Source organism: Oncorhynchus nerka, linkage group LG8, assembly GCF_034236695.1.
Source record: "Oncorhynchus nerka isolate Pitt River linkage group LG8, Oner_Uvic_2.0, whole genome shotgun sequence".
In the NCBI taxonomy this organism is placed as follows: Eukaryota; Metazoa; Chordata; class Actinopteri; order Salmoniformes; family Salmonidae; genus Oncorhynchus; species Oncorhynchus nerka.
The window spans coordinates 53,643,329-53,715,417 of NC_088403.1; the positions used below are offsets into that span (position 1 = coordinate 53,643,329).

The 72,089-nt window shown below is 43.7% G+C and overlaps 2 protein-coding genes and 1 pseudogene across 3 annotated transcripts; all 3 read right to left on the bottom strand.

Annotated features, from left to right (window-relative positions):
* Positions 1–14,272: 14,272 nt before the first annotated feature.
* On the bottom strand, positions 14,273–33,413 carry LOC135572714 (uncharacterized; annotated as a pseudogene).
* Positions 33,414–36,660: 3,247 nt separating this feature from the next.
* LOC115122197 (uncharacterized) lies at positions 36,661–40,588 on the bottom strand. The gene is made up of 6 exons (XM_029651390.2): positions 38,617–40,588; positions 38,291–38,451; positions 37,981–38,213; positions 37,327–37,456; positions 37,128–37,228; positions 36,661–36,866 (listed from the first exon to the last, which is right to left on the bottom strand). The coding sequence occupies exons 1-6, from the start codon at positions 40,571–40,573 to the stop codon at positions 36,695–36,697; spliced, it is 2,754 nt and encodes a 917-aa protein (XP_029507250.2). The 5' UTR covers positions 40,574–40,588; the 3' UTR covers positions 36,661–36,694.
* Positions 40,589–48,953: 8,365 nt separating this feature from the next.
* LOC115122196 (uncharacterized) lies at positions 48,954–59,605 on the bottom strand. Of its 2 annotated transcripts, XM_029651388.2 has the most exons (7): positions 59,223–59,605; positions 55,666–57,678; positions 55,208–55,371; positions 54,905–55,125; positions 54,436–54,565; positions 50,169–50,266; positions 48,954–49,844 (listed from the first exon to the last, which is right to left on the bottom strand). In XM_029651388.2, the coding sequence occupies exons 2-7, from the start codon at positions 56,984–56,986 to the stop codon at positions 49,706–49,708; spliced, it is 2,073 nt and encodes a 690-aa protein (XP_029507248.2). In that variant the 5' UTR covers positions 56,987–57,678; positions 59,223–59,605; the 3' UTR covers positions 48,954–49,705. The 2 variants fall into 2 exon arrangements, with proteins under 2 accessions (XP_029507248.2, XP_064877980.1); XM_065021908.1 differs by lacking the exons at positions 48,954–49,844; positions 50,169–50,266 and adding an exon at positions 53,236–53,659.
* Positions 59,606–72,089: the final 12,484 nt, after the last annotated feature.

Consider the following 72,089-nt stretch of genomic DNA (forward strand, 5'->3'; position numbering starts at 1 on the left):
CCGATCCGAGAGGGTAAAAGTGCACCGCGGTTCGGCTATGACGTGTCCTTTTCCTCAAATAACATGAAAAGGTTACTGCACATTTCCCTTTCACGCTACAGAAGAACGTAATCAAGTGTAGCATTCAAAGGTCACATTAATGATGAAATTAAGTCTAAAATATCATAAGTCAAATGGTTAACACTTTCCTTTCACAAATGGGCAACATCTTTATTTCCTTTTTATCATGCTACAATGCATGTCTGGCCCCAATAACCCAAGTCTTGAATTTCCTTCTTTGACAAAACCAATGTTGAAAACAGAGTGATGCTGACACTCAGAGTTGTTCCTTTAGAATGTATGCCCCCCAAAAAATGACTGCAAACCATACAAATTTGTTCAAAAACACATTTATTGAAGAACAGTGCAAATGCAGTTTGGTAACAGAATGATGGGTTGAGGTGTTTGTTCCCATTTTGTTACCAAACTTTGCATCTGCACTGTTCTTCAAGCAAATGTGTTTTTGTAAAAACACGTTCAGTGTAAATTGTTAAAAGTAGTCCTTGTTCAGAGTTAAATGGTTTGTTAACTTGCAATCATTGGTTTTTGCTTGAAATACATTTTAAAAGGGGAAATCTGAGTCACGCTCTTAAAATGGAATTGCCCCCAATGTAGCCTATGTCATGTCTCTTGAGCAATGCACTATTTCCTATAGCTACTGAATTGTAAAGGGAAATATGATGCTCCAATAAAGTTTAGCTAGTGTAAAGCCTCAGAATAGATTTCTGAACTAACTTGTTCCTGGCTGACCTTCTTCGTTCTCGATTTGGAAGAAAAGTGTATTTTAGAAAATGTCCGTCTCCAGTTGCAGGTGGTTCTCCAAAAACCAGAGAATATTCGGAAAGATATCAAATCCACGTTTTGTATCGAGTGAGAAGTGCCTCTTGCACGTGTGTAGATCATTGTTTTGGTCGCACTGTGTGACCTGCTGTCATCTACTTCTACACGTGTTTGCGGCCGCGTCAAATAGAAACGATTAGTTCCTGCAAAGATGTTGGAAAATGCAAGATGTCTTGCGGCTAAGATGGCAAGGAAACTCCTCACTCGACTAAAATTTTTTGGGGGGATTTGATAACTTTCTGAATATTCTCTGGTTTTTGGTGAACCACCTGCAACTGGACAATTATAAGATACACTTATTCCGAATCGAGAACAAAGAACGTATCACGAAGAACAGGTTAGTTGAAATATTCCTCTGAGGCTTTACACTAACATAGCTCAACTGTAACGGATAATGGAGCATCACATATCCCGTTACTGCAGCTAACTAGTTATATTTCCTATGAACATCAGCAGACCATCGTGTTGTCTTGGGTACACCACCTCAGAACTCATGTCCTTATGGGCCTGGAATGTTGGCATGACACTCGGTACCCAATTCCATGGAAGGATTTCAAGAATGTCTGTTCTGCCAACAAAGTTGGCCATGTAGTTTTGACGTCCACTGACTGAATCATTGGGTGACATGCAAATGAGACATCTCTTAGGGAATTGGTTCTTTTCCTTTTCAGTTGCAGAACGTTAATGACAACGCTGTGATTTAGCTAGCTATCGGGCCAATTAGTTCGCTAACTAGCTCGTAGTATCTACAGAACAGAGTCAGCTTCAGATAGTTTCAATGAACTAGTAATGATCTAGCTAGCTAGCATGCTAACATTAGTTGCAGCTAAAAATCTCCTGCGCTGTAGTGCCGACAAAACACAAATACAAAGGATCCTCTCTCCATATTATCCCATATACATAACCATTAGAAGACGTTATCGTTTAACTCGATGAATCATCATCTCCCAAATCCAACCAATATCGTTTAGACATCTTCTTTTTTTTTTTTTTACACGTACATAACTATCCAAAATAAGGAACAAAAGTAGGTTGATTATGATTTATGCCATGCAATGTCTGCACAGTGCTGCTAAGCACCACAAATATGGCGACCGGAAGCACTTACCTCAATCATTGTTATCTCTGCGAAAATGACAGAAAAACAGCAATTTAACGTGAGTTTTGTCGAGCCAGATATATTCAATATTTGTGCCACCTGAAACTGTAAAGGACAGCTGCTGCCGTGGAGTCGGTGGTTGCCTGTCTTGGGGATGTTCTGGCTGACCAAATGCAGCCTCCCCCCTAATAAAAAAAGAGGGTCCATGTGTAATACCAAATTGGCCTATGGTGATAACATAGAAAAGATAAACAGAGTTGTAGAATCCATCCCAAAGCCAAAAATGTGAGAACTCACATTTGTTTATAAATAACAGGGCTGTCTTTTTTTTTGTTATGCCAAAATGTGGATGTCAGTGATTATTTCAAACCGTGTCAATCTTTCAAGAACATATGAAAAACCCCATCCACATGAGACATTTTCAGTGCTTAGATCTCTTCCAAGAGATTTCTTGAATGTTTCAACCTATAAGATTATGTAGTGATGAATCAGCTGACACTGGAAACAATCATTTTCATTGACAGAGGTAATTACACAGCCTGGGCATTGCTAACAAGCATCATAATGGCAAATGGCTCATTGCTTGTAACCAGGGATTGATGGTGATGGGGAAGGAGAGGTCAACGTTACAACAAAGCCTCGCTAATGCTCTATATCCAAGGCGAATTTAAAATACCAGGCTGTTTTCTCCCTTTCTTTCACAGGCAATTAAATAAGAGTCCAATTGTGTGTGAAATAGGCCTGCCAAGCAGAGCTGCTGACAGACATAGAGAAGACCAATACCACACTGACACAGGAGAGGAATAGCCCTTTTATCTAACTGTGAAAAGGGACAATAGCCTGCTACCTGAATGGAAAATCCTCTCGATAATATCAAGATGTCAGGATTGCAGGGCTGCACTCTAAACATCAAGTAACTGTATAACAATTGACAATAAAACTGGTATTGTTCAAAATAGTTATTTCAACAGATTTACAAGATCTAGAGTGTATTTTAATTTATTTTGCACCTCAGCTGTTCAAGTCACCAAAATGAACATTGCCATCTTAGAGTAGAATCAATAGAACGTAAGTGGACGAGGTATTGAATGCATGTTTATCTGGTTCTAAATATAGATGATTATTGTTGTTGTTATTATCATTGTGTCTGTACAAAAATGACAGAAGATAGCATCAAGCCAGTTACAGAAATCTATTTACAAACTATTCCTTAATCTAATGCTGGTCTCAGGAGACAACTGGTCTCGTGTTTGCCTGCTGTGTCATCGGAGTGAGCAGTCCTACTCTTTGGGATAAGACAGTCGAGCCGGAATGGGAAAAGCCCATTAACTGCAATCGATCCCTAACAGAGAGTCAACTACAGACATTGAGAAGTGTTGGATCATGATACGGCATGAACGTTTGAATGATGTAGTAGGGAATCACTTAACTCATTCTTACCTTACACAATTGATGTGATTTCGTGACAAAAGTTGCTGCTTTTAAGGAAATTGGTGTCTTTTGATATTTTGAAATAGATTCTACAAACACTGAGATCTGTGAAAATGTAAAAGCTGCAAATAAATGATTGAAATAAACATTTATTTAATGTAAACATATAGTATTTTTTTATGTATAGTCCTGATATGCTTGTTTAGTATCTGAATGCATTCATACACTTTTAAGAAACAACAAAATATCAGCATAATATACAATTAAATAACAAGAACATTATCACAATATCACAGTACCACGGAAGGAGACCGACATCTTTGGGAAACAACTCACAGATCGCAGTTTAAACTGCATGCCTTGTGAGCTACTCACTTTACAATAAATGGATGTATTGTACCTAGGGTTAGTTAAAGCACTTCTTTAGCCAATCATAAGTTATAAACATTTAAGGCCAATCACTGTGGAAAATAAGTCACCGTTTGCCCATACACGAAATACACCATTATTTGATAGTGGCAGCGATATTTAGAGCCATGGTTTAATCACAAAGTTAGACACATGTGGAATGTTAAAGGTCAGTGCTGATGACCATCTTAGATGAGGAAAGCACAGAAATATCCAAACTGTAAATTAGCATTTTTCACCCCTTATCCTTTCAGATCTAGATAGAACAGGTTTTTATATGCTGGTGTCCCGACTCCCCTCATTATAATTATAGACACACACGTTGTTGATGCTATAAGTGAGCTAAAGCTGGTTGACTCATATACATTTACTGTTTCTCTCGGCAACTGTGTGGTCTGGAATGATGTGGTCGCTCAATGTGTCGCCCCCTAACCTGCTTTTAAAGGCTTAATGCTCATGCAGGTGTGTCATTTCAATCAACAGAAATAGCTCAACCATTACCCACGGTTGAAAAATAATATTTTCCCTGTAACATTTAGCTTAAGCTTTAGTTATCCAAGTCTTTTTTCCCCTATGGGATAACAAAGCGAGTGACTAACCAGGTTGTTGGATGGCTCATTTTGCCTGAGTGAGACAGCGGTGCATTGATCAAGAGGGAGTGTGTGGGAGTTCGAGATGACAAAGCTGGCAGTTTCTAAAGATGGTTGTCACACACTGGAGTAATGGGGGCCCTACAGGTAGTGATGCCCTGAGGTGATGCACTGGAGCAGCCAACTCCAACTTGAAACGCTCTTGACGACAATTTGCATGATGGGGCTTCTCCCAGCAAGGAGAGGCACACAAACAAGCACAATTCACCATTTCAATAGTTACGCCCAAGATTGAGTAGGAGTGTTGGAGGATGCTCCATCTAACAACACGTCAATTGACTATCATGCAAACACTCCAAACATTTGAGTAAATGCTTTTAACTGAAGACGACCTCATTACTATCCAGACCTGGGTCGAATGCATATTGTGTGCTTGATTTAGCTTGTCAGGCACAATGGAACCAATAGAATAGTCCCAAAACTGCATAATCCAGGAGAGCATAATCAACATGCCAGGTGGGCAAAATCAAGAGCACTTTAAGTATTTGAAAGAAAAGAAAATATGTATTTGACCCAAGTCTGTTACCATCCAGGAGAGGACAACTTTACCCAAGGTACAAGCCGGTCCAGAACAGTGATGTCTATCCCCTTACTGCATATATCAGTGGCTCCTGTCTCTTCTTATCTCTCCGGCCCACCCTGTTATCTTAATAGAGATCACACTGTACACCTCGACAGTGTGCTGACCCCCGGCGTGGCCTCTGCTTATCGGCCCACCACAACTCTCCATCCCTCCCTCCACAACATCATCTGACGCCGGCCTCACAAGGGGGCCTCGGGAGCCATTTTGGTGCAGCGGTAGATTGTTTCCTCAAAGGAAAAGCGGAAACTGTGAGATACACTCTTAGAAAAAAAGATGCTGTCTTGAACCTAAAAGGGTTCTTCAGCTGTCTCCATAGGAGAACCCTTTGAAGAACCATTTTGAGTTCCATGTAGAACCCTTTACACAGAGGGAGCCTAAAGAGTTCTACCTGTAACCAAAAAGGGTCCTCCTATGGAGACAGCCAAATAACCTTTTTGGAATCCTTTTTTCTAAGAGTGTAGGTCACAACGGATAAAGAACCATCAACAAAGTGGAATGGTGACGCGGATGTAGGTGTCTGAACTCGACTCGACGCGAGTAGCTACTCAACTTGGGTGATTTTACACAAAGTATTTGCATGACTGCCCACGGATTCTCCACCTCAATTCCCTGTGCATAAACAAATCAAATGGAATATAAATAAGGCCATAAAAAGCAACAACTCGAGTGGTTCCGCATGTTGTTTCCCCCGGGACTTTGCCCTTGTGGGGAAGCACAACACGTAATTGGACGTAGTAAATAACAGTGAAGAGATGTAACTCTACCATATATCTAGGACCTTTGTGGAGAGGAGAGGTTTGATGTTTGCTGTTGGGTTCGGGTTCGGGTGATTGATACTAACGCTAATGCTAGCGGGCGGCAGCTTTATTTGCCTCTTTAATCAAAGATAGCATCATCAAAAACATTGCACTGACATATGGGGATCTGAACGTATAGACACAATGCAATAATCACAGCATTGTTCAATAAGCAGACGCTCGCACAAGGGTGGGAACGAGTTGAATGGCTCATCCATGCGTGGGTGTCAAACAAACAGGAAACACGATATCCGACAAGACATTTCACACTGTTTTTTTTACCCACCCCATCAGACATAATGACAGACCTGTCATCCACTGAACAGAAAGTTACACTTTCAAATCACAACACCAGGCAATGACCCCGTGGGCTCGCTCGGTGCACTCTGATTGGCTCCCTCGCCCAGGGATTGCTGATAGAAGTCAGGTAACGTAAAGAAGAGAGAACTGAATGAGACGTGGGACACAGACACACTGCCATTGGCCATCGGTGGCCAGGACACCTGGCTGGTAAAGTAATTAACCCCGGCGAGTGGTTGGCATGGAAACCGCTGACTCCAAGTGTCCCCCCCACCCTCTGCTCTCCCCCTAGTTCCCTGGCGATGATGGAGTGTCAAATCCCACCACATCCAGCTGCCTCCTGCCTCCTCCAATCACACCTATTAGAGCTGGCAGTCTCCGTGGTGACCCGGCTGGGCCACTGTGTCTGTTTTTCCAGGGTAGTGTGTGTGACGGTGTGTGTGTGTCTGTCCAGGGTAGGAGATGAGGGGGGGGCTAGGATGAAGTGTTTGGAGCAAAGCATCGCACTGCCGCTCCCTATGTGAGAATGTGATTAGATTGTAGTGCTGCCAAAATCCCCACACTTGATCTCAAAACAAATTTACTGACAGGTACATATAATAAGGCACAACTGTACACACACACACACACACACACAATTTTTAACAAATAGTATTTTAAACAAAACTACGTAACTATTCTAAACAAATTCATACTTTGGCTACATTGAAGCAAGGTAAGACATGGTCATAATATGAAGTAAAATGTCCAGCTTTCAAACATTTAAGGAACAGGAAAAATATAGCCATGCTAATGACTGGCCTAACCATACTCTGGTAGATGGAAAGGCTTTCCCAAAAACCTTCTCAATTAAATGTTAACTAGCTACAAAGTAGACTATGCCTACCTGGCAGAATGATATCATGATTATTTGCATCAATCCAGTGGCCATCTGTTAAGCAAACTCCATCTCGCGTGCTCCAGAAACACCCTTAACCAATCAACATTATTGGGTGTCTGTACTACAGAAACACCCCTAACCAAACAACAGTACTAGGTATCTGTACTACAGAAACACCCCTCACCAATCAACAGTACTAGGTATCTGTACTACAGAAACACCCCTCACCAATCAACAGTACTAGGTATCTGTACTACAGAAACACCCCTCACCAATCAACAGTACTAGGTGTCTGTACTACAGAAACACCCCTCACCAATCAACAGTACTAGGTATCTGTACTACAGAAACACCCCTCACCAATCAACAGTACTAGGTATCTGTACTACAGAAACACCCCTCACCAATCAACAGTACTAGGTGTCTGTACTACAGAAACACCCCTCACCAATCAACAGTACTAGGTATCTGTACTACAGAAACACCCCTCACCAATCAACAGTACTAGGTGTCTGTACTACAGAAACACTCCTAACCAAACAACAGTACTAGGTATCTGTACTACAGAAACACCCCTCACCAATCAACAGTACTAGGTGTCTGTACTACAGAAACACCCCTAACCAAACAACAGTACTAGGTATCTGTACTACAGAAACACCAATCAACAGTACTAGGTGTCTGTACTACAGAAACACTCCTAACCAATCAACAGTACTAGGTGTCTGTACTACAGAAACACCCCTCACCAATCAACAGTACTAGGTGTCTGTACTACAGAAACACTCCTAACCAAACAACAGTACTAGGTGTCTGTACTACAGAAACACCCCTCACCAATCAACAGTACTAGGTGTCTGTACTACAGAAACACTCCTAACCAAACAACAGTACTAGGTGTCTGTACTACAGAAACACCCCTCACCAATCAACAGTACTAGGTGTCTGTACTACAGAAACACCCCTCACCAATCAACAGTACTAGGTGTCTGTACTACAGAAACACCCCTCACCAATCAACAGTACTAGGTGTCTGTACTACAGAAACACTCCTAACCAATCAACAGTACTAGGTGTCTGTACTACAGAAACACCCCTAACCAATCAACAGTACTAGGTGTCTGTACTACAGAAACACCCCTAACCAATCAACAGTACTAGGTGTCTGTACTACAGAAACACCCCTCACCAATCAACAGTACTAGGTATCTGTACTACAGAAACACCCCTCACCAATCAACAGTACTAGGTGTCTGTACTACAGAAACACCCCTCACCAATCAACAGTACTAGGTGTCTGTACTACAGAAACACCCCTCACCAATCAACAGTACTAGGTATCTGTACTACAGAAACACCCCTCACCAATCAACAGTACTAGGTGTCTGTACTACAGAAACACCCCTAACCAAACAACAGTACTAGGTATCTGTACTACAGAAACACCCCTCACCAATCAACAGTACTAGGTGTCTGTACTACAGAAACACCCCTAACCAATCAACAGTATTGGGTGTCTGTACTACAGAAACACCCCTCACCAATCAACAGTACTAGGTGTCTGTACTACAGAAACACCCCTAACCAATCAACAGTACTAGGTGCCTGTACTACAGAAACACCCCTAACCAATCAACAGTACTAGGTGTCTGTACTACAGAAACACTCCTAACCAATCAACAGTACTAGGTGTCTGTACTACAGAAACACCCCTAACCAATCAACAGTACTAGGTGTCTGTACTACAGAAACACCCCTAACCAATCAACAGTACTAGGTGCCTGTACTACAGAAACACCCCTAACCAATCAACAGTACTAGGTGTCTGTACTACAGAAACACTCCTAACCAATCAACAGTACTAGGTATCTGTACTACAGAAACACCCCTAACCAATCAACAGTATTGGGTGTCTGTACTACAGAAACACCCCTAACCAAACAACAGTACTAGGTATCTGTACTACAGAAACACCCCTAACCAATCAACAGTACTAGGTGTCTGTACAACAGAAACACCCCTAACCAATCAACATTACTAGGTGTCTGTACTACAGAAACACTCCTAACCAATCAACAGTACTAGGTGTCTGTACTACAGAAACACCCCTAACCAATCAACAGTACTTGGTGTCTGTACTACAGAAACACCCCGAACCAATCGACATTACTAGGTGTCTGTACTACAGAAACACCCCTAACCAATCAAATCAAATCAAATCTAATTTTATTTGTCACATACACATGGTTAGCAGATGTTAGTGCGAGTGTAGCGAAATGCTTGTGCTTCTAGTTCCGACAATGCAGTAATAACCAACAAGTAGTCTAGCTAACAATTCCAAAACTACTACCTTATAGACACAAGTGTAAGGGGATAAAGAATATGTACATAAAGATATATGAATGAGTGATGGTACAGAGCGGCATAGGCAAGATACAGTAGATGGTATTGAGTGCAGTATATACATATGAGATGAGTATGTAAACAAAGTGGCATAGTTAAAGTGACTAGTGATACATGTATTACATAAGGATGCAGTAGATGATATAGAGTACAGTATATATGTATACATATGAGATGAATAATGTAGGGTATGTAAACATTATATTAGGTAGCATTGCTTAAAATGGCTAGTGATATATTTTACATCATTTCCCATCAATTCCCATTATTAAAGTGGCTGGAGTTGAGTCAGTGTGTTGGCAGCAGCCACTCAATGTTAGTGGTGGCTGTTTAACAGTCTGATGGCCTTGAGATAGAAGCTGTTTTTCAGTCTCTCGGTCCCAGCATTGATGCACCTGTACTGACCTCTCCTTCTGGATGATAGCGGGGTGAACAGGCAGTGGCTCGGGTGGTTGTTGTCCTTGATGATCTTTATGGTGTCCTGGAGGGCAGGTAGTTTGCCCCCGGTGATGCGTTGTGCAGACCTCACTACCCTCTGGAGAGCCTTACGGTTGTGGGCGGAGCAGTTGCCGTACCAGGCGGTGATACATCCCGACAGGATGCTCTTGATTGTGCATCTGTAGAAGTTTGTGAGTGCTTTTGGTGACAAGCCAAATTTCTTCAGCCTCCTGAGGTTGAAGAGGCGCTGCTGCGCCTTCTTCACGATGCTGTCTGTGTGGGTGGACCAATTCAGTTTGTCTGTGATGTGTACGCCGAGGAACTTAAAACTTACTACCCTCTCCACTACTGTTCCATCGATGTGGATAGGGAGGTGTTCCCTCTGCTGTTTCCTGAAGTCCACAATCATCTCCTTAGTTTTGTTGACGTTGAGTGTGAGGTTATTTTCCTGACACCACACTCCGAAGGCCCTCACCTCCTCCCTGTAGGCCGTCTCGTCGTTGTTGGTAATCAAGCCTACCACTGTTGTGTCGTCCGCAAACTTGATGATTGAGTTGGAGGCGTGCGTGGCCACGCAGTCGTGGGTGAACAGGGAGTACAGGAGAGGGCTCAGAACGCACCCTTGTGGGGCCCCAGTGTTGAGGATCAGCGGGGTGGAGATGTTGTTGCCTACCCTCACCACCGCACCACTACACTACACCACCGCACCACTACACTACACCACCGCACCACTGCACCGCACCACTGCACCACTACACCACTACACCACCACTACACCACCGCACCACCTCATTTTTCCCAGAACTCAAAGTTGTCTCCTGATGTGGTTTAAGAGTTGTTATGGACTTAGAACATCCAATGTTATTTTTCTATTAAAAAAGCAGAACCTGAAAAATATTGGGAAAATTAGAATCCTGTGAATTTCTGACTCAGTTGACAGCCTAATTTATCTGTTTCAATAGTAAGCCTACTATTAGACTAGTTGCACAGTACAGCTTGGGTTGGTCTGACTGTGAAAGACCAATATGGGATTTAGAATTTTAGGTCATTCAGAGTGTGTCACTGTTTCTCATAGACTTTTTCCCACAGGGAGCCTTTTCCTTAGCCGGGGCGGGCAGCTTGGAAAAATATTGGCAATATTAGAGTATACCCACTTCTACAGGCACCACTACACCACTGCACCACTAAAGCACACCGCACCACTACACCGCATTGCACCGCACCACTACACCACTACACTACTGAACCACTACACTACACCACTGAACCACTACACCGCACCACTACACCGCACCTCTCCACTACACCACTACACCACTGCACCACTACACCACTACTACACCACTGCACCGCGCCGCACCACTACACTACACCACTGCACCACTACACTACACCGCGCCGCACCACTACACTACTGCACCACTACACCGCACCACTACACCGCACCACTACACCGCACCACTACATCGCACCGCGCCACACCACTGCACCAATACACCACTACACTGCGCCACACCACTGCACCAATACACCACTACACTGCGCCGCACCACTACACTACACCACTGCACCGCACCACTACACCACTGCACCACTGCACCACTACACCACCGCACCACTACACTACACCACCGCACCACTACACTACACCACCGCACCACTGCACCGCACCACTGCACCACTACACCACTACACCACCACTACACCACCGCACCACCGCACCACCGCACCACTACACCATCACACCACCGCACCACTGCACCACTACACCGCACCACTACACCACTGCACCGCACCACTACACCACTACACCACTACACCACTGCACCACTGCACCACTACACCGCACCACTACATCACTGCACCACTACACCGCACCACTACACCACTGCACCTGCACCACTACACCACTGCACCACTACACCACTGCACCACTGCACCACTACACCACCGCACCACTACACTACACCACCGCACCACTACACTACACCACCGCACCACTGCACCGCACCACTGCACCACTACACCACTACACCACCACTACACCACCGCACCACCGCACCACCGCACCACTACACCATCACACCACTACACCACTGCACCACACCACTACACCACTGCACCACTGCACCACTACACCACTACACCACTGCACCACTGCACCACTACACCGCACCACTACATCACTGCACCACTACACCGCACCACTACACCACTGCACACACACACATTTTTTTTTGCTGGCTGGCTGGCTGGCTGGCGATTGGGTCGTGGATGTCTCTGTCAGAGATGTGGGGCTGAGATTAGTTTTGGCAGTGGTGACCATGGCCTCATTTTACAACATGCCCATTCACAGGGGGCAATATCAAACTAGCCTGGTAGCTCTCTGCTCTGAGACCACCACTTGGCAACCACCTGACAACTAAAGGGAGTCTCCTAGGTAATTCTGTCACAGAGAGTGGAGGAAGAGGAACATGTCATTGGCCAGCAGGTTTTTGCTCTAACATACCTGATTTAACTGCAGAACATTGATTAGCTAAATCAGGTGTGTAAAAGCAGGGCTGGAGCAAAAGCCTGCATACCGGTTAGCTTATTTACATTAGCGTATCTGTCAGAAGGGGGAATGGGGGGGGGCAAAGAAAGTGAAATGTCACCAATCCATGTCACAACTCAAGCAACCCCATGAGAGCTGCTGACATTGCTCACTTCTTCAATGCCCAGCCGGCTGGGCACAGACACCAATTCAACATCTATTCCACGTTGGGTCAATGTCATTTCATTTAATTACGTGGAAACAACGTTTATTCAACAAGTGTGTGCCCAGATGGAGGTCTCTCTGAGCGGCAGTCAGTTTGGTTGACTACCAAAGGGCAAGGCTCACATTGTAGGCTCCCATCTCACTTCTAGAACAAGACAACAATCAACTCTACGCCACTGCCCTGAATTGAACAAAAATGCTAGTTTAAACTTTTTTTCTGTCCATTTGTTCATTTCAAACATAGAAAAAGTCCAAATAGACGAGACACCTGAGGATGTCATTAATACACCCCCTTATCGTGGTGAACTGGCACGCTGTTCGGGCGTTTTGCTAAAGCCCAAGGCGCCACGTCGCTTCACAATTTCATTAGCGACAAATCCCATCTGCTTTATAAAGTCATCAGACTCCTCGAAACACCTCGCCAATATTCCAAATCAGCTGGCTGGCAGCGGGCCTACACTCTGTGTGTACGTGTGTGTGTGTGTGTGTGTGTGTGTGTGTGTGTGTGTGTGTGTGTGTGTGTACACGCCAATGCTTCTATTTTGTGTCAAAGATTTAAAAATAGCAAGCAGCCTTCTGCAGAATAAGCACTTCATGGATTCTGGCTTTGATGGTATGCTTGCATGGAGAGGCCAGCTGCCACCTGAATGTGGAGAGAACTGAATCAGAATACCGTAGCAGGGTCTGGACTTTTGTTTTAAGACAAGCGAGTGTGTGTGTGTGTGTGTGTGTGTGTGTGTGTGTGTGTGTGTGTGTGTGTGTGTGTGTGTGTGTGTGTGTGTTGTGTGGTTATACAGCCAGTATACAACGCTTGTATAAGAATAGACAACTATGATAATCAGTTAATTGTGAAAACAAGGACTTTGACATTCCTCGTGCAGCACTGATGCCCATTTTAATCACAAGTCTATGCTCCTACGCAACAAGTTGGACACGTGACATTGAAAGATAGTCATGCAGGTTCATTCAAAATACAGCATATCACGTGTTGGTGTGTAAGGTACATGCAGTCACAGGTCATTTTCTATTTGTCGATTAGACAAAATGATATGTAAATGGCACCAAAGATGATCTGTGACTGGAACCATCATCTATATACATAAGCATATATCAATACAGAACAAATGCATTCTTCTGTGTTTCCAAACTCTGGAACAATATCTTTCGCAGATTTCAGTACAAATCTAATATATTCATCACATTGGGGCTCCTCTATGTGGGGAACGGTAAAAACAACCAGCTCTCATTTTACTAGCAACCCGTAGGAATAAGCAGGACGCAAACAAATGGGATTATCGTATGATGGGAGATGGTTTGGGGGGGGCTTTGTTATCTTTATTATTTTCTGTAGGGCATTAGGCTTGCAACTGGATTGATTTCAAGATTGTCTGCTCTTTTCAGAGCAACAGCACTGTTTAGATGCTCTGACTGTGAATGGGAGGCTGAGGGAGAGTTCTCTCTATCCGTTCTATAGACTCACGCAGATAACGGTTGGGAACACAAACGGGGGTGTGGTCTACGTTGCGGAAACGTCCCTAGTGAGTAGTAAAGCAACTACCAAGATAAACATCACTTTTCAATGATTGAATTGACTCTCAATGAATCTTCTGAATTGCAATGAATGTAGGGTCAACCCTTGTACCTGACTATGCCAAGCTATCGCCATGGCCTGATTGACAGTGCAGGTCCCACCCCTCTGCCGCCCCAGTCTTGGGTCTTGAAAATGGAAGCTGGCTTAGAGGCATCTTCTGTCTCAGGTCGAATGACCTGCCTCAAGGGTGTGGTCTATGGTAGCTGTGGGAGGTTAACCAAGTGTGACTCCTCCTCTAAGGGTGGGGTGTTAAGTGCCAGGGCCGCCCCCTCTTCCTCCTCCACTGTGGAGCCCAGTACATCCTCCTCCACCACTTCCACCTCATGCCCCTCATCCTCCACAACCCCCCCCCCCCCAGACGCAGTTAGGCCCCACCTCTTTGTTGAACCCGGGGCGCCCTCCCTGCTGCTGCCATCTGCGCCAAAGGTTGCCGCCAGCTGTGGCCCGTTCCCACGACGACGCTCCTGAACTTCCCGTTCTGTCATCTGGTCACATTGGGAGAAGAGGTCATGGTGAGAGTGCACTTATAATTAAGTTGTAACTCCCTCTAAACCTCTGGAGTGGTCAACCGTCCTTCTGAAGAGCTACTTGGTGTGCAGGTTTTTACTCAAATACATTTGTATTCATACTCCTGCTCTGCTCTAACACAGCTGATTCAGCTAATCAAGGTTCTGATGAGCAGCCGAGGAATAGTCTAATCATAAGAATAATTGAATCAGGTGTGTTCGAGCAGGGCTGTAACAAAAGTTCCCCAAAGCCCATTGGTGAACTAGGTTGAGCTGTTCCTACTGCAGTGCCTATACCTGAACAGTCTCAGGCAGCTAGTGGTTACTTTTGTACAGGGTAAATGTCCAACTGATATTTGTATGTCGCAGGCAGCAATGCTTGATAGTGGTCAAAGACTCTGGCTCTTTCTCAATTTATCTTTCTGCAATCTCCTCACCTCCTTTCAATCGTATTGGAGGAGAAAGTCCAAGGTCCCTCCCCTCAGACCTTCTCATCCAATGCCTTTTGAGAAGGAGGTGAGGGTAAAGGATGGGAGGAATCGGGGAAAAATGACTTGAGAAAGAGCCTATGAGTCATGACCCAACCAAACTCCTGTTGATCGTTAAGCCACATGCTACATCCAAAACAGTCTTGGTGCATGTAGTGCTGTGTTAACAGATAACGTATCAGTGTAAGCTTTGAAAATCACTCAAGAAAAGTGAGTGAGTCAATTTGAACGCTACAGACATTCAAAACACAACTCCACATCATATCATTCTCTCTGAGCGTCTGTAACAGTTCCTTGCTTAAATCCTCACTTTCAATTGAGAGAATGAAGATCACATTACAGCTTTGCGTAACTAACTATTTCTCTTTGGAGTTGGGGGGCGGTGTCAATCGACAAAGTTATTTTGATTACTTATGTGACTGAAGCACTTCCATGGCAACAGGCAAAAAATTGTGTGGCGGTGATGAGCGCCCAGACAGGGGACAGGGAAGCGTGACGCCCCACTATCCCAGCGATGGCAACAGCTTAGTTCTGCCACCTCTCCAAAATATGCTCCCATTCCGCGGATTACTGACCCATATTTGTGAATGTTCATCTAAAAAGGTTAGAGACAGCACACAGAGTACACCTGCCCCACCCAAAATAGGAAAATAAAATTCACACTGGCATCCATATTTATGGGGCCCCTCCTTCCAAAAACACGCCCCAACTTTTTGAATGTCAGCAGGCGAGAATCGTGCACGCATTTCCAAAATGCCATGGCATTTGAGGAGCATTGGGTTCTTATTTGTCAGCACCAATGAGAGGCCAGGGCTAAGGGAGAGGCGGGAAAGGGGTCAAATATAGAGGGGTGTGAGGGGGGAGGAGCTAATTACAGCATTTTAGCTGCTGGCCAAGGGAGCTGTTTAACAAACAGTGAAACCCAGTTACATGATTACATACTTCCCTTTGGGTGGCTGTGTTGTGGCGTGAACGTGGGGCTGAGGCGGGCACGATGTGGCAGTGGGCGAAAGGAGCTCGGGTCGCTGGCTCTCGCTCAGCATAATGGTGTCTCTTTCTTCTTAACCAACAACTCCATTGGGAAGAAGAGTTACCTTCCACTAAGTTTTCCCCACAAAGTCACAAAATACAAATACCCAACAGACACAGAAGCTAAAAACAGAATGACACAAGGGGGGTTTTCAGGTGTAAGCAGGTAAGGACGGAGTGTTCTCCTACACACAGATAAAGTCATATTTATCCAAATGCGTGCGCACACACACGCAGAACTGTGCTCACAGGAAGCGGCTGCAGTTCCCTGTCATCCGTCTTCATTAGTGATGGCTGCCCGCCTCCTGGGCTGACGCCATATGCTACTCATAGGGGACCGTGCACCGTATACCAGATATCACACACGCACACACATTTATGCGCAGACAAACACACACAATCACTGGACGCAAGACAAAAAACACTTCTAGGTGCACTGAAGTGTGAAACACAAACAAAAACAGAAGAATGGAAAAAAGGATGATGACACGTTTCAATATCATGTTTCAATATCAAGTTTCAGTGACACGTTTCAATATCATGTTTCAATATCAAGTTTCAGTGACACGTTTCAATATCATGTTTCAATATCAAGTTTCAGTGACACGTTTCAATATCATGTTTCAATATCAAGTTTCAGTGACACGTTTCAATATCATGTTTCAATATCAAGTTTCAATATTATGTTTCATGAAGGGCAACCAAACAGTTATGTTATGAATGCAGGGCACTGCTCATCTTTTCTGTCGTATATCAGGGGTTGGAGTCAATTCCACTTCAAATCAATCTGCTGTATGGCAATGGTTGCAGACATTCCCTCAAATTTCTTGTACAGTTTACCCTTTTTCTTTTCTCTAAAGATGTTTATAGACGAAGACTCACCGCAATCCCTTTTCTGTACACTCATTTCTTATGTTAGCATATTGAAACACCCATTGGGATCCTTGCAATGGCAAGGCATATCCTACATTTGACATTTATAAAGAAAAGGAATTTAGCAGACGTGCTTATCATTAGCGACAGAGTAGAGAGTACATACATTTTCATACTTTTTCATACTGGTCCCCTGTGGGAATTGAACCCACAACCCTGGTGTTGCAAGCACCATGCTCTACCAACTGAACCACGTGCTAAAAACACCTTTACTTCAAACTTTTCTTGTGACAATATCCATTATACTGGCTGAGAGATTTGCTCTCTCTGAGTTGAGAGGGCCTTTGGTGACTTGTAAGTTGTTCAGGATGCTTTTTAAATCAGTAATAAGGTGGTTATTATGTATGCAGAGCAGAGCCCGGGCTGAGCACAGCAGGTCTTCAGCACACGCCGTGCTCAGGAGGAGGTGTGGAGGATTGGCTTTATACCCTCCTGACAGCTGCCCATCCATCCGTCCATTCCTCCTCACACACACACACACACACACACACACACACACACACACACACACAGGAGGCAGGCAGATACCCACACACTCTCGCATCTCATACACACACAGGCACAGGCACACACACACACACACACACACACTCGCATACAATCGTATACACAAACACACCAGGCATGCAGGGACACACTGAGACAGATATCCCACCAGTACGCACTAGGCATCCAGATATGAATGTACACGCTCACAAAGTCGAGTGTCTACACTGACACCGCATCCTGCTTCTGCCCAAACATATCCTACAGCTCAAACAGGGATCTGTAAACACCCAGAGGCACCTTCTCCTGATACTGTATACAAACACATTCTAAAACAAAGACAGCAGAGAGGTAAGTACCAACTCCACAAATAGCCATGTATCCACCTTTGAACTGACAACCAAATGATAAAACCCCCATACTGTACGCCTATATCCCTCTTATTTTGACAAGGTGGCAGGTCTGTCACAACAACTGAGACACCGTCTTCACGAGACGCCGGGCCGCACCATCCCTGACGTTGATCCGCAGAGAGGTCGGCAGCAGCGACAGGGCAGAGAGAGGGAGCTCGGTTCAAATAGACCCTGGTAATGATATGTCTATCTATCAGGGCATTGGACCCTGTATCTTCTTCTCCAGTGTGGTAGGCTATGAGTCTCGCCCCGTTTTGCCGTCGAGTCTGGCTGATGCGCCCTGACAGGCTTTCGGTGTGTATTCCAGCGCTCCTTCAACAGGGGATCGCTCCCAGGGGGGTTTTGGGTAGTCGAGTCAATCACGAGTCTATTTGAGTGAGTCGCAGTGTTTTTTCCCTCCCTTTTTACTTGTCGTTCGGGAACAACGCACTGCACCTCTAATGTTTTGACTCAGGGCGTGCCCCCAATCGGCACCTCTTTCGTTTTTTATTTTCGCCCCGTCGTCTGTCCATCTTGACACGGCCACTCTCTCTTTTCCTCTCTCTCACTCGCTCTCTTTATCTCTCTCGCCATCTCTCCCTCCCTCTGCCCCACGCCGACTGTGGTGGTGGACAGAGTCATGTGGCACTTTGGGCCTCGTCTCCAAATTCCCTAATAACAGCACATTCCCCTAAATGTGTTTGTAATGTGGCCAATCATTTTCAGTAATGGATGCTTGTCAGTTTTATGGCGGGGAGAATGACAGTCTCATGACAGGCGAGCCTCATCGAGCCGCTGCTCACCACCTAAATCTTGCCCATGGCACTTTAAATACAGACCAACACCCCCCTCTGGTGCATGCTGGACGTACTGTCTCATAATCTCAGGTCTGGCTGCCTTATCTCTTAATGGCACTATGTATTCCTGACTTGAGAACAGTTGTGTTAAACTAGTTCAGGTAGTAATCATGTTATTAAGAATTAAGCCGTTGGTATTTGAAATATTTAATGAGCCGCGGGAACGACCCCTTCGACAGCCCTGACTTGATGCTGTTATGGGGCGCGTCCTTACGGGGGAAATATCTCCCCAAATTACCTTTGCAATTCATCACAGGTAGTTTTGGAACGCATCCCAAAGTGACCCTAATGCATGAGACGCTGACAAATGCAGAGTTCCACAGACCATCCATCCTTCCCATATAAGTGAATGGATCTAGAAATATCCTGTGTAAATCCTAACACACATGAAACACCTGTTGCTAGAGGCTAATCTGACATTCAACGATCATCGACACTGCTCTGGCCGGGCGGCAGGTAGCATAGCAGTTAGGAGCATTGGATCAGTAACTGAAATGCCACTGGTTCAAATCTCAGAGTCGACTCGTTGAAACATCTGCCGATGTGCCCTTGAGCAAAGCACTTAACCCTAACTGTTCTAGGGTCGCCATCAATAATGGCTGATCCCTGGCTCTGACCCAACTCTCAGGGGGAGTGGGATATGCAAAAAATGTACAATTCCAATGAGCACGTGTGACATAGATAATTAGGTGGGTGCTCCCATTTGTCCTATCTCAGCATATGGATCTGACTCGTCCCAGTATTGGAGACTGTATTTGTACTTACATTGAAATATACACACAGATGGATTCCCCCTCTAATTTTGATAAAAGGGAGCAGTAAGTAGACTCTCCCGACAAACTGTTAACACAAATGTTATGTATTGAGTAGGTGGACAGTGGGCATGATGTTGTTGCTCTGGGTTCAGAAGTTAAGCAAGTGACTACATACAGCCGGTGAGAAGATCCCAACAGTTGACGTGAATACACAAGGTGTGAGCTGGCATCAGGACGGTGGGTATGAGCTGGCATCAGGACGGTGGGTATGAGCTGGCATCAGGACGGTGGGTGTGAGCTGGCATCAGGACGGTGGGTATGAGCTGGCATCAGGACGGTGGGTATGAGCTGGCATCAGGACGGTGGGTGTGAGCTGGCATCAGGACGGTGGGTATGAGCTGGCATCAGGACGGTGGTAGTGAGCTGGCATCAGGACGGTGGGTATGAGCTGGCATCAGGACGGTGGGTGTGAACTGGCATCAGGACGGTGGGTGTGAGCTGGCATCAGGACGGTGGGTATGAACTGGCATCAGGACGGTGGGTGTGAGCTAGCATCAGGACGGTGGGTATGAACTGGCATCAGGACGGTGGTAGTGAGCTGGCATCAGGACGGTGGTAGTGAGCTGGCATCAGGACGGTAGGTATGAACTGGCATCAGGACGGTGGGTGTGAGCTGGCATCAGGACGGTGGGTGTGAGCTGGCATCAGGACGGTGGGTGTGAACTGGCATCAGGACGGTGGGTGTGAGCTGGCATCAGGACGGTGGGTATGAACTGGCATCAGGACGGTGGTAGTGAGCTGGCATCAGGACGGTGGGTGTGAGCTGGCATCAGGACGGTGGGTTTGAGCTGGCATCAGGACGGTGGGTATGAACTGGCATCAGGACGGTGGTGGTGAGCTGGCATCAGGACGGTGGGTTTGAGCTGGCATCAGGACGGTGGGTATGAACTGGCATCAGGACGGTGGTAGTGAGCTGGCATCAGGACGGTGGGTGTGAGTTGGCATCAGGACGGTGGGTATGAACTGGCATCAGGACGGTGGTAGTGAGCTGGCATCAGGACGGTGGGTATGAGCTGGCATCAGGACGGTGGTAGTGAGCTGGCATCAGGACGGTGGGTATGAACTGGCATCAGGACGGTGGTAGTGAGCTGGCATCAGGACGGTGGGTATGAACTGGCATCAGGACGGTGGTAGTGAGCTGGCATCAGGACAGTGGGTGTGAGCTGGCATCAGGACGGTGGGTATGAACTGGCATCAGGACGGTGGGTATGAACTGGCATCAGGACGGTGGTAGTGAGCTGGCATCAGGACGGTGGGTATGAGCTGGCATCAGGACGGTGGGTATGAGATGGCATTAATTAAATTAAATAAAAATGTATTTGTCACATGCGCCGAATATAACAGGTGTAGACTTTGCAGAACAATGCAGAATTAAAAAGTAAGAAAAGATCCAACCAAATCAAATTTGATTTGTCACATGCTCTGAATACAACAGGTGTAGACTTTCCCGTGAAATGCTTGCTTAAAAGCCCTTAAGTAGCAATGCAGTTCAAGAAAGAGAGTTAAGAGAATATTTACTAAATCAAATTAAAATAGTAAAATAAAAAGTAACATAATTAAAATAACAATAACAAGGCAGGCATGTCAATGTAAATAATCTTGGTGGTCATTTGATTCATTGTTCAGCAGTTAATGATTTGGGGGTAGACGCTGTTAAGGAGCCTTTTGGTTCTAGACTTGGCGCTCCGGTACCACTTGCCGTGCGGTAGCAGAGAGAACAGTCTATGTTAATGAGGCCTGTCGATCCGCCTTTTCCTGTAGATGAGCAAATCAGAAAGAAAAGGACATAGTAACACAATAAAATAACAATAAGACTATATACAAGGAGTACCGGTACCAAGTCAATATGCAGAGGTATGAGGTAACTGAGGTAATTTAGGTAATATGTACATGTAGGTAGGGGTAAAAGTGACCAGGCAATCAGGATAGGTAATAAACAGTAGCAGCAGCGTATGTGAAAGTGTGAGTGTGTGTGTGGCGTCAATATGCATGTGTGTGTGTGTTGTGTGTTTGTGTGAGCGTATGTAGAGTGTGTGTGTGTGTTTGGATAGAGTCCAGTGAGTGTGCATAGAACCAGTGCAAGAACGTCAGTGCAAAAAAACTCAAATGGGGTCAATGCAAATAGTCAGGGTGGCCATTTGATTAACTGTTCAGAAGTCTTATGGCTTGGGGGTAGAAAGAAGCTGTTCAGGAGCCTTTTGGTACCAGAATTGGCGCTCCGGTACCGCTTTCCGTGCGGTAACAGAGAGAACAGTCTACGACTTGGGTGGCTGAACAATTTTTAGGGCCTTCCTGTGACACCGCCTGGTATAGAGGTCCTGTATGGCAGGGAGCTTGGCCCCAGTGATGTACTGGGCCATACGCACCCCCTGTAGCGCCTTGCGGTCGGATGCCAAGCAGTTTCTATACCAAGCGATGATGCAGTCAGTCAAGATGCTCTCAATGGTGCAGCTGTTTAACTTTTTGAGCATCCAAGGGTCCATGCCATATCTTTTCAGCCTCCTTAGGGGGAAGAGGCATTGTCGTGCCCTCTTCATGACTGTGTTGGTGTGTTTGGACCATAATAGGTCCTTAGTGATGTGGACAACGAGGAACTTCAAGCGCTCGACGTGTTTTACTACAGCCCCGTTGATGTGAATGGGGGCGTTCTCGGCCCTCCATGTCCTGGAGTCCACGATCAGCTCCTTTGTCTTACTCACATTGAGGGAGAGGTTATTGTCCTGGCACCACCTTTCCAGGTCTCTGACCTCCTCCCTGTAGGCTGTCTCATCATCGTTGGTTATCAAGCCTACCACCTTCGTGTCGTCAGCAAACTGAGTGATGTGTTGGAGTCGTGCGCAGCCACACAGCCGTGAGTGAACAGGGATTACAGGAGGGGACTAAGGGCACACCCCTGTGGGGCCCCCGTGTTGAGGGTCAGCGAGGCGGATGTGTAGTTATACTCTCCCCACCTGGGGTGGCCAGTCAGGAAGTCCAGGATCCAGTTGCAGAGGGATTTGTTTAATCCCATGGTCCTTAGTTTATAGTGATGATTGGAGGGCACTATGGTGTTGAATGCTGAGCTGTAGTCAATGAACAGCATTCTCACGTAGGTGTTCCTTTTGTCCAAGTGGGAAAGGGCAGTGTGGAGTGCAATAGAGATTGCGTCGTCTGTGGATCTGTTGGGGCGTTATGCAAATTGGAGTTTAAAAAGGGCTTTATAAATGAATTTGATTGACTAAGTGGGTCCAGAGTGTCTGGGATGATGGTGTTGACGTGAGCCACGCCCAGCCTTTCAAAGCATTTCATGGTTACAGATGTGAGTGCTACGGGGCAATAGTCATTTAGGCAGATTACCTTTGCATTCTTGGGCACAGGGATTATGGTGGTCTGCTTGAAACATGTAGGTATTACAGACTGGGTCAGGGAGAGGATGAAAATGTCAGTGAGTCCAGCTGGTCAGCGCCAGGACAGTGGATATGAGGTGGCATCAGGACAGTGGATATGAGGTGGCATCAGGATGGTGGGTATGAGGTGGCATCAGGGTGGTGGGTATGAGCTGGCAGTTTTGAGAGAATGCTCAGGTTTGTACTAGCATGACACAATGGTGGGTATGGGTTAAGGGCGCAATACACAACACATACTCCCTATTCCCAGAGACCAGCGGTAGGTCAAGCATCCGCAGCCAGGGAGGGGATACACCAAGTTAATAAAACTGCATTTCATTGGTCAGTTCATTGGTTAAGTGTAAGTAACGCTGGATAACATTTAATCATACAGTCCTATTGTCGCTGGCATTACAGTTTTTTCCAATTGCTAACACACTAAAATGACATGCACAGCACAATTATTTAACCTGACACACAGAGAGCAAAACCTCTTCTCAAGTCTCCAAAAGTCTAAACACATTTTCTGCTTTACACACATTTTGCAATTCAAAATGGCACTTTTTAAATGCACTTAAATGCACTGCACACGGTTCTCTGCATAAGACACAACAATCTAACAAAGTCACATGTTTGCCATTTCAAAACACTGCCATTCAAGATGACATTTCATGAGCTAATTGGCCAATACATGTGCCACCTGGCCAAACACCTCAATGGTTATTTGTTACTACTTCAATCAGGAAGTAAGCACTATGAAAAGACCACAGGTCACAAGACCACAGACCACCTTTTGCTTTACAACAAGAATGGAAGCCGTTGCAGAGAGAGGAAGGGGGAGGGTGAGAGGGGGAGGAAGAGTGAGAGGTAGGGGTAGAGCTGGTAGACCCCATGTCATAGTGTATCAGTTGGGTGACACCTGTTTACTTCATGAATGGCTGATGTCATACACTAACTGCACAAATTTCCTGTAGAATTGACTCTACTGTGGGGGAAATATCTTTAGGCTACATTGTCCAAGCCCTATATTTTTGTTTTTTGTTTTTCTAAAGGACTGAGAGACGCAACCATGGTGGAGGAAGGGGCCAAATGTTCACCGGGGTACAGGAAGCTGCCATTGTAAACTTGGTTTTGGAAAATCAGATTACGAGAAATTCAAAGTCACATCATCCAAGACAACACCATATTCAACAACATTCAACGAGTCAGTCTGTCCACATTGGCTCGCATTCTCAAGCGAAACCAAATCAGAATGAAACAACTTTATAAGGTGCCTTTTGAGAGAAACTCTCAAAGAAACAAAGAGGTCAAACGAGCATATGTGGATGTAAGTACAATATTGACTGCAGTACACTACACGCAACATTGTTTCCCAGTGTACTGGATAACACCATATTGACTGCAGTACACTACACGCAACATTGTTTCCCAGTGTACTGGATAACACCATATTGACTGCAGTACACTACACACAACATTGTTTCCCAGTGTACTGGATAACACCATATTGACTGCAGTACACTACACGCAACATTGTTTCCCAGTGTACTGGATAACACCATATTGACTGCAGTACACTACACACAACATTGTTTCCCAGTGTACTGGATAACACCATATTGACTGCAGTACACTACACACAACATTGTTTCCCAGTGTACTGGATAACACCATATTGACTGCAGTACACTACACACAACATTGTTTCCCAGCGTACTGGATAACACCATATTGACTGCAGTACACTACACACAACATTGTTTCCCAGTGTACTGGATAACACCATATTGACTGCAGTACACTACACACAACATTGTTTCCCAGTGTACTGGATAACACCATATTGACTGCAGTACACTACACACAACATCGTTTCCCAGTGTACTGGATAACACCATATTGACTGCTTTTGTTCTTTGCTTTCAGGGAGTACTGGAAATAGATGATCATGCAATCCCACATGAGTTCATCTTTATAGATGAGGCTGGGTTCAACCTAGCAGAGACCAGAAGAAGGGGGAGAAACGTCATTGGCCACAGAGCCATTATAGATGTTCCTGGCCAACGTGGTGGGAACATCACAATGTGCGCTGCCATCTCCAATATGCATGGTGTCCTCCACCGTCATGCCAACCTTGGACCATACAACAGCCCATATTCTCACATTTCTGGACAGACTCTACAACATTCTCATACCACCAGAGCGTATGAATGATGCAGACCATCAAAGAACCAGGTACGTTGTAGTATGGGACAGCGTGAGCTTTCAACGTGCAGCTCCAGTCCAAAACTGGTTTGCTGACCACCCACCATTTCTCGTGCAATACCTCCCACCATACTCACCATTTCTGAACCCCATAGAAGAGTTATTTTCGGCACGGCGGTGGAAGGTGTACGACCGGCAGCCCTTTGTGCGCAGGCCTCTTGTGCAGGCTTTGGAAGAGGCATGTGATGAGATTGATGTGGGTGTGATTCAGGGATGGATAAGGCACTCAAGGCACTTCTTCCCTCGATGTCTGGCAAGGGAAGATATTGCCTGTGATGTGGACGAGGCGTTGTGGCCAGACCCAGCTCTGCGGCAAGATGCTGCCTCTTTTTTTCTATATATTTTTTCTGCAATTTTCTTTTTCAGTTTACTGTTTTTTTGTGAGCATATTTTTGTTCAGTCTAATGTAAATATATCTGCTGTGAATATGTTTCACTGACTTGTTTGGTGAAAAATAAAATGTTTCAACAGCATGTGTGTGTGTCTGCAAATATTTCTGTGCATCTGAAGAATTTTCTACAATTTGAACTATTTTAGTATTATGGCAAAAGCATACTGAAGATGAGAGTGCTTTTCATTATTTATTTATTTTACCTTTATTTAACTAGGCAAGTCAGTTAAGAACAAATTCTTATTTTCAATGACGGCCTAGGAACAGTGGGTTAACTGCCTGTTCAGGGGCAGAACGACAGATTTGTACCTTGTCAGCTCGGGGATTTGAACTTGCAACCTTCCGGTTACTAGTCCAACGCTCTAGGCTACCCTGTCTACCCTGCCGCCCCAACAGTGTTGTAGTTGGTTAGACAAAAATCTGGTAATATGAATGAAGTTTGTGCCATTTCGTGCAAACGTTTGATTTTGATAATGCTATATGTAGTTTTGGTTGCAGTGCTTCATTTTGCAGGATATATGAGGTATTTTGCAGTTTGGGTGTGTGGTTTTGTGAATTGTGTTAAGTATTTTGATAAAACCAGCCAGAATTGTGTTTTAGCATTTGGGAAAAACTGTAACTAGGCATTTTTATATAAATGTTGGTAGACACAGTGTGTTTGCTCATGGTGTGGTGCTGTGTTCTCTGTAGAGTTAGCTAGCTGCTAGATCTAGTACTATCAAACCAGGCAGAAGCCCAATGTCATGATTTAAACTCATTATTGTAACCAACTAGGAGGAGGGGAGGACATTGTGTGGCGTGGTATATGAACTTGTGTTTGGACTGTGGTGGAGTGTGTGTCTAGGCCGCTGTGTACTATAGACGTGTGTGTGTGCCTGTCGTTGCGTCTCTGGTGCTGTGGCCAGAGACTTGAGGTCAGAAATGGACTGGGGCGTGGCCAGGAGACTGCAGGCCTGATCCTCAGACAACCACTCCTGCACTGCAGACAGAGAGAAACAAAGAGAGAGAGAGAGAGACAGAGACAGAGACAAAAAGAGAGAGACATAGCGACAGAAAGACAAAGAGAGAGAGAGAGACATAGCGACAGAAAGACAAAGAGAGAGAGAGAGACAGAGACAAAAAGAGAGAGACAGAGAGACAAAGAGAGAGAGAGACGGAGAGACAAAGAGAGAGACAGAGACAAAAAGAGAGAGACATAGCGACAGAGAGACAAAGAGACAGAGGCAAAGAGAGAGAGAGACAGAGAAAAAGAGGGAGAGACAGAGAGGCAAAGAGAGAGAGAGAGACAGAGCGACAGAGATAAGCTAAAGAAGGGGGATAGGAACATAGAGAGAGAGACAAGGGGTAAAGAAACCAAGGTAGAGGGAGGGAGGAAAGGAGTGAATGGGAGAAAGTCTCCAGGGCAAAGATACAAGAGGAAGGAGGTCAAATAGAGGAGAGGGGGAATAAGAGGGAGATAAAGAGACAGAAGTATAAAAGAGTGAGGAGGAAGAGGTATAGAACGAGGGAGACCTAACAGATCGCAAGAAAGCAACAAATATTATAGGAGAAACAGTATATAGACAGGAGTGACACACAGGTCTGAAAAAGAAAGCAAGAAAGCAAAAGAGAGAGAGTGAGTGAGTGAGTGAAAGAGTGACAGAGAGATAGAAACAGCTGTCTGTACAATATACTACCTCACTGCTCCCTCTAGCTTTAACTGCTGCCCTATTCTGCTGGCTCCCCCGACACCTGTCAATCAAGACCTCTGATTTGTCTCACTGCCAGAACTCAGAATACAAATTAGGACGAGGATCAGGTGTTATTTTTTTTCGAAAGTTAGGCACCGGAGTCTTAACATAACTCTAATGAAGAATGTCTGCTTAATAAAGACAGAATAGGGATTACAGGAGCTTTCATGTATGAAACTGGAATCCTGGTCTGGTTGAAAAAATAGGATTTGCCTTCACAAGAGCTGAAAATAAATTGAGGGTGCCCTTTGAATGGTACGACATCTACACAACATCAGCATGCTATTGTAGACTGTAATGCAACCTGCACTACCACACTACAATACCTCCTATACAGGTCCTCGAATAGGTGTCAGGGAAGGTGACATCATCGCAACTCAGTAGCTGTGTTTATACTCACTGTTATATGCATCACCTAGCTGCAATGAAAGACAGACAGAGGAGATCACTTAGATAACTCCTCATTTCTGTTCTGGGATCCGTTGCTCTGACCAGCCTCCTTATCTTATTCACCGCAGAGCAAGCTGCCAGTCTGAATTGGGACCTGCCATGTGGTCGCTGGATGTATCTGTATGTGAGGGTGGTGTACCTTGTCTGGCAGAGAGGACTCCTGTTAGAGCACTGCTGTTGGACTTCACAGACACTTTGGATTTCTTCCTCGTCTCCGACACAGTCTGCAAAACAACCCCCCCCCCTTATCAGCTGTCACCTCTATCAACTCTAACTCTCTTTGGGACTGTCAAGAGACACTGGCTAGAATTCAATGTAATTGCAATGCAATGTTGACACAGCGCCATTGTTTACTGCCTACACACACACACACACACACACACACACACACACACACACACACACACACACACACACACACACACACACACACACACACACACACACACACACACACACACACACACACACATACATACACACACACACAAACAAACAACCAAACAAACAAACAAAGTATTGAACCATGAGGGGAGTCTACCTGATGGTAAAAACTTGTTACTGCAATGCGGGTTGGATCGAATTGAGTCCACTGTCACAGACAGACAGGATGACAGACAGGATGACAGACAGGATGACACCTCTACCTTGTATTTCATGATATTGGACTTGGACAAACAGTTTCATACACTGCGAGGTTGGCACTACTTCAGTGTCATTCTATTCCAGCTAGGGTGTTCTGTGTGTGTTTGAAGTTGAAGAATTGTTTCTTGTTGCTGTTAGCTGAAAAGATGAAGGCTATTTTAGCCCTTTGTCAGGTATTTACATGAGAGGTTCAACCAAGTCCAAGAGGAGGTCACACACAACACCCTATGGCTAGCTGGAATAGCATGATATTGAAGCAGTGCCAACCTTGCAGTGTATGAAACTGTTTGTCCAAGTCCAAGAGGAGGTCACACACAACACCCTATGGCTAGCTGGAATAGCATGATATTGAAGCAGTGCCAACCTTGCAGTGTATGAAACTGTTTGTCCAAGTCCAAGAGGAGGTCACACACAACACCCTATGGCTAGCTGGAATAGCATGATATTGAAGCAGTGCCAACCTTGCAGTGTATGAAACTGTTTGTCCAAGTCCAAGAGGAGGTCACACACAACACCCTATGGCTAGCTGGAATAGCATGATATTGAAGCAGTGCCAACCTTGCAGTGTATGAAACTGTTTGTCCAAGTCCAAGAGGAGGTCACACACAACACCCTATGGCTAGCTGGAATAGCATGATATTGAAGCAGTGCCAACCTTGCAGTGTATGAAAATGTCTCATTTTATAGTGTACAGTAGTTACATTGTTTGTCTGCTTGGGCTCATTTCATTCTGTTTAATACTGTGTTGTGACGTTGTATTAGTTAATGTGACGACTGTTCATCGAATGATTAAAAGTCCACTGAATCAAGCCATTATTAACTTATTGACCTGGGGCACCATGGGGAAACTAGTTTTTATTGAGTTTCTATTTCCCAAATTAACTCAAAGAATATCAGAATATCGATTTTACAACAGCCGCTAATTAACCAGTTACCTCTACAATCTCGTTCTGAACGTCGTATAGTCCGTGAATCTGCAAGGACCCGGGTCTCACCAATGAGTTCGTACCACACCAAAATGATGATAAAAGATACACATAGACAAAACACATTATAGGCTATTGATTAGAACTTAGTATAACGGGCCAACACACTATGGCGCGTGTTACCCAAAATGGGGATTTCAAAGAGAGAGAAAAAGAGAAAGTACACGAGAGAAATATACATTTGGGTGAATTTGTCAGCTATGCTTAATCTAACCCTAACCTTGCCCCAAACTGCCACTCTTATGGATCAGAATATAATGATATAATTACGTGGGGTAGACCTTCGAGGATTCTCTTTCTGGTCGTCCTCACGATGTCAGTGTCCTTTTGGCTTAGGAGTCTGTTCCCTCACCCTTTGCTCTGGAAGGGGTCTTCTGATGACAGACAGCTCTGCAGCTCAGAGCTCACAGCATAGGAATGAAACCCTTTAGATACCACGATTCGCTGAGATTGGATGCTATGGGGTCTGGCTTGAATTCACCCGCTTAGACACAGCTACTCATCTGTAGTTTGGGTAGAAAAAGATTTCTTTGTCTTCAAACTTGTGTTGCGTTCTGAGTTCGTTTACTTTTTAGACCTTGGCTGCAGCTTGGGTCACGTCGTCTAATCTGTAAATTCTTTACTCACAGGTTTTATACCCTTGGGCGTAACCGCCTTTAGGGCAATTCTCTGGGCGTACCAAATTAAGAGCAAGGTCTAGGTTTTTCTCAAATCCAATTTTAGACAACTAACTTAACATTTCATCTTTACCAAAACATTCCCTTTGATTTGGACATTTTCCACACAACGTACAATGTATAAACATCAAACATATACTAGGAAAACTCTTCACGTTACAATGTTTTCGTAATAACGTCCTCCATTAACCTTTAATAACAAAACAAAAATGACATACATTTTCATATTCCATCTATCGTCATGACCACCATTGTGGCTGACGAAAACCATTGTTCCAAAGTCCCTTTATTTAATGTTTAATGTTCTGAGGCTGGTTCTCCATTGTAACAGGACAAAGGAATTTGTATGTGGCCAGAGATTTACCAGTGGCGTGAAGGGTCATAAAACCTCCACATTTTCAGACCCCTAGATCTCTCCTCCTCTGTTGGGGTTGAGAGATAATCTGTAGGGTTGTGGTCTCCTGTAACCTGACCTGATCATGACAGTCATGACAACTGTGTGATATGTGGCATGCTGTTGTTTTTACCTAGCTTAGTTGAATGCACTGACTGTAAGTCACTCTGAACAGGAGTGTCTGCTAAATGAATCAACTGTAATGTCAAATGTAATAATAGCAGAGAAGAGTCCACCACCTTTGACCCCCTCACCTGTTCTCCATACAGAGGGCGTCCACGGCAATGATGCGCGTCTCGTGGCCACCCAGGATGCGGTTCAGCTCCAGGTTGAACCGTTCGCCCTCTGTTGTGCTCCGCCTTAACGTCCTGCAGCTCGTCAGTCAGCGCCGTAACACTGTACTCCAGCTCCTCCATCTGAACACACAGACAGAAAGAGAGAGAGAAGAGAGAGAGAGAGAGAGAGATAGAGAGAGAGAGAGAGAGAGAGAGAGAGAGAGAGAGACAGGAAGACAAGAGGTGAGAGAGACAGACGAGGTTACAGTACATGCAGCGGAGGCCTCTCCTTATCAGCCTTCTCAAAGTGCTGATGAAGTAGAGGCACTGGGTCGTGTTCATCAGGGCACGATTTAGTATAAAGTTTTGAAAACGGAATATGAAAAAGAGCAATCTCATTGGACAAGGTCCCATCCCCCCTGTAACCTTGCCTTCTCCAGTTGATGGACCAGGTTCTCTCTCTCATAGGCTGGGAAGTGGTGTGCCCCCCCACCTCCGCATCCCCCAGCCTCTGTCTGGTGATGGTCATCCTCAGCAGCTGTGGACCAGGGAGAGACGGGTGAAACGGAGGAAGGAACAAGGGACAGATTCACTTACAAGTTTGAGTTCGCCTGAGAGAGAGATGCATGTTTGTGTGAGAGTGTGTATTGTGTGTGTGTATATGTACAGTGCCTTGCGAAAGTATTCGGCCCCCTTGAACTTTGCGACCTTTTGCCACATTTCAGGCTTCAAACATAAAGATATAAAACTGTATTTCTTTGTGAAGAATCAACAACAACTGGGACACAATCATGAAGTGGAACGACATTTATTGGATATTTAAAACTCTTTTAACAAATCAAAAACTGAAAAATTGGACGTGCAAAATTATTCAGCCCCCTTAAGTTAATACTTTGTAGCGCCACCTTTTGCTGCGATTACAGCTGTACGTCGCTTGGGGTATGTCTCTATCAGTTTTGCACATCGAGAGACTGAATTTTTTTTGCTGCTCTGCTAGAGCTGCCCCGGGAAACTTTAAGGGCTGTTATTGTGAAGTGGAAACATCTAGGAGCAAAAACGGCCACACAATTCCTAACTACCTCTGGACGCAACGTCAGCACAAGAACTGTTTCAACATGACAATGCCCCCATGCCCAAAGTGAAGTCCATACAGAAATGGTTTGTCGAGATTGGTATAGAAGAAATTGACTGGCCTGCACAGAGCCCTGACCTCAACCCTATCGAACACCTTTGGGATGAATTGGAACGCCGACTATGTGCCAGGCCTAATCGCCCAACATCAGTGCCCGACCTCACTAATGGTCTTGTGGCTAAATGGAAGCAAGTCCCCACAGCAATGTTCCAACATCTAGTGGAAAGCCTTCCCAGAAGAGTGGAGGCTGTTGTAGCAGCAAAGGGAGGACCAACTCCATATTAATACCCATGATTTTGGAATGAGATGTTCGACAAGCCGGTGTCCACATACTTTTGGTCATGTTGTGTAGTTCACCTGGGGAGAGGAGGAAGAGATAGAGGGAGAGAAATAGGGAGAGATGGAGAACAAAAAGGGATGGAAGTGAAAGAGTGGGAGAGTCACAGATGAAAAAAAAGCCTGGCTTTAAGGCTGAACTGGCAAAACTTCAGATGAGCCTTGTCCATCATCATTGTGATAAAGTGACAAGAGTTTTAAGAATATGAATTTAATGGCCAACAGCAGCACAATTTACCCGGTTGCGTTTTCTGGTGGTAATGACGGATCTCCATCCCAAAACAGAACACACAGAACTAATAGAAATAACAAAAATGCAAAGATTTTCTGCAAGGTGATTTAGGCTTGCGATTGAAATCATGCTAACAGGGGTCCCATTGTTTTGCACTCAATAATACTAATGCTAAGCTCTAGCAAATCAAATAAAAAACATTCATGGGTCACTGACTTTCCAGGTCCTTAGACCCTTTTCATATATCCATAAAACAAAGACAAGTTCGTCATTTGGACGAACTATCACTTTAAGGCAAAACGTGGCAGAAAAGGAGTACTAAATTCAAATATAAATCCTTTAGGCAGACTCATAATGAACTCTCTGTATTTCTTCTTGAGTCCCTGGTGGTGTTCTAGCAGCTGGTTGGCCATCAGCTTGTACTGGTCTCTCTCCTCTTGACCGGTGTCCAGCTCTTTGGACAGGATCAGGAGGGCCTCCTTACTCTCCAGCTTATGCTTCAACACCAGGAACAATGGAACAACATATAGGATGGTACAGAAAGGGACATAACACCGGTTACACTTACACACCAGGAACTACAGTGCCTATATAAAACCTTGAACTTTTTTTTCACATTTTGCTGCCTTAAAAAAAAAAATTCTAAAGAGGGATCAAATTCAAATAAATCCTACAGATCTAGATCAAATAATCCACATTTTCAAAGTGAAAGAAAGATATTTTCCAAATTGAGAAAAAACAACCAACAAAATAATTGGATATGTCTCCCCCAGAGTTAATACTTGATGGCAGCCATTACAGCTGTAAATCATTCTCATTAAGATTCTACCTACTTTTCACAACATACTGTCTATTGTTTTGGAACGGACCAGGCGGTAAATCGCTTTGTTTTAAAATACGTTGTGTGGGGTATATGCACACAAACAACCCTAGAATCCATAGACTTGGCTTCATAATCGTAACAAAAGATGTATATTGAGACTTTAGTTTGTCCTTCCATTTGGCAACCGTAGTTCTATTCGCTAATCATCACTGATGGCTCACGCAACCGATTGTCACAGGGTTTTTTCAGCGCGCTCACCTCGCTGACCAGGCCTTGCCAATCACTTTCACTCCTTTTCAAACTATTCACATTTTCTTGGCGTCTTCCCGACACGCAGTTGTCACGGTTTTTCCTGCGTTAATCGGTTAAGGCTACAATTGTGTTCTTTCAGCAAGGTGAATTGAGATTCTCCTCCGCTGGCTGCTATGTTTAGGTCTAACGTCAGCTGTTGTTGGTGGGCAGGGATGTCAGAGGGTGGGACATGTTCACAATAAAATTATATTTGATCCTAGGTGTATTGAGAGAGGTGCTCGGGGACTTGTCATGTATGATTCGAGTAGCTTCAGAACAGAACAGTTTCTCAAAGAGAATATGAGGAGGTCCTTTTAAAGGTATTTTACTTACTTTTGCCTTTGGGGTTGCTCTTGAGGCAAAAGGGGTCCCCTATATGGTCAAAAATATTGCCTAGAAATGACCTAATTTGACAGAAAAGGGCACATGAGTTGTATAGATGCTGTATAATATGTTATATGAACCATACAGGCAACTCTCAAGCCTAAATTAAGTTGAGGGCTTCTTGTGGGCAGTTTACATTGTGTTCACTCTAGGACTTATAGCTCTTCTTTCCCTCCAGGTTTCCATTATGTTCAGGCAGCCCCCTCAAGCCTTACATGGAGCCTAAATAGTTAATTGTGTTGAACTCTGCAGGGAGACCAAGCATTGACCACTGGAATATCAAGTAAAAGCTTAGAGTTCAGACAGACAGGCTGTCAATTCAATTTCTTTATAGGGATGAATTAATAGTATAACAAGCTTTTAATAAAACAACCATGGCTGTTACATTACAGTAACATTTTCTGCCATGATCAGGACAACAACAAGGGCAGAACGTTCTGTCAACCAAACTGTTGCAGCGTGTCATTTGCCCCAAAATAACCATACAATTTCAATAGGCGGGATTACGTTGGGAATTATGCAACAATTTAACAGTCATTTTTTAAGAAAGTATTTCATGACTCCAGCATCAAACATTATCTTACATGAACAATCATACATGACTATATACCCTAGTAGGCAACAGTTAACAGTGTTCCTCCATAAAATCTCCCACTCAGAATGCATGACAATCACTGGGCCTACTTACAACTGCAGGCTAAAATAGAATAATGAGTAGCAAACCCTTTTTATACACTGCTGGCCTATGTACCATATAATATATTTTTTGTGACAATCTAATAGAAAGTATTCCTGAAAATATTATACTGAAATCAACCATTTTCCTTCAAAACATAGTGTCAAATTTGCACTAATCTATTTACTCTAAATAATGGTTGATATATATAAACATAAATATATTGAATTTCAACAGCATCTTCCAAATGAAAAAAAATCTGTGTTTACACAGCCCAATTCTGATATTTTTGGTCTTTTGACCAATCAGAACAGCTCTATTGCCAATAATTGCCAATAATTGGGCAAAAAAAAAACAGAATTGGACTGTAAACACATACTGTGGGGCAAAAAAGTATTTAGTCAGCCACCAATTGTGCAAGTTCTCCCACTTAAAAAGATGAGAGAGGCCTGTCATTTTCATCATAGGTACACTTCAACTATGACAGACAAAATGAGAAAGAAAATCCAGAAAATCACATTGTAGGAATTTTTATGAATTTATTTGCAAATTATGGTGGAAAATAAGTATTTGGTCACCTACAAACAAGTAAGATTTCTGGCACCTGTTTGAACTTGTTATCAGTATAAAAGACACCCGTCCACAACCTCAAACAGTCACACTCCAAACTCCACTATGGCCAAGACCAAAGAGCTATCAAAGGACACTAGAAACAAAATTGTAGACCTGCACCAGGCTGGGAAGACTGAATCTGCAATAGGTAAGCAGTTTGGTTTGAAGAAATCAACTGTGGGAGTAATTATTAGGAAATGGAAGACATACAAGACCACTGATAATCTCCCTCGATCTGGGGCTCCACGCAAGATCTCACCCCGTGGGGTCAAAATGATCACAAGAACGATGAGCAAAAATCCCAGAACCACATGGGGGGACCTAGTGAATGACCTGCAGAGATCTGGGACCAAAGTAACAAAGCCTACCATCAGTAACACACTACGCCGCCAGGGACTCAAATCCTGCAGTGCCAGACGTGTCCCCCTGCTTAAGCCAGTACATTTCCAGGCCCATCTGAAGTTTGCTAGAGAGCATTTGGATGATCCAGAAGAAGATTGGGAGAATGTCATATGGTCAGATGAAACCAAAATAAAACTTTTTGGTAAAAACTCAACTCGTTGTGTTTGGAGGAGAAAGAATGCTGAGTTGCATCCAAAGAACACCATACCTACTGTGAAGCATGGGGGTGGAAACATGCTTTGGGGCTGTTTTTCTGCAAAGGGACCAGGACGACTGATCCGTGTAAAGGAAAGAATGAATGGGGCCATGTATCGTGAGATTTTGAGTGAAAACTTCCTTCCATCAGCAAGGGCATTGAAGATGAAACGTGGCTGGGTCTTTCAGCATGACAATGATCCCAAACACACCGCCCGGGCAATGAAGGAGTGGCTTCGTAAGAAGCATTTCAAGGTCCTGGAGTGGCCTAGCCAGTCTCCAGATCTCAACCCCATAGAAAATCTTTGGAGGGAGTTGAAAGTCCGTGTTGCCCAGCAACAGCCCCAAAACATCACTGCTCTAGAGGAGATCTGCATGGAGGAATGGGCCAAAATACCAGTGTGTGAAAACCTTGTGAAGACTTACAGAAAACATTTGACCTCTGTCATTGCCAACAAAGGGTATATAACAAAGTATTGAGATTAACTTTTGTTATTGACCAAATACTTATTTTCCACCATAATTTGCAAATAAATTCATAACAAATCCTACAATGTGATTTTCTGAAAAAAAAATATTCTCATTTTTTCTGTCATAGTTGAAGTGTACCTATGATGATAATTACAGGCCTCTCTCATCTTTTTAAGTGGGATAACTTGCACAATTGGTGGCTGACTAAATACTTTTTTGCCCCACTGTATATGTCAGCATCATGAGCTTAGTTCCTCTGCATTAAAAAAAATGCAGAGATCAGGTCGACTTGTATTCCAGTTCTGTTTCTTAGCAAACTTGTAAACGCATCCAAAGAGATCAGGAAACGTTGTCACCAGATCTTTGCAAACAGAGCAGGCCGCATCTGCATCCTTATCCGCAACCTTAGTGCTACAGAAAGACAGAAAACACAAAAGCCATTTTCTATGATGTCAGTGTTGGGCAGTTTCAACATACTGTTAAGTCAATTACAGAGGCAGATTTGATTAACAGAAATCAGAGGAAATCTTATTATCTAACTTGATATCTGGTATGTCATGTTAGGATTTGAAATAAGTACAGTATCTATTCAATTCCCCAATTGATTGAAATGTAAAGCAATTTGACATTTAGATCAGTGCCACTAACACTAATTGTTGTTTTTTGACTTACTAGTGTGCATCAAGGTTGCGTATGAAGCGCAGTAACCCCAATGTGTTCTCAGCGTAGGCCTTCTTTTCACCTTCCACCTTCTGGATCAACGAAGGGGCCAGCTGTGAAGGTAAAGAATTGCTGTATGCGTTAACATTGCTTTACACTCTCATAAATGGCTTGTGGTGGTAAGTAGTGAATAAAACGTCGTCTGGCTAACCTTGGATTTCCACTGATAGAAGGATCTCGTCTCAACACCTTGGTCTAGCGCTTGAACGAGCTCTGGGTCAGCATTACGATGGTTCTCTGCCTCCTTCTGATTCCCAATTTTGATCAAGTAATCCAATCTCCTGATCAAACGATGAACATCAATACATTTGAAACAAATTATAGGGGAAGTTATGTCCATGTTGTAATTTCCCTCTCAGTCTCATGCTAATCATTTTAAGAATGGCACTGCCTCATAATTCGTCCCATCACTTGTTGTGATGGGAAGCCTCAAGTGATGCAAATAGGTGTAAGTCTCTGGCAAAGGTGTCTATGTAAGGTAAGAATTTCATGCCATGGATAATGCAAATCTTGCATGATGATAAAACCTAAGGCGTCTACAAACTTTATCGAAAGCTAACTACCTTTACACTTGGTTTATAATTTGTTGGACAGATTACATTTGCTTTAATGCATTAATACATTTGAATAATATGAATTATTGTAATTATGCACAGAGTAATATAATTGTGTCACCGTGTCAATCATGTAACTGTAACTAGAATTTAGTTTTATCTCCATGTTTATTATTATTTTCATTATTACCTATTATACACTAAGACATACTAATAAAACAACTTTTCAAGTGACAAATAAGGATTTTCACCTCTGTGGTTTCCAGAAGAGGGGATGATTCAGGGTCTCCTCCACTGTAGGTCTCTCATCAGGGTCTTCATTGATCATCCACTCAATGAGGTCCTTTGCAACCTCGTCTGCCACATGTTCTAGTGTGTAAGTCCCCTTGATTATGTTTCGATTCTGTTCAAGTTCATCACCAAGTGGACCTTCAAAGGGGTGGTGTCCACCAGAAAGAACGTAGTATACCAACATCCCAGCCACCTGAAATTACAACAATAATTCAGTCCATCGCTCTACAAACAGGAAATAATCTTTATTCTATCTTCACGTTGCTCAACCTGTATATCAGAGCTCCTCTTATATCCAGAGCCTTGTTTGTCTAACGTCTCCTTGGCCATCCAGCATTTTGTTCCCGCAGGGACTGTGTATAGAGTTGTTTGTTCCACTGTCAATCTGCGACTTATGCCAAAATCTGCCAATTTTGCATTTCCATTGATACCTGTAAAGGATAAATAATATCACAATATCATGCTTTTCATAAGTATAGGTACTAGAAAATGACTTTAAGATACTGCATATGGATTTTTAACACAATGATGAAAGCCATGTATTAGATTTAGTGGGAGTGAAAGGCTGAACTGTGCAATGCTATAGTATATCTCACCTATCAAAACATTCTGAGGTTTGATATCCCGATGAAGGACTTTGGTAGTTGGACCATGAAGGACACTTAAACTGCGGAGCACCTCTTGAGTGATTTTCATCAGGGCATGAGTGTCGTCCTTGGACAGGTGTTTATTAATGTACTCATCCAGAGTGTATTCACAGAGCTGAAGAGCAAGATAACCAAAGAAATCGTCTTCTGCAAAGTCCATGTATCTCACAATACCGCTACTGTCAAGCTCTGGAAGACGTAAAAATCCTTCCTCATTCTTGAGAACTTGATAGTTTAATCCGGTCATTCTCTTTATGGCTACTTCAGTGCCATCATCCCTCAGGCCCAAGAAGACCTCAGTTCCATCACTTCCCTTTGCTATGCGAAAGTAATCATCATTATATATAAGAGTGAGGTTTCCTACATTATAAACTTTACGTTCATCCACGTTGGCAAGCTTCTCTAACTGTGTCTCCCACCGCTTGCTGACTTTGTGCCATTTGCGCTGTAATGGTGACGTGTCAGTGGTGGGGTGGAATGGCTTGACACTAGAACACTCATCAAGGCCAGATTCCTCAACAGGAGCAGATGAAGTATTGAAGGCTAAACAGGTTTTATTTTCTTGTGTGTCTGTCTCTTCTTTTGGTATGTCTTGTTTTTCTGCCGTTCTCCTCTTCATCTTCTTAATCTTCTTCTTCCTCTTCTTCTTCTTCTTCAAATGACTGTCTTTTGAATCTTCACTTGTTGACTTGGAGACAGAACGTTGTCTGTCTAAGGTCATATTTAGATCTCTCAGCTTTACTTTCAGGTTTTCATCCCTTCCCCAGTTAAGTAGTCCTTCAGGTACCAGAGTCAGTCCCAGAGAGCGGATGTAACCAGGAACACAACTAAATGTGTAAAGATCTGCTAGCAAGGCAAAGGCATACATCTTCAATTCAGAGGGATAACCCTTCCTCTGTGTGCATGGGACAATGTGCTTGCATATTTCCTCAAGGTCAGAGTTGCTCCAACGATCCTTGTCTTTTGTCTTCTGTGTGATGCCATAGAGTATAACAATGATCAATGGAACAAGATCATCTTCTGTTTTACAGGAAAGCAGTTTCACTAACTCAGGAATTAGGGTAAGTGACAGCTCATTAGGTATTTCCTTCATGGCGCAAACAACTCTATCTAAGGATTTCAATGCACCTGCCCTAAATTTCAGAGGAACTGTGGACAGACGTTTGCTTACATCTTCAACATAGGAAACTAGTTTCTTGGAGTCGTTCAACCATTTAATGGCTTTCTGGAAGTATTCGTCTTCATTTGCACCTTCAACGTTAAAGCACATGTCAATCATTGTGAGGTGGGTTTGTGGGTTCTCCTCTAGTAAGTGAAGATCATAGTGCTTGAAAACATCTGTTGGGGATGTTTGTTTTATTGCTTGTGCAAAATGTAAAAAAAGCTTGATTTTGGAAAAGAACCCACTCTCTTCAACAAAGTTTCCAATTATTGTGGCCAATTTCTGATCAATTGCAGGATGGACGCAATGATTTAGCCAAATTAAAGCTCCAGATTTGAGAAGCTCCTTCACAATATCCTCTCTGTCATGTGCTAATTGAATTGGAAAGAATTGTTGTTCTGCTAGACCATTTGGATCTGCCTTTGCTTCCAGTAATGTTGTCACAATATTCACTGGAACTTTATGCAGTCCAGCATAATGCAGTGGTGCTAAATATCTCTTTGATGGTTTGTTGGGGTCAACACCTTTTCCCAGAAGAAATGTACAAATCTTCTGATTTGCAAATGCAACAGCAGCAATTAAAGGGGTTACTTCATCTTGTAACTCAACACAAGGGTACAATGCATTGATGTCCTTGCCTCTAATCAATTTCTTCAGCCTCTCCAGATTATTCTTAATAATGCACTTTATTATAGGATCTGTTGGCCCTGAGATTTTGGCCAGATGTTCAAAAAAGTATTCCATAATTCCTATCAATTTTTTCTACGCAGGGATATCTGAGGGAGAAAAAGTCATGAGTATATTTTTCAATTAAATCAAATTGAAATGGGATTCATACTTAACATGATATTTTCAGTATGATCTTGTATGTTAAATAACAGTGTATAATATCCTCTTATAATGTATATGTTATTAGTGTCTAAATAGATACAGTGAATATACTGTACAGTACAATTGGTTTAGTTCATTAGGAGAGTAATAACTCAAATAAATCTTGCAGTTTTACATCTCTGGTGCATACCTGTGTGGTGCCTTTACCTGACTGAAATACTATTAAAGCTGTTTTATATTATGTCAAATGCAGAGTTAGGATTTGTTATACCATGGAAAGAGCAGCATTCATTGGACTGTGCCAATACTCTCAAAAATGGACTTTAAAAGTACGTACCCCTTAGAGTTCTTGGAGCAGAAACGTCCTCTCTCAGCCCGAAGCTCACAGTGCCCACTCTACTGATGCGGAAGAGACACAATTTAAAGTTCTTCCTGAAACCCAACCTAGACAGGTGCAACAGGTATATTTAGTCCTTTAGACAACTCTTCTTACATTTGTTTTCACAATCTTTATCATGGAAACAGCAACATTTCCGGCACTGTACCAAAAACTCATCAGTACTAAACACAAGGAAACCCAAAGAGATGCAAATCAACTTTAGGAAAAAAAGTCAACCAAGCCTATCCCCACTATCAATACATGTAGTGGATATTGAGATTATGTCAGTACTTGAGGACAACCACTGAATTGGAACATCAAATCCGTCACCAGTGTTAGGGAGTAACGGATTACATGTAGCGGATTACACAGAAAAAATCCATTACATTACCAGCAAAAATATTGTAATCAGATTACAGATCCTTAAAAAACGAAATGATTACTTCGAGGATTACTTTGAAATTTGGAAAGGATGCTTGCAAGAAAAAAATATATTTGACACTTCTCTGTTTTCTCAATGACATTCGAATCAGCATTGAAAAAAGGCTCAAGTTTAAGTTTGTTCCACCTGAACGAGTCTGACCACAAGTAAGAGACCACTATGATGACACACCAAATGTGTTTGATGGATCGCGGGAAAAGATCATGAATAGGCTTTTGTAGGCTACAGTCCAAGCTATGTATTCCAATGGTGTGACTGCTGTCGGCATCCAAAGATTATCCAACATGAATAAACGCTTGGAGGTCAGGATGACAGCAGTGGTGTAGTCTACATATCTACATAGCGCATTGATGTGAATCACACTGCTGCTCTCTCATTTAGTGATTTACGTCTTACGGATTGTGGTTGTTGTGGATGGCTTTTCACAAATCACAAAGAACTCCTGCAACAACAGCTGAGCCAGCGAGAAGAACCTAGAATTAAGCCAAGAGCGGCTGCTCACGCCATCTTACCTCGTCTCTCCAAGGAGGATGATATTGAGGCCTTCCTCATGGAAGAGTGGCCGCCCACAGAATGGGCGAGCGCATTAGCCCCTCTTTTGACCGGGGTGTCTCAGGAAGCCTAATTTGACCTGGATTCCCGCGAAGCTGCGGACTATGGGCGACTAAAAACCGAGATCCTGTCCCGGTACCAGCTGACTGCCAGAGATAGGGCCGTAAAGTTCCATCAATGGACCTATACAGCTGACCAACCCGTCCGTGCCCAGATCTTCGCATTAATACGACTGACGAAACAGTGGCTAGAATCTGGAAAGGGAGTAGGACGTGATAGAGACCCTCGTAGTGGACAAGATATTGAGGGAATTACCCAGTGACTTAAAAATGGTTGTGGGGCAAGCCAACCCATTGTCAGCCGACGACATAGCCCAGGCAGTGGAAACATATCGGTCTACAGGGGAGTTGTTAAAAAGTGACAAGGAGGAACGGAAGGATTCTTACAATCAATGAATGATGTGGTGTATTCCTCAAATGCCATTGGAAGAATCCCGGAACATTTTCCAGTCTGTGCTAGCAAAACAGTCCTGTAGCTTAGCATCTGCTTCCTCTGACCACTTCCTTATTGAGCGAGTCATTGGTACTTCATGCTTTAGATTTAGCTTGTAAGCAGGAATCAGAAGGATAGAATTATGGTCAGATTTATCAAATGGAGGGTGAGGGAGAGGTTTGTACGCATCTCTGTGTTTATTTTTTAAATTTTTTTATTTCACCTTTATTTAACCAGGTAGGCTAGTTGAGAACAAGTTCTCATTTGCAACTGCGACCTGGCCAAGATAAAGCGTAGCAATTTGACACATACAACAAATAGGAGTAACACATGGAATAAACAAAACATACAGTCAATATTACAGTAGAACAAAAGAAAACAAAAAGTCTATATAGAGTGAGTCCAAATGAGGTAAGTTAAGGAAATAAATAGGCCATGGTGGCGAAGTGATTACAATATAGCAATTAAACACTGGAATGGTAGATCGGCAGAAGATGAATGTGCAGGTAGAGATACTGGGGTGCAAAGGAGCAAAAATAAATAAATAAATACCAGTATGGGGATGAGGTAGGTAGATAGATTGGCTGTTTACAGATAGGGTAAGTACAGGTGCAGTGATCTGTAAACTGCTCTGACAGCTGGTGCTTAAAGCTAGTGAGGGAGATGTGTCTCCAGCTTCAGAGATTTTTTTGCAATTCATTCCAGTCATGGGCAGCAGAGAACTGGAAGGAAAGACGACCAAAGGAGGAATAGGCTTTGGGGGTGACTGGTGAGATATACCTGCTGGAGCGCGTGCTACGAGTGGGTGCTGCTATGGTGACCAGTGAGCTGAGATAAGGCGGGGCTTTACCTAGCAGAGACTTGTAGATAACCTGTAGCCAGTGGGTTTGGCGACGAGTATGAAGCGAGGGCCAACCAACGAGAGCGTACAGGTCGCAATGGTGGGTAGTATATGGGGCTTTGGTGACAAAACGGATGGCACTGTGATAGACTGCATCCAGTTTGTTGAGTAAAGTGTTGGAGGCTATTTTATAGATGACATCACTGAAGTCGAGGATCGGTAGGATGGTCAGTTTTACGAGGGTATGTTTGGCAGCATGAGTGAAGGATGCTTTGTTGCGATATAGGAAGCCGATTCTAGATTTAATTTTGGATTGGAGATGCTTAATGTGAGTCTGGAAGGAGAGTTTACAGTCTAACCAGACACCCAGGTATTTGTAGTTGTCCACGTATTCTAAGTCAGAGCCGTCCAGAGTAGTGATGCTGGACGGGCGAGCAGGTGCGGGCAGCGATCGATTGAAAAGCATGCATTTAGTTTTACTTGCGCTTAAGAGCAGATGGAGGCCACGGAAGGAGAGTTGTATGACATTGAAGCTCGTCTGGAGGTTAGATAACAGTGTCCAAGGAGGGGCCAGAAGTATACAGAATGGTGGCGTCTGCGTAGAGGTGGATCAGAGAATCACCAGCAGCAAGAGCAACATCATTGATGTATACAGAAAAGAGAGTCGGCCCAAGAATTGAACCCTGTGGCTCACCCATAGAGACTGTCAGAGGTCCAGACAACAGGCCCTCTGATTTGACACACTGAACTCTATCAGAGAAGTAGTTGGTAAACCAGGCGAGGCAATCATTTGAGAAACCAAGGCTGTCGAGTCTGCCAATAAGAATGTTATGATTGACAGAGTCGAAAGCCTTGGCCAGGTCGATGAATACGGCTGCACAGTAATGTCTCTTATCGATGGCGGTTATGATGTCGTTTAGAACCTTGAGCGTGGCTGAGGTGCACCCATGACAAGCTCTGAAACCAGATTGCATAGCGTAGAAGGTATGGTGGGATTCGAAATGGTCAGTAATCTGTTTGTTAACTTGGCTTTCGAAGACCTTAGAAAGACAGTGTAGGATAGATATAGGTCTGTAGCAGTTTGGGTCTAGAGTGTCACCCCCTTTGAAGAGGGGGATGACCGCGGCAGCTTTCCAATCTTTGCGAATCTCAGACGATACGAAAGAGAGGTTGAACATGCTAGTAATAGGGGTTGCAACAATTTCGGCAGATCATTTTAGAAAGAGAGGGTCCAGATTGTCTAGCCCGGCGGAGTTTGTGGAGTAAAGGTGGCCAATATGTTTTTTTTTTAACCTCTGGTTGCACATTTAACATGCTGGTAGAAATGAGTTAAAAATGATTTCATTTTCCCTGCAATAAAGTCCCATGCCACTAGGAGTGCTCTGCCTCTGGATGAGCATGTTCATGTTTGCTTATGGCCCTATACAGCTCGTTGAGTGCCATCTTAGTGCCAGCATCGGTTTGTGGTGTTAAATAGACAACCACGAAAAATAGATGAAAACTCTTGGTAAATAGTGTGGTCTACAGCTTATCATGAGATATTCTACCTCAGGCAAGCAAAACCTTGAGACTTCCTTAATATTACATTTCATGCACCAGCTGTTATTTACAAATAGAAACAGACCGCCACGCCTTGTCTTAATGGAGGAAGCTGTTCTATCTTGCCGATGGACCGAAAACCCCGTCAACTGTATGTTATCCATGTCGTCGTTCAGCCACGACTCTGTGAAATATAAGATATTACAGTTTTTTATGTCCCGATGGTAAGATATCCTTGATCAGAGCTCATCCATTTTGTTATCCAATGATTGCAAGTTGGCTAATTGGACTGATGGTTGCCTCCCTTTTCTCCGTCTTCACGCAAATGACAGGGATTTGGGGCTGTTCCCGAGAAAGCAATATATATTTTGCGTCAGAGTCAATAAAGAAAAAATCTTTGTCCAGTTTGAGGAGAGTAATCGCTGTTCTGATGTCCATACGTTATTTTTGGTCATAAGTGACGGTAGCAGCAACATTATGTACAAAATTAGTAAAAACACTAGTTAAAACCAATGTGAAAAAACTAACAAAATAGCACAGTTGGTTCAGAGCACATAAAATGGCAGCCATCCCCTCAGGCTCCATTCTACCTATGATTTTGTTATCTGATAAACTATTTTTCTTTCGCTGTATAAAAATGTTGAGTTCATGAATGATGGTTTATATGCATACACCTCTACTTAGGCTATAGACTACATCCGATGAGGTAGTGGTGCCTGGTGAAGTGAGTTTTACTCAGATGTTGCCAAAACATTTCCAACAGCCCACCCGGAGAAAAAAAGGTGCCCTGTGTGAAACATACTATGAGAAACAGTAACATACACTTTGAATTACCGAACATGCTAAATCTCATCCTGGTCTTTCACAGTCAGACCAACCCAAGCTGTACTGTGCAAGTCGGCTAATAGTAGGCTTACTATTGAAACAGATAACCGAGGCTGTCAACTGAGTCAGAAATTCACAGGTTTCAAATTATTTTCAGGTTTTAGTTGGTTGTTGCATCTTTGAATTCCCTCCCTTTCTAACACATTGACAGAGATGGAACAATGAAACCGCTTGCATGTTTTCCTGCATGCTTTGACCTACCGCCATGTGTTTTTCTGCGCAGCATGGATCACCACTGGTGTTGAATGTATCATTGCTGTATGGTGCACTCAAAATGTAGCCATTATAGTTGGGTAGCCAATCAAGACTACTGCTGAAATGTTGCTGTAATGGGCCTACATGTTTCTGTTTTACATGCTGTTTTGTTTTTTGGTTATTAATTGTCAGGCTTTAAAAACCGAAGCCGGAATGCAACATTTTAGTAGCCTAGCTCAGACTGTGGCATGTGTCTGTACACTTTCTCTCCGCTGTAAATGGGACACATGAAAGCTGTATTTTCATAAAGCAGATGACTTAACTGTTGACTCATTTATACTCACTTGTGTGTCCTATTCAGCCCATGGGCCTTGTGTTTGACATGTGCGCTAGCCTATTAGCCACGTTATGACTGACTTGTGATCATTGCCATTGCTAGTTTGATTGTATTGACATTCCCAGCCTTAGTTTCAGTCGTCCGTTTTTGTTCAAAATATTGAGTCATTGAAACTGAAACAGTGCCTCCCGAATGGGTGGAGACAGCAAACAACATACCAGGCCAGCTATGATTTACAACCTGATACCAATATTTTTTTGGACTACCAAGAAATGTATTGGTGAATTATATTAATCATGCATTGAACTGCATCCATCTATTCTGCCAACGATGCCTTACTGTATGTTATGGAATAAAAAATGTAACTATTTTTTAAACATCTTATAAAGTCGGTATTGAAGCATAAGCTGGGAATTTGATATTTTTGACTGATATGATTGTCTGTTTCATATCGACATATAAAATTACTTATAAATTGACTTCAAATAATTTACTCTAGCAAGTTTCACACTGGCGCGCTGCAATGAGTAAATTGAAAGTTGAATCCAACACTTCTGTTGTTTGGCTGTGCATATAGCAAAGTCTGAACATTTGGTGGATTCTTAATGAGAACTGAGCCCCTACAATGTTGGCAACACTGTCTTGACTATGTCCTATCAAAGCATCCTAACCTTCTGCATTATGGGGAGGATCACTGTTAGTTCAAAATAATCAGCTTATCGAACAATATTACCTCTGCTTAATTTCCCTAGCATCACCATGCTTAGTGACAGATGCCCACAACATATTGCTGATGACCCTACCCATATTCTAAACAGAACAGTCTTAAATACAAACCTTATTCTTAAAATGTACTTACCTCATTAGAGGAGAAACGTCCTCTCACCTCGACGCCTACAGTGCCCACTGTACTGAGGTAGAGACAGCAATAAAAGTACTTCCCGAAAGCCAACCTAGAATGATATCTGGTACATGTAGTGCTTTAGCCATATGCAAATTGGATTGGGTGGACTGAGTCCCAGGAACAATAGACATCCCAATGATGAGGTCATGATGGGGAAACAACTGCGCCAGCACTTTTCTATGGGATACCAGTAATTTGCCATAATCTTTCTGTACAGCCTAAAGAAAATCAACCTTATTCCTCAAAGTAAGTACCCCTTGGAGTTCTAGAGGAGAAATCTCTTTAAGCCTTTAGCTCACAGTACCTGCTCTACTAACGAGGAAGAGACCATATAAGATCTTCCTGTATATATCTTTAGCTGGGCGGACATCTGTTACACAAGTGGGGTTATTCAGGGCAGGCATACATACTGGGTGATGGAACCCACATCCTCCATCACTCATTTAACTGCTGCTGTCAGGAAGGTATGAATTTGAATTGTTTTGACTAAAATCAAGTCCTATACTTTCAGAGTACACCCTGTTTAGACCTAATGCTTAAGGACACTTTCCTTCATTTGAAACTTCTCAAACGAAACAAAACTAAAACTCCCATTCAAAGTACTTCAAGATTTAAAGTTGTATCAGACTTGAATCTGAAGAACAGTCAGTCTTTTATGTGAAACTGCTGTGATAGAAGTCATGTTGTGCTGCAAAGAGCTGAGACCTGAGAAACCATCAGAGGCAAATGAGGTCAAAACTTAGTTTTCACTGCAGCACTGTGGGTAAGTGCTGAAAGCAGAAGTAGTTGTCAACACAGAATTACTGCAGCAGGGACTTCAGTGCAGTGCCGAGCCACGTCCGTCCCATTGTCTGAGACTGGAGCCAAAGGAAAGTCTTCCTTTTCATAGAACCCAGCAGCAGGCCTGATGGAAAGCAGAGATTAGATGTGCACCACCTCAGCAGCCAGGAGATGACACTAAAGAACAGGGCTGCGATCTCACTTTCTATGATGGCTTGAATATGTCTAAATAGAATCTTAGGGATGACGCAAGCAACAAACAGTAATATCTCTCAATATAACTGCTGTGGTGTTGGGCCCCTCCACTGCAGTCGGGGCCATTGAAGCAGTTTGCCAAGAAGTTAATGATGCGGTCCAGGATCTTTAGAACTTATTTGTAAAATATTGTCCAATTTGGAATTCGTAACATATCCTCCTAATTGCACAAACAAAATTGCAGGACTTACCATATGAAATGGATGGTGTAGTACACAATTGTTGAATTGAACACTACTTTCAAAACAAATGGCTGAAATTGAATATTTAGAAAAAAAACATTTATAAAGTGCTAGAACAAAGGGGGATTAGAATGGAAGGGTGTGTATTCTTAAAACAGACTAGACCTCTTGGTTCCAAAGAGGAACAGAAGACAAATGTTGTCTGTGCTTCCGTACTGAAGAGCTATAGCAAGCACAAAGGTGTGGCATTTAGGTTTACAGACACCATGCAGGAGTGACAACCCAGTGTCACCTAACCTGTGTCAGAATTCCTGACGACTCTCTGAGTTCTGTTTTCTTATGGTTGATCTGATACTGGATATGTGGCTGATTGTGGCTTTATACCAGGAAGGAGGTCTGTTTATGTGGGGCTGCTGGTGTTTCTGCTGCTGAGATTTGTTATATATGCCAGCTGTTGCAGGTGGGTGGGGTTGTACGGGAGGGTTGAAAAAAAGTACAGTTCTATTTAGCTATTTTATACCTTTTATTATATTGAGACTTGCTGGATTCTTTTGGTGTTCAATTCATAGAAAACGGATGATCCTCAGTTCTATCCACAAAAGGGCGTCAGAGCTCCTTGATTGAATCACTGAATAGAGAACAGTTGTTTCAATAAACACTTGGTAGGCTTCATGTTCATACCAAGCAATACACAGATGTAAAAAATAAAGAAACGATAGTATGTAAACATTTTGATCCAGACATCTCTAGAAAATCTCATCCAGATAATTCATATTATTACAAATCCCGTAAACCTCCAAATAAAAACAACCATGAATGTTTGAGTTGTTAGAGTAGAAGTGTCACTGAGGCATATTTTATGTTGTCTACCAGCTGTGTTAAAATGGAAAACAACAAAAACAAGTGGACAACACTGGACAAAACCTACTAGATTCCTTTAAAAAAACAACTGCATGAACAATAAAGTTGACAAGTCATTGCTATCATATCAATGCTTTGTGTAAAAAGTAAGCTGAAACAAGTAAACAAAAAGCCTTAGATTTCACAAGGTTATATTTTACATTCAAATCCCCCATGATAGGTATGCTACAACCATGTAATCTTGGTTTGTAAAAATCACATGTATATTAGGTCTATCAGTGAAAATGTAGAATATAAAATGTCCTTAACACAGATCACTGGCTCTACTTACAAAGAGTCTTGAGTATGACATTAGTTCATATTTCATCAGTTTAAAATGGCATACAGTTTACATTTCAGAATCATGAGCTTAAATCTCTCGGACACATTTTTTTCAGACCAGGCCTTGAATTCCAGTCCTGTTTCTTGGCCAACATGTAGACACATCCAAAGAGATCAGGGAACATTTTCATCAGGTCAACAGACTCAAAATCCTCAGCACTGCAGAAGGAGAAACAAAACACTCAGCCACCTTCAATTTATTTGACCTTTATTTAACTAGGCAAGTCGTGCTTTTACACCTGCATTGTTTGCTGTTTGGGGTTTTAGGCTGGGTTTCTGTACAGCACTTTGAGATATCAGCTGATGTACGAAGGGCTATATAAATAAATTTGATTTGATTTGATTTGAGTTATGATGAACAAATTCTTATTTTCAATGACGGCCTAGGAACAGTGGGTTAACTGCCTTGTTCAAGGGCAGAACGACAGATTTGGTAAGAGAGCGAAAACAGCTAGTACTGGGAAAAACATTAGTCTTACTTACTAGTGCTCATGGAGGTTGCGTATGAAGCGTAGTAACCCCAACATGTTCTCAGGGTAGGGCTTTCTGCCATCCATCTTCTCGATCAAATCAGGCGGCAGCTGTGAACACAAAACAACAAGATGAGGAAAGGGAAATATTGACTCCAAAGCTTCCCACAAAGTCAAGTTTGGTTGGATGTCATTTGAGTGGTGGACCATTCTTGACACACATAGGAAACTGTTGAGTGTGAAAAACCCAGCAGCGTTGCAGTTCTTGACACAAACCGGTGCGCCTGGCACCTACTAAAATACTCTGTTTAAAGGCACTTATGTACTACCTTTCTAAAGTTTGCAGTCACTTAGAAATGTCCTTGTTTTTGAAAGAAAAGCACATTTTTTGTCCATTAAAATAACGTCAAATTGATCAGAAATACAGTGTAGACATTGTTAATGTTGTAAATGACTATTGTAGCTGGAAATGGCAGATTTTTTATGGAATATCTACATAGGTGTACAGAGGCCCATTATCAGCAACCATCACTCCTGTTTTCCAATGGCACGTTGTGTTAGCTAATCCAAGTGTATCATTTTAGAAGGCTAATTGATCATTAGAAAACCCTTTGGCAATTATGTTAGCACAGCTGAAAACTGTTGTCCTGATTAAAGAAGCAATAAAACTGTCCTTCTTTAGACTAGTTGAGTATCTGGAGCATCAGCATTTGTGGATTTGATTACAGGCTCAAAATGACCAGAAACAAAGACCTTTCTTCTGAAACTCATCAGTCTATTCTTGTTCTGAGAAATGAAGGCTATTCCACGAGAGAAATTGCCAAGAAACTGAAGATCTCGTACAACGATGTGTACTACTCCCCTCACAGAACAGCGCAAACTGACTAACCAGAATAGAAAGAGGATTGGGAGGCCCCGGTGCACAACTGAGCAAGAGGACAAGTACATCAGTGTTTAGTTTGATGCCTCAAAAGTCCTCAACTGGCAGCTTCATTAAATAGTACCCGCAAAACACCAGTCTCAACGTCAATGGTGAAGAGGCGACTCCGGGATGCTGGCCTTCTAGGCAGAGTTCCTCTGTCCAGTGTCTGTGTTCTTTTGTCCATCTTAATCTTTTATTTTTATTGGCCAGTCTGAGATATGGCTTTTTCTTTGCAACTCTGCCTAGAAGGCCAGCATCCCGGGTCTCCTCTTCCCTGTTCAAATCAAATCAAATGTATTTATATAGCCCTTCGTACATCAGCGGATATCTCAAAGTGCTGTACAGAAACCCAGCCTAAAACCCCAAACAGCAAGCAATGCAGGTGTAGAAGCACGGTGGCTAGGAAAAACTCCCTAGAAAGGCCAAACCTAGGAAGAAACCAGGCTATGTGGGGTAGCCAGTCCTCTTCTGGCTGTGCCGGGTGGAGATTATAACAGAACATGGCCAAGATGTTCAAATGTTCATAAATGACCAGCATGGTCCAATAATAATAAGGCAGAACAGTTGAAACTGGAGCAGCAGCACGGCTGGACTGGGGACAACAAGGACTGGTGTTTTGCAGATACTTTCAAAAACAAGGACACTTCAGAGTGACCCCAAACTTTTGAAAGGTAGTGTATATTTTGTCACATATACACAATCCATGTCTCAATTATCTCAAGGCATAAAAATCCTTCTTTAACCTGTCTCCTCCCCTTCATCTACACCGATTGAAGTGGATTTAACGAGATACATCAGTAAGGGATCATAGACTGACCAGGTGAAAGCTATGTCATGGAAAGAGCAGGTGTTCATAATGTTTTGTACACTCAGTGTACAGGTAAGTACACTGAACAGAAATATAAACACAACATGTACATTTACATTTACATTTAAGTCATTTAGCAGACGCTCTTATCCAGAGCGACTTACAAATTGGTGCATTCACCTTATGACATCCAGTGGAATAGCCACTTTACAATAGTGCATCTAAATCTTTTAAGGGGGGGAGAAGGATTACTTTATCCTATCCTAGGTATTCCTTAAAGAGGTGGGGTTTCAGGTGTCTCCGGAAGGTGGTGATTGACTCCGCTGTCCTGGCGTCGTGAGGGAGTTTGTTCCACCATTGGGGGGCCAGAGCAGCGAACAGTTTTGACTGGGCTGAGCGGGAACTGTACTTCCTCAGTGGTAGGGAGGCGAGCAGGCCAGAGGTGGATGAACGCAGTGCCCTTGTTTGGGTGTAGGGCCTGATCAGAGCCTGGAGGTACTGAGGTGCCATGGTCTTGTAGCGGATGCGAGCTTCAACTGGAAGCCAGTGGAGAGAGCGGAGGAGCGGGGTGACGTGAGAGAACTTGGGAAGGTTGAACACCAAAAGGGCTGCGGCGTTCTGGATGAGTTGTAGGGGTTTAATGGCACAGGCAGGGAGCCCAGCCAACAGCGAGTTGCAGTAATCCAGACGGGAGATGACAAGTGCCTGGATTAGGACCTGCGCCGCTTCCTGTGTGAGGCAGGGTCGTACTCTGCGGATGTTGTAGAGCATGAACCTACAGGAACGGGCCACCGCCTTGATGTTATTTGAGAACGACAGGGTGTTGTCCAGGATCACGCCAAGGTTCTTAGCGCTCTGGGAGGAGGACACAATGGAGTTGTCAACCGTGATGGCGAGATCATGGAACGGGCAGTCCTTCCCGGGAGGAAGAGCAGCTCCGTCTTGCCGAGGTTCAGCTTGAGGTGGTGATCCGTCATCCACACTGATATGTCTGCCAGACATGCAGAGATGCGATTCGCCACCTGGTCGTCAGAAGGGGGAAAGGAGAAGATTAATTGTGTGTCGTCTGCATAGCAATGATAGGAGAGACCATGTGAGGTTATGACAGAGCCAAGTGACTTGGTGTATAGCGAGAATAGGAGAGGGCCTAGAACAGAGCCCTGGGGGACACCAGTGGTGAGAGCACGTGGTGAGGAGACAGATTCTCGCCACGCCACCTGGTAGGAGCGACCTGTCAGGTAGGACGCAATCCAAGCGTGGGCCGCGCCGGAGATGCCCAACTCGGAGAGGGTGGAGAGGAGGATCTGATGGTTCACAGTATCGAAGGCAGCCGATAGGTCTAGAAGGATGAGAGCAGAGGAGAGAGAGTTAGCTTTAGCAGTGCGGAGCGCCTCCGTGATACAGAGAAGAGCAGTCTCAGTTGAATGACTAGTCTTGAAACCTGACTGATTTGGATCAAGAAGGTCATTCTGAGAGAGATAGCGGGAGAGCTGGCCAAGGACGGCACGTTCAAGAGTTTTGGAGAGAAAAGAAAGAAGGGATACTGGTCTGTAGTTGTTGACATCGGAGGGATCGAGTGTAGGTTTTTTCAGAAGGGGTGCAACTCTCGCTCACTTGAGGACGGAAGGGACGTAGCCAGCGGTCAGGGATGAGTTGATGAGCGAGGTGAGGTAAGGGAGAAGGTCTCCGGGAATGGTCTGGAGAAGAGAGGAGGGGATAGGGTCAAGCGGGCAGGTTGTTGGGCGGCCGGCCATCACAAGACGCGAGATTTCATCTGGAGAGAGAGGGGAGAAAGAGGTCAGAGCACAGGGTAGGGCAGTGTGAGCAGAACCAGCGGCGTCGTTTGACTTAGCAAACGAGGATCGGATGTCGTCGACCTTCTTTTCAAAATGGTTGACGAAGTCATCTGCAGAGAGGGAGGAGGGGGGGGAGGGGGAGGAGGATTCAGGAGGGAGGAGAAGGTGGCAAAGAGCTTCCTAGGGTTAGAAGCAGATGCTTGGAATTTAGAGTGGTAGAAAGTGGCTTTAGCAGCAGAGACAGAAGAGGAAAATGTAGAGAGGAGGGAGTGAAAGGATGCCAGGTCCGCAGGGAGGCGAATTTTCCTCCATTTCCGCTCGGCTGCCCGGAGCCCTGTAAAGCTTTGGTCCCATGTTTCATGAGCTGAAATAAAAGATCCCAGAAATGTTCGATACGCACAAAAACCTTATTTCTCTCAAATTTTGGGCGCAAAGTATTTATATGCCTGTTAGTGAGCATTTCTCCTTTGCCAAGATAATCCATCCACCTGACATGTGTGGCATATCAAGAAACTGATTAAAACAGCATGGTCATTACACAGGTGCACCTTGTGCTGGGGAAAATAAGAGGTCACTAAAATCTGCAGTTTTGTCACACAACACAATGCCACAGATGTCTCAAGATTTGAGGGAGAGTGCAATTGATATTCTGACTGCAGGAATGTCCACCAGAGCTGTTACCGGAGAATTTAATGTTAATTTCTCTACCATAAGCCACCTCCAACACAATTTAAGAAAATGACACATGGCCCACCTTGGATTTCCACTGGCAGAAGGTTCTCTCCATGGCACTTTGTTTCAGAGCTTCTAGAAGTTCTGGGTCAGCATCACTATACTTCCCGACCTCCTTCTCATTCCCAATTCTTCTCAAGTACTCAACTTTCCTGAAAGACAACAGGGTGCAGTACAAAATGTCTAGTCAATACATACATATTGCATATTTTATATACTTGGGCATGGGCTCTTCTTGTGCTCAAGCATCCTAGCATCATCTTTAACAAGTTATCCATTTTTATCTGTGTGATAAGTTATCATGGATGGTCAGTATTTGCAGACCTACAGTAGTTCCATCTAGAAATTTAAGAGTGGTTACATTTCTCCAGATGCATCCCTCAGCAGTTTACAAAAAAACAGCCAGATGAACTCTTCATTTTTGTTTTAATCCCAGATTGCCCATTTTTAACCAAACCTTTTGATTGACTAGTATTAGCAGTTCTTCTTACCTCTTCTCATCCCAGAAGTAGGGGTGATCCAAGGTCTCCTCCACAGTAGGTCTCTTTTTTGGGTCTTTGTTGATCATCCACTCAATGAGGTCATTTGTAACCTCATCTACAACGTGATCCAGATTGTACTTCCCATCCAGAATGTTGCTCTCACATCGAGGACCTCTGCCAAAGGGGTGGTGTCCACCAGACAGGATGTAATATGTCAACATTCCAACCACCTGGAAATGACAGCAAGCATTTGAACAATAAGAAAAACATTATGGAAACCAAGATAACGTTACCTATTTTCATTACACAAACCTGAATATCAGTGCTCCGCTTATATCTGATATCGCCATCTTCATCGAAAGTTTCCCTGGCCATCCAGCATTTTGTTCCAGCACTTCTTGTTTTTACAGTCGTTTGTCCCGTGGTCAATTGTCGACTTATACCAAAATCAGCTAATCGTGCCCTGCCGGTAACATCTGATGAGAAAACCATGCTAACAGTTTAATAATGACATGTGTGGTTTAAAAATATCAGAATTATCATTATTGTTCAATTATAGAATGACATTGTTGTATCATATTATATTTTATTCCAATGATCAGTGCTGTTTAAAACGGACATCGAATGTATAGCCCAAATAAAGTACATATGACAACATATTCTGCTCAATGCTTTTCACATTACTCCCTGACTGATGCTCATTGGTTTGTGTCTTCTGCGGTCTCTGCGAACAGGAGGTTAAGTCAAGACATAATGAAATGTGGTCTTACCTATCAAAACATTCTGGGGTTTGATATCCCTGTGGAGTATGTTGGTGTCTTTACTGTGAAGCACTCCTAGACTAGAGAGAACATCATGTACAATTTCATTCAGAACATGAGGGTTGTCCTTTGGTAAGTGGTCATTGATGTATTCATCCAAGGTGTATTCGCACAGCTGAAGAACAAGGTAGCCAAAGATTGTATCCTCTGCAAAGTCAACATATCTTACAATGTAGGGATTATCAAGTTTAGGAAGACGTAGGAATTCCTCCTCATTCTTGAGAACTTGATAGTTTAATCTGGTCATTCTCTTTATGGCTACTTCAGTGCCATCATCCCTGAGGCCCAAGAAGACCTCAGTTCCATCACTTCCCTTTGCTATGTAGAATTCTGCATCATCTACAATAGTGAGGTTTCCTACCCTATAAACTTTACGTTCATCCACGTTGGCAAGCTTCTCTAACTGTGTCTCCCACCGCTTGCTGACTTTGAGCCATTTGCGCTGTGATGGTGACGTGTCAGTGGTGGGGTGGAACGGCTTGACACTAGAACACTGATCAAGGCCAGATTCCTCAACAGCAGTAGATGAAGTATTGAAGGCTAAACAGGTTTTATTTTCTTGTGTGTCGGTCTCTTCTTTTGGTATGTCTTGTTTTTCTGCCGTTCCCCTCTTCTTCTTCTTCTTCTTCTTCTTCTTGGTTTCTGACAAATGACTGTCTTTTGAATCTTCACTTGCTGACTTGGAGACAGAATGTTGTCCGTTTAAGGACTTGTTTAAATCTCTCATCTTTACTTTCAGGTTTTCATCCCGTCCCCAGATAAGTAGTTCTTCAGGTACCGGAGTCAGTCCCAGAAAGCTGATGTAACCAGGAACACAACTAAATGTGTAAAGATCTGCTAGCAAGGCATAGGCATACATCTTCAATTCAGAGGGATAACCCTTCCTCTGTGTGCATGGGACAATGTGCTTGCATATTTCCTCAAGGTCAGAGTTGCTCCAACGATCCTTGTCTTTTGTCTTCTGTGTGATGCCATAGAGTATAACAATGATCAATGGAACAAGATCATCTTCTGTTTTACAGGAAAGCAGTTTCACTAACTCAGGAATTAGGGTAAGTGACAGCTCATTGGGTATTTCCTTCATGGCGCAAACAACTCTATCTAAGGATTTCAATGCAATTGTCCTAAAAAGCTGAGGAATTGTAGACAGACGTTTGCTTACATCTTCAACATAGTAATCTAGTTTATTGGAGTCGTTCAACCATGTAATGGCTGTTTGGGGGTATTTTTCTGCATATGGACCGTCAATGTTAAAGCACATGTCAACCATAGTAAGGTGGGTTTGGGGGTTCACCTGTCGAAGGTTCTGGGCAAAGCTGCTGAACACTTCTGTTGGGGATGTTTGTTTTACTGCTTCCACAAAATTTTAAAAAATCTTGATTTTGGAAAAGAACTCACTCTCTTTAGCAAAGTTTTCAATTATTGTGGCCAATTTCAGATCAATTGCAGGATGGATGCCATGATTTAGCCACATTACAGCTCCAGATTCGAGCAACTTCTTCACAACATCCTCTCTGTCATGTGCTAATTGAATTGGAGAGAACTTTGGTTTTACAGGTAGGCCTGTTTCTACTAGACCATTTGGATCTGCCTTTGCTTCCAGTAATGTTGTCACTATATTCACTGGAACTTTCTGCAGTCCAGCATAATGCAGTGGTACTAAATATCTCTTTGATGGTTTGTTGGGGTCAGCACCTTTTCCCAGAAGAAATGTACAAATCTCCTGATTTGCAAATGCAACAGCAGCCATTAAAGGGGTTACTTCATCTTGTAACTCAACACAAGGGTACAATGCATTGATGTCCTTGCCTCTAATCAATTTCTTCAGTCTCTCCAGATTATTATTAATAATGCACTTGATAATAGGATCTGTTGGCTCTGAGATAACCAGTCTGGCCAGGAGTTCTTGAAAATCAATCTTGTGTTCCATAACTCCTGACGATTTTATCTACGCAGGGATATCTGAGGAAGAAAAGCAAGGAGGTGAGTATAGTTTCACTTTTTAATGAAATAAAACAAATAATTATGGGACTTATAGTAGGCCTAACTTTATATCTAATCTACACTTATACTGAAGAAAAATATAAACACAACGATTTTAAATGGGCCTTGGGATCTTGTCACAGTATCTCTGTGCATTCAAATTGGCATCAATAAAATGCAATTGTGTTTTTTGTCCGTAGCTTATGCCTGCCGATACCATAACCCCACCGCCACCATGGGGCACTCTGTTCAAAGTTGACATCAGTAAACCACTCGGCCACAAGACGCCATACACGTGGTCTGCGGTTGTGAGACCTTATGGTAGAGAAATGAACATTAAATTCTCTGGCAACCGCTCTGGTGGACATTCCTGCAGTCACCATATCAATTGCAGGCCCCCTAAAAACTTGAGACATCTGTGGCATTGTGTTGTTTGACAAAACTGCAGTTTAGAGTTACCTTTTATTGTCCCCAGCACAAAATGCACATGTAATGATCATGCTGTTTAATCAGCTCCTTGATATGCCACACCTGTCAGGTGGATGGATTGTCTTGGCAAAGGAAAAATATTCACTAACAGATGTAAAACATTGAGAGAAATAAGCTTTTTGTGTATATGGAACATTTCTGGGGTATTTTATTTCAGCTCATGAAACCAACACCTTATATGTTGCTTTTCTACAACCCAAAGGGGCTATATGGCATCCTAAAAGATTCTTTATAAATTGAGTGGTTTGAGCCCTGAATGTTGATTGGCTGACAGCCGTGGTATATCAGACCGTATACCACAGGTATAACAAAACATATATTTTTACTGCTCTAATTACGTTGGTAACCAGTTGATAATAGCAATAAGACGCCTCTGGGGTTTGTGGTATATGTCCAATATACCACAGCTAAGGGCTGTGTACAGGTACTCCGCAAGTTGAGTTGCTCTTAAGAACAGCCCTTAGCCATGGTATATTGGCCATATACCATACCCCCTCGGGCCTTATTGCTTAATTATAAACTGGGTGGTTTGAGCACTGAATGCTGATTTCCTGACAGCTGTGGTATATCAGACCATATACCACAGGTATGACAAAATATTTATTTTTACTGCTCCAATTACTTTGGTAAACAGTTTATAATGGCAATAAGGCACCTCAGAGGTTTGTGGTATATGTCCAATATACCACGGCTAAGGGCTTTATCTAGGCACTCGGGTCGTGAAAGAACAGCCTTTAGCTGTGGTATATTGGCCATATACCAGTTTATAAATATCGACCCTGGACTCGACTCTGCCACACGAGCATGCTTTTGCTGCACAGTCGATAGCGCGTTGGATTTCGGGCTAGAAGGTCGAAGGTTCGAGACCTGCTCTCTGCCTGTTTCATTACAGTACTATTGCGAGACCTTTGGAAAAGCTAATTTTAATAGTTTCAAATGCAGAGGATTTGTAGTCTCCACTATAACATAACTCGGAAAGAGAAACATTAACTGGACTGTGCCAATAGCCTTAAATCTATTTAAAATGTACATACCTCTAAGAGTTCTTAAGAGGAGAAAGGCTGAAGTTAATGCCCGCTCTACTGACGCTGAAGAAACATCGGCCGCGTTCGAGAGCATCAAAACGACTGCAGGCGACTGTCTACTGACTGATCTACAAATCACCTTGCATCATAAGTAACGACTCATTATTATTTACTAAAAAGTCAGTCAGTCACAATTTACCCATTATACATTGCGCTTTTGACTCTTGAACACATACATGGCTAGAAGGCTCATTTGACAAAAGCTGTATCCCTTCTAGCCATTAACCTCGAACACGGCCATTAACTGTTCTTCCTGAAATCAGAGAGGAAGAACCGATAGAACAATGAGACAGATATTTCACCGGATGTAAAAATGTGAAGCAACCGCTTGGCGTTTCCACTCACTACCAAATATTGTAGTAAGAAGAAGCCGGCAGTGGGAGAAGATGGATTTTGGCCAACATTCTGCACATTTTCTCATCGATTATTCTGTTACTCATTTGTTCCCATTGGAAACAGGCTGTGGTCTATATTGGTTTAGTTATAAAAAGTATTTGTAGGAAGAGGCGAAGCCCGAAAGAAGAGCTTGTAAACCCAGAGGCGAGACTTTCTGGGACGCTTGTGAAGGTGGCTAGAAGAGCCCTCCTTTGATTTGTGTGCATGTGGGGGGAGTCGGTTTTTGGCGGGGCAGCACTCTTTTTGTTGCATTCCACCCAGAGAGGAAGTCCACCTTGTGTCGTGGATGCCCACTAGAGGGCCATGGGAGGGGTCGAAGCACTCTTTTTGACTCGCTAGCGACGACGTTTGAACTTCCGGATCCGGTGTAATATATGTCTGTTTGTTTATATGCTAGGAAAATGTCAGATTGTCTGATCTTCTATGCTTTACGACAGTACTTTTTTTTAGCAACAGAAGCAAACATGTATTAATTGCAATTGCTAGAGCTTGAACTAATATTACTACTCGGGAGAAGAATTTAAAAAAGATTGAGACAATGCCAAATTCGTCCACTAAGGAAGACAAAACCATACAGTACACGTCTCGTCCAACCTATGCGAAACGCCATTGACGAGAAAATAAATGTTCAATACTTTGGTGTGTTGGTTGCCAGATTTGACAACTTGCTTCAGCGACTTGCCACTCACATGTCACACGAGATAATTTACAGCATGCCCCTAAATCATGCAGAAAGGCTGTCTGTGACCCTTCGGTTTCTGGTGAGTGGCAGCACACAGCAAAGTTTCGCTGCGAATTATAAAACAGGAATCTCGACAGTTTATGGCGACGTTAAGGAAGTGGGGGACATTTGACTACAGGGTTGGTCGATTTTGAGGGGTTAGTGGCAAGATAGAATTGGGGCGACAAATTGATTTAGTGGCGAGTGGGGGAATAAATAAGCTGCATTCAGAAGTGTTTACACTTTCATTTCACCTCATACATTTAAAAGCATTGGATTGGTGCAAGCATATTGGGGAGACATTCCACCACAGCACACGACCGCTGGACGACCCCAGCCAGGCCGTGTTTTCTTTCCTAACCCTCCGTATTATTTGAATATTGTGGAAAAAATCATTAACAATTCACCACCTAAAATACTGGATGAGGCAGAATCAGGCAGCAGTATAAAATCATGTTAAAATACAGTGCTATAACGTCATTTTATCAACACAGAAGTTAGTGTTATGGTTGAATGTTTTTCGTTACATCTAATGACAATGATTTCCTTTCAAATTACACAACTGGATTGGTAATTATGGGTGTTTTACTTAACGCCAACTGCAACACCCGGGTGCGGCTAAAGCTGCTGGTTATAAGCGCAATGTGTCTGCCTATAACTTGTTTTGCGCAGAGGTGCTGAAGGGGAAAGGTATGTATTCTCAGATGAATGTGTATAAAACAATGTAGTCCTGCATTCTGATCTGAAATGTTGAGAATTACTTTACTACTTTCTCCTCTTCATGATGCATCTTCCCACAGTAATACATTTTTAGTCTGAAAAATATATAATCCTCATTTCAAATATGACTGTTTCCTGCTTTATATTTTTTTAAAGGGGTTTTAAAGTAAGAGTATTATTATTTTTTAAATTATATTAACTGGCCAACAACATCCTGCCCTCATACACTAATAATTCATTTTAATTTGGCGGACGCCTTACAGGACATCTTACATTAAAAGTAGGCCTACATAAAATGAAGTGTCGTACATAAAGTCCTAAAATCCAGTTTTAAAGTAAGAGTATTATTATTTTTTAAGTTATATTAACTGGTATAACAACATCCTTTTCCCCCCAATATACGAATAATGAATTTTCATTTGGCGGATGCCTTTCAGTACATTCAAGGACATCTTACATTAAAAGTAGGCCTACATAAAATGAAGTGTGATACATAAAGTCCTAAAATCAAGTGCATCAATTAAGAGTGCAGTATAAAATCTAAACAATTTCAAACTAAAGGACCAGACAAAAAGACAGATAAAATGAAGAGGTTGGGGTTGGGGTTTGGAATAGGAGCTAAAGGCCAGGGCACCCATGGTGAAATGGGGTGGAGACAAGACCACCAGCAGAGGAGGGAGTGGAAGGGGGCATAGACTGGGAGAAGATCAGAGAGGTAGGTGGGTGCCTGGTTATGAAAGGCTTTGTTGGAAGAGCCGGAGTGTTTTAAGGTGAATACAGGATTGCACATGGAGCCAGTGTAGATTGAGGAGGATTGGTTTGATGTGTTCAGTTGATCTGGTGCGGTTGTAGATTCTAGCAGCAGAGTTCAGAACCAGTTGGAGTCTATTGATGGGTTTGGTGGGGATCTGGTGAGTAGCGTGTTACAGTCCAGTTGGGACGTAACGAAGGGATGGATGAGGGTTTCGGTGCTGGAGTGTGACAGTGAGGGGCGGAGCCTGGAGATATTTCGGACGTGGAAGAATGCTGTCCGGGTGTTGGTTTTTATGTAGGGTTCAAAAGAGAGGGAATTGCCCAGGGAGACACAGGCTTTTGACTTGTGTTTAGAGGGACCAGGAAGTCATCTATGGTAATGCTTGGAGAGGGTGGATTTGGAGCCAATGAGCATAACCTCTGTCTTCTTGTTGTTGAATTTGAGGAGGTTCATGCTCATCCAGCTCTGGGTGTCGTGAAGGCAGCTGATGAGGGAGGGGAGTGGTGGGTTTGGTGGAGTGGTAGAGCTGGCTTCTCATCAGAATAGCAGTGGAAGTCAACTTTGATGTGACATTCATTGTTGAGCAATGTCTTTGCACATGAGTGATTTACAGGAATGAGGTCCACAGTTTGAATCATAAGTGAAATATATTCAGAAATCTATTACTTAAAATTATGCGGTTCACTACAAATCACTTATCAATCCATAATCATTCAGCAGCTGTGAGATGGATGTCTATGTAATTAGTAATGAGTGTATCTAGTCACACGTCAAGCTGCCCTCAATCCTATATAGCTAGTACAAAGTAATACATGCAGTATCAACACTGTTCTGAAACATGTTGGCTGGAGTTGTGCTGTTATCTAACAACCAATACTTCTAGACTAAGTACATAGCAGTTATTACAAAATGATACAGTGTTTCCTAGTGAACAGTAAGAAAGCATTTTTATCTAGCCCGGCACTATCACACCTGAATTGACTGGCCAACGAATCACAAAGCCCTTGATATTTTTTTTACCTTTATTTTACTAGGCAAGTCAGTTAAGAACAAATTCTTATTTTCAATGACGGCCTAATGCAATCAGTTGTATCTGATGTGCCTGAGATATATTTCAAATACAGATTTATTCTGTAGCACCAATATCTTTCATCATCAATATTAGTCACATCTCTATAATCACTATTGCAGCGCTCCACAATCATCAAAAAATATTTTCAGCTCTAATGCTCATACAATGATCCTATCACCAATATATACTTATTAGCTTTCACTTAAAAAAATATATAAGGTTTAGGGAGATGTGCCCAGGGAGAAGGAGAGCTGTTCCTGGCGTGGGGTCATACTTTTGCCATACTTAAGATTCAACTACCAGGCTGCCATTCCTGGAAATGTAGTTTAAGGCACCTTCACCTCTTGTCCTCTCAAGGCACACTGACTTTTACAAATAATCAGAATCTTCTGGCCACTGGGAAAAACTGGGAATTGATAGGGAAAATCCCACCCAACCAATAACGAGATGCACCTGGGCGCAATCACAGGTGACGCAAAAAAAAAAACGGAAACAGAAGGTAGCGAATGGCAGGCAGACTCAGGCAGAGGTCAGTAATCCAGATCAGAGTCCAGAAGGTAGCGAATGGCAGGCAGACTCAGGCAGAGGTCAGTAATCCAGTGTGGTGGGGCAAGGTACAGAACGGCAGGCAGGCTTGGAGTCAGGGCAGGCAGGCTTGGAGTCAGGGCAGGCAGGCTTGGAGTCAGGGCAGGCAGGCTTGGAGTCAGGGCAGGCAGGCTTGGAGTCAGGGCAGGCAGAATGGTCGGAACCAGGAACTATAGAAAATACAGGCACAAGGGGGAAAACCACTGGTTGCCTTGACAAACAACACGAACTGACACAGAGAACACAGGTATAAATACATGGGATAATGAGGGGAGATGGGACACACCTGCTGGGGGGTGGAGACAAGCACAAAGACAGGTGAAACAGATCAGGGTGTGACAGAAAGAGGTTAAGCTACGCATGACTAAGTCACTGAAAAGTGTCTGCTTAATGGCGTATATTATCAGACAGTATATTATTAGAGAATATTATATGTGGACTATGTCTTTATAATATTGATACAGTCATGGGTCACGTGCATGATTGTGTTTATAACTGACTTTATCTGGCTTGTTGGTCAGTTGAATATCTGGTAAAATAGTGAAACAACATGGTGTGCTCGCCTTGGCTCTGTCACAGTAGAACTGTATCCCGCAGCACTGGAGCAACAGTGCCCACTGCATTGTACCATCACATCTGTACAATAAACTGGAGATTCGTGCCAGTTTTGATCTGTTTTTGTGTGCTTCTTTGGGGTACTGCACTGCTAAAAGCAACGTCTCCTATGGAGCGGAGCCTGGTGCAAAGGAGGATGAGGAGGCCATTGTTAGAGGAGTGCAGTGAGCAGGTCGGATATCTAGGGGTGCAGATGGTCAGTAAGGTATGTTTAGCGCCAGCGCATTCAGTGCTTCGTAGGTGAGCATGAACAGTTTGAAGGTGATCCTGTATGGTTGAAATACGCCAATAGCTCACAATACTTTCACCACGACAATATCTTCTGTTATAGTTGACATCAGTATACAATATTGTCATCTCAGGTGACCTGACAACCCTCAGTGGCAGGTTGGGGAGTTTAGAGGAGGAAATTCCAGACGATGACTGAGGAGTTCAGGGAGTCAAGGGATAAAGGACAGATGGCTGAAGACATTAGGGCTAGGAGAGTGGATGACCATATAAAGCAATTTAAAGCCCAGCTCAGAGTAACAGACGTTAGGATGGCAGCCTAACACTATATTTTAGCCCACACTTTTTAGCCTCTAATTTGTAGTTTCAAAATGTTTCATATGTTGTTTATTGGACCCTTATTAGGTATCACTTAAATTAGATTTCAGCAACCCTCCAGTCGTTTGAACCAGCAACCCTGCAGCTATTGGTTCTTACTTAAAAGCTGCAAATAAGTGCCTGATAAGTGTGGGTTAAATGTGTTTCTGTTTTAGAACCTCACATAGGGTAAAATAAGAAGTTTGAAGAAGAGAAGAGGTTAATATGGGTTCAGAGATGACTTAAACAGAATGATTGTGTTACAGAAAATATAATCAGTCATTTGTTTTCAGTAGAAAAAGTGTCAAATTGACTTTCTTATAAATGTAATGTTTGGTTCCTCGTGTAGTTTAATAAATGTTCTTATTATTAAGTTGTCTGATTTGGAGGATGTGCTGGTGGAGGCTGTTGTCCTCATCTTGAATAAACATTGAGGACAAAAGGAGGTGCAGCACTTGGCCTAAAGTATTATTGTAAAAGCCAGACATTGTGGTTGCTGCGTTTCTTGTTTTCCTCAGCATATTTTTCATAAATAATAATAATCATAATAATTAGGTGGGTGCTTATACTTGTCCTAAATTATGTAAAGTGTCATTCTGCACCATGTTATTTTAATTGTTCATAGGTGTAAACACAACTGGACCACAGGAGGGTGGGAGGAGCCCAGCAGATCTAGTTCAGGAGCTTAAAGACCTCTTCAATTCTAAATGTAGTATGTTTAAAGTGTTTCCGTTTTAATAAAAGCAAACAGCAGATACATTTAGTCACATCAATAGATTACAGATTAAATGTAAATTTTTTGTTAAGTGTTACCTGTAATGTAGTATGTAACATTTGATGTTTATTTATACAGTATGTACTGTATGTACAGGGCCTTCGGAAAGAATTCAGACGCCTTGACGTTTTCTACATTTTGTTACTTTACAGCCTTATTCTAAAATTGATTCAATTGTCCCCCCCCCCTCATCAATCTACACACAATACCCCATAATTACAAAGCAAAAACAGGTTTTTAGAAAAAGTTGCTCATTTATAAAAATAAAAAAACATTTACATAAGTATTCAGACCTTTTATTAGTACTTTGTGGAAGCACCTTCAGCAGCAATTATACATGAAGAGTATGATGTTTTTGCCTCTCATCCCCTCCACCTCTCAGCAGGCACACTACATTTGACAAATCAATCAAATGAAATCAAATGTTATTTGTCACATATACATGGTTAGCAGATGTTAATGCGAGTGCAGCGAAATGCTGGTGCTTCTAGTTCCGACCATGCAATATGTACATAAAAATATATAGATGATCGATGGCCGAACGGCATAGGCAAGATGCAGTAAATGGTATAGAGTACAGTATATACATATGAGATGAGTAATGTAGGGTATGTAAACATTATATAAAGTGGCATTGTTTAAAGTGACTAGTGATACATTTATTACATCCAATTTTTAATTATTAAAGTGGCTAGAGATTTGAGTCAGTGTGTTGGCAGCAGCCACTCAATGTTAGTGATTAGTCACAAACTACTAAAAAATACTAAAAAAGAAAATGAGGCAGAATAATGCATAGAGCCTATTCAAATAATGATAGATTTCGTTCACGTTGTGTATAAGGTAACAATGGAAGTTATACTTAAAATGCAGTGTATATTACATGCAGGCATAATGTTCTCACTTTACCCTTGTGATTGTGGACAACAGGAAAAAGAGGACCGAGCACGCCTCCATTCTCATCGACGGGCCTGCAGTGGAGCAGGTTGAGCTTCAAGTTCCTTGGTGTCCACATCACCAACAAACTAACATGGTCCAAGCACACCATGACAGTCGTGAAGCGGGCACAACAAAACCTATTCCCCCTCAGGAGACTGAAAAGATTTGGCATGGGTCCTCAGATCCTCAAAAGGTTCTACAGCTGCACCATCGAGAGCATCCTGACTGGTTGCATCACTGCCTGGTATGGCAACTACTCGGCCTCCGACCGCAAGGCACTACAGAGGGTAGTGCGAACGGCCCAGTACATCACCGGGGCCAAGCTTCCTACCATCCAGGACCTCTATACTAGGCGGTGTCAGAGGAAGGCCCTAAAAATTGTCAAAGACTCCAGCCACAATAGTCATAGACTGTTCTCTCTGCTACCACACGGCAAGCTGTACCGGAGCGCCAAGTCTAGGTACAAGAGGCTTCTAAGCAGCTTCTACCCCCAAGCCATAAGACTCCTGAATATCGGGTCAAATGGCTACCCAGACTATTCACATTGCCCCCCCTCCCCTCTCCACACCACTCTCTGTTGTCGTCTATGCATAGTCATTTTAATTAACTCTACATAAATGTACATACTACCTCAACTAACCGGTACCCCCCTGTATATAGCCTCCACATTGACTGTACTGGCACCCCCTGTATATAGCCTCCACATTGACTCTGTACTGGCACCCCCCTGTATATAGCCTCCACATTGACTCTGTACCGGCACCCCCCTGTATATAGCCTCCACATTGACTCTGTACCGGTACCCCTGTATATAGCCTCCACATTGACTCTGTACCGGTACCCCCTGTATATAGCCTCCACATTGACTCTGTACCGGCACCCCCTGTATATAGCCTCCACATTGACTCTGTACCGGCACCCCCTGTATATAGCCTCCACATTGACTCTGTACCGGCACCCCCTGTATATAGCCTCCACATTGACTCTGTACCGGTACCCTGTATATAGCCTCCACATTGACTGTACTGGCACCCCCTGTATATAGCCTCCACATTGACTCTGTACCGGCACCCCCTGTATATAGCCTCCACATTGACTCTGTACCGGTACCCCCTGTATATAGCCTCCACATTGACTGTACTGGTACCCCTGTATATAGCCTCCACATTGACTGTACTGGCACCCCCCTGTATATAGCCTCCACATTGACTCTGTACCGGTACCCCCTGTATATAGCCTCCACATTGACTGTACTGGCACCCCCTGTATATAGCCTCCACATTGACTGTACTGGCACCCCTGTATATAGCCTCCACATTGACTGTACTGGCACCCCTGTATATAGCCTCCACATTGACTGTACTGGCACCCCCTGTATATAGCCTCCACATTGACTGTACTGGCACCCCCTGTATATAGCCTCCACATTGACTGTACTGGCACCCCCTGTATATAGCCTCCACATTGACTGTACTGGCACCCCCTGTATATAGCCTCCACATTGACTGTACTGGCACCCCCTGTATATAGCCTCCACATTGACTGTACTGGTACCCCCTGTATATAGCCTCCACATTGACTGTACTGGCACCCCCTGTATATAGCCTCCACATTGACTGTACTGGCACCCCTGTATATAGCCTCCACATTGACTGTACTGGTACCCCCTGTATATAGCCTCCACATTGACTGTACTGGTACCCCCTGTATATAGCCTCCACATTGACTGTACTGGTACCCCCTGTATATAGCCTCCACATTGACTGTACTGGCACCCCCTGTATATAGCCTCCACATTGACTGTACTGGTACCCCTGTATATAGCCTCCACATTGACTGTACTGGCACCCCCTGTATATAGCCTCCACATTGACTGTACTGGTACCCCCTGTATATAGCCTCCACATTGACTGTACTGGTACCCCTGTATATAGCCTCCACATTGACTGTACTGGTACCCCTGTATATAGCCTCCACATTGACTGTACTGGCACCCCCTGTATATAGCCTCCACATTGACTGTACTGGTACCCCCTGTATATAGCCTCCACATTGACTGTACTGGCACCCCCCTGTATATAGCCTCCACATTGACTGTACTGGCACCCCCTGTATATAGCCTCCACATTGACTGTACTGGCGCCCCCCTGTATATAGCCTCCACATTGACTGTACTGGCACCCCCTGTATATAGCCTCCACATTGACTGTACTGGTACCCCCTGTATATAGCCTCCACATTGACTGTACTGGCACCCCCTGTATATAGCCTCCACATTGACTCTGTACCGGCACCCCCTGTATATAGCCTCCACATTGACTGTACTGGTACCCCTGTATATAGCCTCCACATTGACTGTACTGGCACCCCTGTATATAGCCTCCACATTGACTGTACTGGCACCCCCTGTATATAGCCTCCACATTGACTGTACTGGCACCCCTGTATATAGCCTCCACATTGACTGTACTGGTACCCCCTGTATATAGCCTCCACATTGACTGTACTGGCACCCCCCTGTATATAGCCTCCACATTGACTGTACTGGTACCCCCTGTATATAGCCTCCACATTGACTGTACTGGCACCCCCCTGTATATAGCCTCCACATTGACTGTACTGGCACCCCCTGTATATAGCCTCCACATTGACTGTACTGGCACCCCCTGTATATAGCCTCCACATTGACTGTACTGGCACCCCCTGTATATAGCCTCCACATTGACTGTACTGGCACCCCCTGTATATAGCCTCCACATTGACTCTGTACCGGCAACCCCTGTATATAGCCTCCACATTGACTCTGTACTGGCACCCCTGTATATAGCCTCCACATTGACTGTACTGGCACCCCCTGTATATAGCCTCCACATTGACTCTGTACCGGCAACCCCCTGTATATAGCCTCCACATTGACTGTACTGGCAACCCCTGTATATAGCCTCCACATTGACTGTACTGGCAACCCCTGTATATAGCCTCCACATTGACTGTACTGGCACCCCTGTATATAGCCTCCACATTGACTGTACTGGCACCCCCTGTATATAGCCTCCACATTGACTCTGTACTGGCACCCCCTGTATATAGCCTCCACATTGACTGTACTGGCACCCCCTGTATATAGCCTCCACATTGACTCTGTACCGGCAACCCCTGTATATAGCCTCCACATTGACTGTACTGGCAACCCCTGTATATAGCCTCCACATTGACTGTACTGGCAACCCCTGTATATAGCCTCCACATTGACTGTACTGGCAACCCCTGTATATAGCCTCCACATTGACTGTACTGGTACCCCCTGTATATAGCCTCCACATTGACTGTACTGGCACCCCTGTATATAGCCTCCACATTGACTGTACTGGCACCCCCTGTATATAGCCTCCACATTGACTGTACTGGCACCCCCCTGTATATAGCCTCCACATTGACTGTACTGGCACCCCCTGTATATAGCCTCCACATTGACTGTACTGGTACCCCCTGTATATAGCCTCCACATTGACTGTACTGGCACCCCCTGTATATAGCCTCCACATTGACTGTACTGGCACCCCTGTATATAGCCTCCACATTGACTGTACTGGTACCCCCTGTATATAGCCTCCACATTGACTGTACTGGCACCCCCTGTATATAGCCTCCACATTGACTGTACTGGCACCCCCTGTATATAGCCTCCACATTGACTGTACTGGTACCCCCTGTATATAGCCTCCACATTGACTGTACTGGTACCCCCTGTATATAGCCTCCACATTGACTGTACTGGTACCCCCTGTATATAGCCTCCACATTGACTGTACTGGCACCCCCCTGTATATAGCCTCCACATTGACTGTACTGGTACCCCCTGTATATAGCCTCCACATTGACTGTACTGGCACCCCCTGTATATAGCCTCCACATTGACTGTACTGGTACCCCCTGTATATAGCCTCCACATTGACTGTACTGGTACCCCTGTATATAGCCTCCACATTGACTGTACTGGTACCCCCTGTATATAGCCTCCACATTGACTGTACTGGCACCCCCTGTATATAGCCTCCACATTGACTGTACTGGTACCCCCTGTATATAGCCTCCACATTGACTGTACTGGCACCCCCTGTATATAGCCTCCACATTGACTGTACTGGCACCCCTGTATATAGCCTCCACATTGACTGTACTGGCGCCCCCTGTATATAGCCTCCACATTGACTGTACTGGCACCCCCTGTATATAGCCTCCACATTGACTGTACTGGTACCCCCTGTATATAGCCTCCACATTGACTGTACTGGCACCCCTGTATATAGCCTCCACATTGACTCTGTACCGGCACCCCCCTGTATATAGCCTCCACATTGACTGTACTGGTACCCCTGTATATAGCCTCCACATTGACTGTACTGGCACCCCCTGTATATAGCCTCCACATTGACTGTACTGGCACCCCCTGTATATAGCCTCCACATTGACTGTACTGGCACCCCCTGTATATAGCCTCCACATTGACTGTACTGGTACCCCCTGTATATAGCCTCCACATTGACTGTACTGGCACCCCCTGTATATAGCCTCCACATTGACTGTACTGGTACCCCCTGTATATAGCCTCCACATTGACTGTACTGGCACCCCCTGTATATAGCCTCCACATTGACTGTACTGGCACCCCCTGTATATAGCCTCCACATTGACTGTACTGGCACCCCTGTATATAGCCTCCACATTGACTGTACTGGCACCCCCTGTATATAGCCTCCACATTGACTGTACTGGCACCCCCTGTATATAGCCTCCACATTGACTCTGTACCGGCAACCCCCTGTATATAGCCTCCACATTGACTCTGTACTGGTACCCCCTGTATATAGCCTCCACATTGACTGTACTGGTACCCCTGTATATAGCCTCCACATTGACTGTACTGGCACCCCCTGTATATAGCCTCCACATTGACTCTGTACCGGCAACCCCTGTATATAGCCTCCACATTGACTGTACTGGCAACCCCTGTATATAGCCTCCACATTGACTGTACTGGCAACCCCCTGTATATAGCCTCCACATTGACTGTACTGGCACCCCCTGTATATAGCCTCCACATTGACTCTGTACCGGCAACCCCTGTATATAGCCTCCACATTGACTGTACTGGCAACCCCCTGTATATAGCCTCCACATTGACTGTACTGGCAACCCCCTGTATATAGCCTCCACATTGACTGTACTGGCAACCCCTGTATATAGCCTCCACATTGACTGTACTGGCACCCCCTGTATATAGCCTCCACATTGACTGTACTGGCAACCCCCTGTATATAGCCTCCACATTGACTGTACTGGCACCCCCTGTATATAGCCTCCACATTGACTCTGTACCGGCAACCCCCTGTATATAGCCTCCACATTGACTGTACTGGCAACCCCTGTATATAGCCTCCACATTGACTGTACTGGCACCCCCTGTATATAGCCTCCACATTGACTGTACTGGCACCCCCTGTATATAGCCTCCACATTGACTGTACTGGCACCCCCTGTATATAGCCTCCACATTGACTGTACTGGCACCCCCTGTATATAGCCTCCACATTGACTGTACTGGCACCCCCTGTATATAGCCTCCACATTGACTGTACTGGTACCCCTGTATATAG

Coding starts and splice junctions, on each gene's coding strand:
- LOC115122196 (XM_029651388.2), bottom strand. CDS start 56,986: ATGGTTGACATGTGCTTTAACATTGACGGTCCATATGCAGAAAAATAC. Junction 54,566..54,904: donor TACTTCTGGGATGAGAAGAG/GTAAGAAGAACT, acceptor GTTGTCTTTCAG/GAAAGTTGAGTACTTGAGAA. Junction 50,267..54,435: donor TCTGCCAGTGGAAATCCAAG/GTGGGCCATGTG, acceptor TTGTGTTCACAG/CTGCCGCCTGATTTGATCGA.
- LOC115122197 (XM_029651390.2), bottom strand. CDS start 40,573: ATGGAATACTTTTTTGAACATCTGGCCAAAATCTCAGGGCCAACAGAT. Junction 38,452..38,616: donor ACCTCAGAATGTTTTGATAG/GTGAGATATACT, acceptor TATCCTTTACAG/GTATCAATGGAAATGCAAAA. Junction 36,867..37,127: donor CGCAACCTTGATGCACACTA/GTAAGTCAAAAA, acceptor GTCTTTCTGTAG/CACTAAGGTTGCGGATAAGG.